This window comes from Ruditapes philippinarum, unplaced genomic scaffold, assembly GCF_026571515.1.
Source record: "Ruditapes philippinarum isolate M1 unplaced genomic scaffold, ASM2657151v2 ctg4811_1_1_1_1, whole genome shotgun sequence".
NCBI lineage: Eukaryota > Metazoa > Mollusca > Bivalvia > Venerida > Veneridae > Ruditapes > Ruditapes philippinarum.
In genome coordinates, this window is record NW_026863460.1 from 2,887 (window position 1) to 64,187 (window position 61,301).

At 31.8% G+C, this 61,301-nt stretch overlaps 1 protein-coding gene across 2 annotated transcripts; it reads left to right on the forward strand.

Moving 5' to 3' along the window:
- The first annotated feature begins 18,632 nt into the window (after positions 1-18,632).
- Positions 18,633-58,659, forward strand: LOC132722139 (tumor necrosis factor ligand superfamily member 10-like). 2 transcript variants are annotated; one of them, XM_060706570.1, is made up of 5 exons: positions 18,633-18,726; positions 19,504-19,974; positions 42,520-42,556; positions 54,960-55,058; positions 55,650-58,659. In XM_060706570.1, the coding sequence occupies exons 1-5, from the start codon at positions 18,724-18,726 to the stop codon at positions 56,072-56,074; spliced, it is 1,035 nt and encodes a 344-aa protein (XP_060562553.1). In that variant the 5' UTR covers positions 18,633-18,723; the 3' UTR covers positions 56,075-58,659. The 2 variants fall into 2 exon arrangements, with proteins under 2 accessions (XP_060562553.1, XP_060562554.1); XM_060706571.1 differs by lacking the exon at positions 18,633-18,726 and having other exon boundaries at positions 19,129-19,974.
- Positions 58,660-61,301: the final 2,642 nt, after the last annotated feature.

The following is a 61,301-nucleotide window of genomic DNA, read 5'->3' on the forward strand; positions in this document are numbered from 1 at the left end:
AACAAAAAAACAACAATAAACAAAAACATAAAAGTGTTGCATCATTGACAAAGATTTTATCATTTTCTACCAGCGCATGACTGCTTGAAATACACTTTAATAAGCCACTGCTATGTTGTTTTTCTATATTAAAATATAATTGAACATTTAGAGAAGATAAGTATGAAACAAATTATTTTAACTGAAATGAAATGTGTGGTGGAATAAATGTTGTCCTTGCATTTTAATTTTTGACATATCATTTTCCAGTGATTAAATATTGGTACCAAAGTTCATAATTTCTAAAGCCGTATCATACTAATGAGACGATTTCATACATCATGTATTATGGTTACTTTCCGGTTTCACTATTTTCTATAGTCATGTATTCGGGAAGCAACAAATTAATGGTTCAACTATTGCGTCAGCAAACTTAAAAAAGGGATTTTTATCATAAAATACCGACAAAATATTGTGTAAGGCCCATAAATAATAATATATAAATAAGTTTTAAAAGTTGAACACAATTATCTTGCAGCAAACAAACGGATATATTTCTAAGCTTACATAAAATAAATAAATCGATATGATGAAACATAATAATTGCATGTAGAATACAAGACGATTTGTATAATAGTACTTCCTTGGTTAGATTTTTGTCGTGATACATATAAAGTTATTGTGTAATGTGTAGTAATCTCAGAAAAATAAGCATACAAATTGAAAACATTAGTTTAATGTTTTAATGTTGTTTGTTTGTGTATATGATGATATATTTTAACAGTGTAGGCAAAACGTGCATGGTACCATGCTTTCACATTAAACAAAATATAATAGATGTAATCCTACCGGACATCACCTAATAAAACGTGTATACAAATCACCCGAAAGGAATCAATTTTAACAAAGTACAAACATATCATAAAAATAAGTAAAGCATTTCTGGTCCCTACAAAAACTTGCAATTTGCACAAAGTCATTAAAAACAGAAAATCCAATACAGAAGGTCAAATTATAATGTTATTGTCTGTAAGGAATTAGACCCAGGGTTAAACAAGGTGAATTATTTTGACAGAAAACAAATATGATTTCCGCCAATACTGTAATCGTATGGTTTATGATACAATGGAAGCCTTAAGATATATAAACAAAAAGTCATTCATTTTCAACCGAATGCCGAAGTAAATATGCTGATTAACAATGCAAAAATGATTTATTTCTAAGGTTATCAAACAAAAAGATTAAATTTTAGCAATGCTTGCATAACAATTGCATGGATAATTAATCTTGTTTACTATTAAGAAGATTTCATTTTGAAAAGTTTGAAATTTAAGATTATGAGCATATTGAAATATTTATACTTGAATCTAATAATGACCATGTTGAATTCTTCTTAATTCAGTACCGTCCCCGTTATTATAATATATTAAATACTTTTATACAGAAGTTCAAACTGGATAACAGATTAAACAAATCTAATAATTACATTTACTAGATAAAGTTTGGATTTTTATGAAATCATATAAATGCTATAATCAAATTTACTTGATAAAATTTGATGGAATTCATTTTATCATTTTTATCACATTGTCCATAAAAGCTATTAGATAGAACTGATATCACTTCTCTTTCAGGATATTTTCTGTATCTGTTTGCTAGTAGAGGAGATTTATGGTTCCGTATTGCTCCCACTTGTTCTTGTACCGAGTCCTTTTTGCTGGATTTAATTTCCATTTTAACAATTTTCACTTGGATTAGAGCTGCCGAAGAGATATGATAATAAAAACAAAAAATGATGATTAATACGGATGAGGTGTCTCTCTGTTATTTTATGCTTAACTACACTCATTTCATAACGTTAGTATGATAGTTTTTTAACAATGCTTTAAGTCTAATTATTTAAGACAGATAAATCAAATAAAAACTGCAATTTGTTAAATAAATAAATAAAAAGAGATTTGCGGTCATTTAAATGACCGATTTCACAATTTTCCAAAAATGTGAGTTTAGACCCACATAAAGAAGTTATGCAATAACTGTTACTTTAATACCATGTAGTAAAATGAAATACCTGTTACTTTCAAACCATGTAGTAAAATATTGATAATTATTGCCTTAATGTAATTCTTGCATGGTGATGCCCGATTAAAAGAGTCAACTCTTATATATTTTTCAATACAGACATGGTCGTATAATTGGCCGAAGGAAAATACAGCGCCACAAACTTATTTATTTATTTCTTGGCGAATCTTGTCAGATGATACGCTAATTTGAATACTATTTTCACTGTTTTGTTGAAGAATTGAAATGAACATAACAAATGATCATTCTCTTTCATAAAGCTTTCCTAATATATGTTGCCATGTTAGTTTTGCAAAAACAAGCTTTGGTCAAGAGAGTTGTTATTTATGAAATGTAGGCAATATTACTTTATATAAAAAGTATTTAATCAGTCTACATAAACAACAGGGTCATTCAAATAGAACGTTCAATCTTCATAATTCAAAATCTTTTTAAAATAAAAGTGTAAATTTTGTCTATGATTTAATAATATGGACTTATCCGCGAAATAGTGCAATCAATTTATGTAATCTTAGACTTGACAAACAAACGTGTTCTTACAGTTTCCTTCCAAAACTATAAGTATACAATAAAAAAATACTCAATTAAGCAATCATATGCCATTTGAAAAAATAGGCCTAGGAGTAACCAAATGTACCTTACAGCCACATGTTTAATATACAACTGTAGATACTTTATATAAGTAAGAATGGCCCCGACAATAGACATGGTTAGTTCTTTTAAGATTGTCACAATTTCTTTTCAGGAGTTTTTATTTTAAATTAAACTTTTCATAATACTTACTTTTAAGAGTATCATAAACAGCTTTGTGCATGCTAGTGGTGATTTATAATAAGAAAGGCTTTTCATTTATTTTATTAAAATAATTATATTTTATTATTTTATTATTAGATTCAACAATATTATTACAATGAGTACAACGAGGTCGACAGCATTTAGATACTGAACCAACCATGAATTTGACATTTAAATGAGTATGAACTAAATTATCTTGTAAATTTCTCGGTCTCTTATAAGCAACAATTGGCTTGTATTTGTATAATTTACGTACACTTTCATTTTGAGAAAATTTCAATAGGTTCCAATATTGGTAAATTATTTTACCTATATTAGGTAAAGATGGATTATATGTACGCACAAAGGGGATAATATTTTCACGTTCTTCTGATTTGTCTTTTAATTTTAATGTATCCTCCCTCGATAAAGTTGATGCTCTGGTAATTGTGTCTGTAATGATATTTTCTGGATAATTTCTGGCACAGAAATAACCTCGTAGTTTGTCACAGTCTTTTTCATATATGTTGTTATTTGATTATATCATTTCCCGTGAAAGCACAACTCGAAACAGTTATTTTTTTCCACAAGTTATTTTTATCAAAACATTATATGGACATATATATTTGTTAGAAGCCTCGGGATTATAAAAATTAGGATTTTTTTACCTTAAGTCTTTCACCAGATAAGATTTTCTAAATTATGAAGTAAGTACATAGAAAATTGGTATCAAACACATGAGAAAGGGCAAAACAAATTTAAAAAGTTTTTCAGATATTGCTTATTGTGCTTTTGTATTGAACAGGTCGTTGCTGATTTTATAACTCGTTGTCTGTATTTTGATACGATTTTATTATTATATCGTATCTATGTTATTCATATGCATGCATTATAAATAAAATATTATTATACAAATGTATTAAACTTTTTTTTTATCTTGTAATTCAAATCGTTCTAAATACTTATTCGTAAGGCAACATATGCTATCAAACAACTTCTAACTTCTCTTAGTTATTCTTGAGTATAATCAATTTGGTTCAAGTGAAAGAACCAGATTATTTACTTAATTGGCTAGTTACAATTCTGTCAAAAGATAATTCCAGTTCATTTAACTAATGGAGCCCGCAAATGTTTTCACCCTTAATCTTATAAGCAAGTCTTAAATAAAGGAAATCGATGTAAAAAGCTCTTATCTCCAATTTGTAACCCGCATGCGTTTTTCAAACTAATGAACATATTTAAGAGAATGGTTTCAAATGGAAGAAAATGTGAAAAGTTATTAGTGAATTTCCTGAGTTATTTCAAGCGTTAAATAAGATCAAGTTGAGGCAATGTGATTGGACGTTTTGCTGACTTGATATCATCTTATTGAGTTCCATGTCATTACTCGTAAATGGCATATCAACATTTAAGAACTGTTTGGGCTCTATATATGTATACCACATGTATTAGTTTGGAATTCTTTAATGAGATTATTTGTCAAACTTGAACAAAATATTTCTTTTACTTGATTATTTTTAGAGAAAGGCTGCAACAAAGGATGGGGGAAGAAATTGAATGACTCTGTGTAAAGAAGGTAAAAATTCTACGTATGTCAGAAACCTTTACGGAGTCAATATTCTGTTAAAAATATGTCACAATTTCAGCAAGCATATCGAGAAAAATTACAAGAGCTACAATGGAAATTATGTACCATTTGAAAAGGAAAATATTTTCCTAGAACACGATGTACGTTTATTTTTCAAATAGTGAACGATGAAGCCAAAAAATAGCAAATGCAATTTGTGAATTATCAAATTCGTAAACAAGTATCACGTCATCATCCATCCAGCACTAAGATATGGCCCTATCCCCAGCCATTTTTACGCCAAAACAAACCCTTTACTTTGACAATAAGGACATGGCGTCTTGGTGATAGCGTATGTATGCATAATATTGAATTTCAGTTACATAGTTTCAAAATGAGAACATTTCTCTGAAAACATTAATTTATTATAAATTGAATCTATACACAAACGAATTAAATTGCGTTGTGAAAAAGTGTAAATAATTGATGTTTATTTCAAAATATGACAATAAAATGGAAAGACACCTGACTATTATTATCAAGACATGGAAATAAACGCATGATGTTACCACACAAATTTCAATAACGTTTTGCCTTAGTAACGAAGATCGTCAATATTTAAACATTACTTGTCTCAAGAAAAGCATATGGTGGAATTACCAACAAAACTGCTGTATTACATTGTTTACAGGTGTCATGTTTTTTTTTATTGACCAAAAAATACTTTTGTGTAAATTAAGTTATCAGTATAATCTTTGAAAATATCTTCATCTTTCAGGCTTCAGCAAACTGCTTACTATGGGATTAAGGATAACTGATGGCAGTGTTTGTTCTGAAATCTATCGAGTGATTGCACAAATAGACGAATCTGTCTTGTAGATTAAAAGTTACTGCTCTGCCAAGCCATCGTTCGTTTTGATAGAAAATTGGAATAATAATATCTGTCATATTTTGCGGTTCGGATCGGAATATTCGTCCCGAGGTGACCCGCCCATTGGGCGGTAACGAGGCTTGCCGAGTTACCGCCCATGGGCGGGTGACCGAGGGACGGATATTCCGATCCGAACGCAAACATATGTCAGATATTTTTTCTTGCATATTCTACCATATTCCATTATATTTTAAATTCTTAATCTTTAATTTCAATGGAAATTTACATCATTACAAGCGTAACTTCTTTCTTACAACAGCGTATGAATTACACAACTTCATTCATAACGGTAAAATGACGTCATCCTAAGCGTGCCATTGTACAGCACGCGACTCATCTGGCACCCCCCATGCCAGATGAAATTTCCGGCATGGGTAAAACTAACGGAAACGCCAGTCTGATATGCAAGAATGATATTTCCTGGTATTCGATGTATCTAATCACTGTTGTATTTAAGAATTTAAAAATGCTATTAAAATCACAATCATAAACAATTGGGCGCAAGAATAGAGTCGAGTGGAATGATCAGAGGTATATCAAACCAGTTTATTGAAATATATATACTGGATAAAGTAAATATATACATAAATATTTCATTTCTAGTTCCAGATTTCACAGCAATGTCCATTCAATTAATGAGTATGATTTGCTCTCTCGGTTATATAAAGTCACATATTTATATTCTAGGATGTATACTAATGGGTTATGTCAAAAGTTGGAAACCATATCATCATGCTGATAACAGAAAATCGAAATTCATAATTTGGTTTGAATTAAGATAAGAAATTTATATTAGGATCTATCAGTGGAAAAATAAGTTAAGAGAATGCACACATTGGGGCAATGGTATATTTGTTTTGTTTTATTGGGTAATTTGATGACTAAATCATATTACCAATTTATCATATCAGTGTCGTATAATTGTATCTGTTCAAAACAACTGGAAAATATTATTCATTCATTTGCTTCAAATTAGGGAATCATAAAGTGTCAAATATAAAAACCTTAAAGAACGCCCCCCCCCCCCCCCAAAAAATGCAAAGTTAAAAATGCTGCATGCCCGGTATGATACAGCCTTCCAAGTAAATGTTGATATGTGCAAGCTACGGTCTACTCCCCGTAACACCGGCTTAAGCAGAACATAAGGAAATGGTGAAATTCTGAAATTAGAAATATCAGCAGATAGCTGACATATATTGTTTCATTTCTTTCCGACATATAAATAAATCTTTGTAATTTAATCAGAAAATTTTAACGATAGTCAGAATGACATAAATTGGCATGGCAAAGATGTTCGTCTGCCCGAGGAACCTTCCCTTTTCAGATTTTTATACTGATAACAGCAGATGTCACGAGATGTGTGGAAGCTGTAAAAATGCCCGGTCCTTCATGAAATGTTACTATCTTTAAATGGTCTTACAAGATTATTAACTGTTACACTTTAAATATTTAGGATTGAATATCGAATAACCTGTGATAGGGGGTGTGAGAGATGTGGCTTTTAATTATCTCTCTGGAACAAATTCAATCAAAACTAATCTGCAATTAAGAACTTTTTACAATTGTTGCCATGCTGTCGAACGAGGGATTTCCCCTGTCGTTGATTATGTTGAATCTGAAATATTACCGATAAATGATATATCTTTATATGTATAACCATGTTAACTTCATCGATTAGGGTATTAAATTATATATTATATTCTGTAGTTGATTCCCCTTGTTGCTCATGAGAAAAGATAAAAGTTGATTGAATCCTAGACAATGAAAATGTCCAATGTTCTTTAATCAACATTTACGCATGTTTCTTATGATGTATTACGTTATAATATGATGACTTACCATTCTAAATAATAAAATTAGTTGTAAACTACCTTAACAAAGCACCTAAACGCCACGACAGCAACGCAAAAAGTTCAAGGTAGCAGGCAATTTGAGGAATATCATCAGAACTGTGACAGTTGAAAAGTCGAGTATACATATCTTTAAAAGTTTTTTTAGTGGGTATCAAAATTAAGCACTTTTATGTTTTAAGCAAGAAAAACAAATCATAAATACACATGATATATGGATTATGAGGCGTTTCTAATATTGCCTTGATGTTTTATTTAGTGTCGCTGATTAATATACTAATTAGATTATTTTTTTACGCAACCATTTGAATAAACTTTAAATCTACATTTTATTTTTATCTCTATTATTTAAAGATAAATAATCATAATTTTATAGAGACTAAAATTGGCTTGTACACTGTATTGTTTATATTGTTTTAGATATATTAACATCACAATCAATACGCTAGAATAAGTGAATTAAGTTATCAACATAAATTGCTATAATATTAATGTATGTTTTCTCTAAAAAAAAAACTCAACAGACTGGAGATGAGATTTAACAAATTGCCTTGTTCTGTTTTGGCACGTAATTTTCGTACTTGCAAAGATCCACTGGACAAGTGTCTTGTGAATAAAGTATCATCGTTCTGCCAAATCATTGTTCATTTTGATTGAGAATTGGAAAGATATTTGTTACAGGTCCAAAGATTTCGACACTGTTAGTGTTTAGAAGTAAACAAGATGCCGTCAAAATCACAAACCCCATCAATTTATATCACTTTCTACTGCCAGACGTTTTTGCAAGCAGATAGGTTAAAAATATATTAATAAGAAACTTAAGTTTTGCGGATGGCAGGTTGAAATGTAAAATATTTTGGTTTCAATGATGTATCATATCTAGTTCAGTGTAAGATATTGTTAATATATCTTAACAGATACACACATGGAAAATATCATAACGTTTGACAACGTCTTCTATCGGAAATTTCATTTACTTTTAATTTGCTGTACAAAGCAGAAACTACCATCCATCAGTATTATTTGCATTTAAAGTATACCTGCACATCCGTGCGTCTATGGTTCGTGTCTTGAACCTTTTATTCAATTTTTATGAGATCCCTACTCTGAACTTTTATTTGAAAAACAACAGATTAACCACAACTTTGTCATGAGTTATTTTCTCAACAAAACAGGTTGTGGTGAAATTGTTATTGTATCCACTATTCTAATAATTAGAATAAGACAGGTTAAGGATCTATGCATTATATTAACCGTAACGCTTTTTTAAAAAAAATGTTAGTATTTTGAACCGTTTTACGATTTTTACCTTCTTCTCATATACATGAATCAATCATGATTAACTTAAATAAATGATGGATTTAAATATAAATGCAAATTATTTTCTAACGATAGAATGGACAAGTACACGAGCAGTTGTCTTGTTTTAATACCATCGATTTGCCAACTCATAGTTCACCTTTTAATCAAAGCAACATATTTTGTTAATATTAGTTGAAAGAATAATATAAAAAAAACGCAATACAAAACATTAATGTCAGTTTTAACTGCATTTCCAAGCAAAAAGATGCATTCATTAAAATATACCTCTATAACTTGCAGAAAAGAATGTGAAATATTTCGACGATAACTTGATGAATCAATTAAAGTTGATACAAAGATGGTTGTTGAAAAGGTTTTACTGATTAGACCCACATAATTTAATTACGTATTTCTCTAAAAAATTTTTTTAATAAGAATTTAATTTTGATCTAGCTTTTTAAATAAGCATTTAGCAACGAATGAGCTGTAGATAAGTCTATTTATCATATCATATTTAAGTTGGTAGCCCATTAGTTAATTAAAAACGGCAGAGAAAATGTCTATTTATATAACCCTTTTGCTAATGTTTCTGAATATATGCAAACTGAGATGCTCTCAATAAACGAAAGGAACTTATTGCACCAGGTGGATAATATCATCAAAAAACTTTTGCAAGGAAATCTAATGATTATTTTATTGATATTATCATAATATGTTTATATTTAAAACGATGCGTAATGTATATTTAACAATATGTAATATAATTCAATATGCAATTGCGATGTTAATTTATCATTTTAATATGAGAAATGCACTTATCGACAAGGGAGATAATTTTGATACACTTTAACGCACGTCATTCCGATATATTAAGTTGTCTTCCGTACATAGTTGATTTCCCATGACGAGAATAGTTTTAATATGTATCATAAACATTAACTATACAATATTTCCATCGATTAAAGCCGTCTCGTATAAATATGACATTTAATTAAAATTGAATGATTTCTTTTCGTAGACATATAATATGCTATTGCACATTATTTACAAATATAATATTTCGAACGCTTTTAAACACTTTGATCAAACCAAGGCTTATTCTGTTATGAAGTTTACGGTGAACAAATAATGCAGAATTAAGATGACAACAATTTATAAGAGGTCGAAGAAACCTGCAAAGCTTTTTAGGTTCTAATTATTTTAATGTGGTATGGCACACGTATATATATTGTTTGTACGCATATAAAGCCCTATATAGCCACTGGTTGATGATTATATTGCAAACAACCGTTTATGCACGACCAAATAAAAAGTGAAAAGCTTTTTGTTATAAATTATCCTACCATTTTTTAAGTAAACCATGAAGCCTGAAATGGTATCGGACCCTATGTTTTATAGTCCCAAGAAATGTTTATACGTACTATGATTTGGTGTTAATTTATTTAAAAGTTATCAGCTTAATTTGTTTTTTAAACCTTGTTTGTTTTTAAAGATTGAACACATACATTTGAAATAAGGGTATTATCTGAAAGTACAGGTTATTTCATGACGTACATTTTTGCAATGCATCATTCGGTCATTATTTATTATTATAATTATAATGATTTGCGCCAATTCATATTAATAATGGCTTATATTATGTCCTTAACAGTGTTGATGTGATTTCTTTAAAAAAGTATATTACAACACTTTTGATTTCACATAAAACAGAAGTTTCTTTGAAAAGGATACTCGGCTGAAGTAAAACTGGTTAACTTGCATAATTTATGTTATTTCTAAGTTCTCGATACATATAGAAATGCTACCAAATGACATAAATATTTCTTGAAGCTAAGCCTCGGTCTCACTTACTCCCGGCAGAGCCCAGGACCATCCCGGTAAGTTACCGGGATGATCCGGGACGATCCGGGATGAAATTATTGTTGCGGTCACACTTACCCCGGCAGCACTACGGTAGTTCCCTACTAACCACCCAGGATGCGCTCCGGATCATCCAGGCAGAGCCCAGGTGAAGCTACGGTTCATGCCGGTGCTTCCCCGGTCGTTCCCGGATGACGCCGGAAGAGCCCCGGTTGACCCAGGCAGAGCCCCGCGTCGATCCAGGCAGAGCCCCGGCAGAGCCCAGGACGATCCAGGCAGAGCCCCGGTAGAACCCCGGTGGATTGAAAACGCCCGAAAATGATAACTTTGATACATAATTTTTATTTAATATAATATCTATTGTTCCAGAATAGTAATTCATGATGATTTTCTGAAAAATCCTTATGCCATACTGGAAAGAAGGGAAATGGGAAGGCTTTTAATACAAACAAGTTCAATCATCACAAATTGTCCTTATTTTTTTTAAATGATCCGGGCTTTGCCGGGGCTCTACCGGGATCAACCGTAGCTCTACCTTTATCCTCCGGGGCTCTGCCTGTAGTTACCGGGGCTCTGCCGGCATATACCGGGGCTCTACCGTAGCTCTACCGTAGCTCTGCCGGCTATATCATACCCCGGATCATCCCCGGTTTGTGCCGGCAGAGCTACGGTGCTTTCCCGGTATCACCCGGTCGTTCCCGGCAGAGCTAAGGATGATGCTGGCAAAGCTATACCTTCCCGGATCATCCCGGACCACCCCGGTGATATTAAATATTTTATTCCATCCGAAAACCGGATGTTCCCGGATCATCCCGGATCATCCAGGACGTTGCCGGCAGAGTTACGGATGTACCCCGGTTGTTCCCGGTCGTACCCCGGTCGTTCCCGGATCACCCCGGACGTCTACCGGGGCTCTGCCGGGGCTCTGCCGGGATGTAAGTGAGACTGTAGCTTTAAGAAAAATTCCCGTAACTTAAAGAAACGTAAACGTTATTGGTGGTCTCCTATTTTGGACAAACTTTATAACTCAAAAGAAAATGTTTTGAGATCTAAACGCAGTGTAAAATAGTATGGTAAAAAAAGCTGTGAGACTAAAATATCTGAGCCATTGAACTAGGAAGTAGAGAACTATCCAGTACATTTTATTAAAGAACTATCCTTGACATTTAATTGTATAATGGCCAATGCGATTTCCAGAGTTCAGTTTGTACATTTTAAAATTACCAATGAAATTTCTTCTTATATTCAGTACTTCCATGTAATTTTACAGGAAGTCGAACCCCGATTTACAATGAATTTAGTGTTAACTTCCATTTTACAAGGATTCATCAGACTGTTTTATTATGAAATTATGTCTCTATGTTGTAAGTTTTTATTTTGGCACGTTATGTGCGTGTATTCAAACAAAAGATTGGACAAATAACAAAAAAAGAAAAGAGACATATTCCCTGTAAATATAAAGTGAGCATTCTGCCAAACCATTGTTCATTTTGATAAAGACTTGGACTGATATTTGTTACAATTCAATACATTTCAACACTTAAGACTAAGGAATTCAAAAAACCTGCCTTTCAAACCGCAATATCAACCATTTATTTCAATGTCTACAACAAAAATGAAACTTCCAAGCAAATAGATATATCAAAATTAGAAACGTTAAGTTGTGCGGTTGGCAAGATAGATGTTAATATGTTTCGATATCAGTGATGTATCAAATATAGTTCACTGTAAAATTGTAGTTAAAATACCTTTACTGATAACATTCCCATAATTTCATTACGAATGTCTCTGGAATAATAATGCACATCCTTTGTTACAATATATCCTCTCTTTTCTTGTATGTTATACAGTAATAAATGTACCAAACAAAAGTCAGAATATTTCAATAAACTTTTAGATGTGTCCCAGTCCATGTTTTAATTTCAAGTATTCTTAACATGCTATACAGTGAATAATACACCTAGAATCTGTTTAATTTTTAAATAAAGCTTTTCTGATTATTTTGAAATTGAGAGATTATTCGGTGATTTTCCTGTTGAAATATCATTTTATATTGGTTTGCTAATAGCTTTCTTGTTTATGGCACATGCAAACTTTTATTTGGAGTCCATACTTGACATAGAATATACGAAGTTCCATGATAAAAGTCTTAATTCAAAGTTTTGCAATATCTTGTTCAAATATTTAATTTTGCTTTTGTCAGTGGTAGATATTTACCAATACCCTCCATGAACAGACTCAGCATTAACCGAGTCTGCAATATTTTCTTTGGCATTAGAGCGTTCTTTAGGGATTCTTTGTTTCTCTATTTGGTAAAACATACGTGTGGTTGTGGTAATAAACGTTTAAGATGATTGTATCGTTACACATGTCGAAAATATTGATAATTCTATCATTTTCCTGTGTAGTCAAAAATAATTATACCTATGCAGAAGGATAAAAAGAAATTGCTTTTATGTCAACTTTAGGTCAAGCGCAGTGCACTTTTTGATCTTGATCAGAGACGCGGCATCTATAGTGTCATCAGGGTTTAAGTCGGACAAATCTTCTTTTGCGCTAAGGACCTGTCTAATACCGGTTTCAAAACATCGAGCATTCCAAATTTTATCTTCGTTGTCAAACACGCAGACGACATTTTAATTTCAACACCGTTAGGGATCGTCTTTTTATCGCAGATTTAGATTTTAATATAAAGTTGAGTGTAAGTATTTAGTGTTGTCCTCATAATGTCAACAAGCCACTTGTGAACACGATAACTAATGTGTTCTGTACAATCATCATATTACTTTAAATTGGTTTTCTTGTCGATAGCCACAATTTACAGGGTGCTTCTCAACAAATTTTGAAGATAAAAGTTATTTATGTCGACATAAGCTTACGAACTTGTCCCACCGGCACTTCAAATAAGTGGATCTTTTTTTTTTTAAATTCACTTTTCAAAATTGTTTTGCTATGCATAAGAAAGGTAAAAGATTGTTTGCCAAAACTGTTAAAGCAGTTTCAGATTTTTAAAAAGAAAACAAATATAAAAAATAACTTAAGTAGCAATGTATTTTCAAGATGTACAATCTCTTTGCACCACGTGCTTATTATACCAAATTCCATTATTGTATTCAAACGATGCGTTTTAAAGTGCAATAGAAAAGCATCTGTTCTGAGGTATTTATTTTTTAGCAAGCCTTGACGTCGAATGTGGTGCTCATTTTCTTGCCTCCATCTACCCCCACCTGACCCCCTCCTGCACCCATCCCCTTGTGCTCACCTGACTGTAGATGTTTATTAGATGTCTTTTATGTAGATGCCTTTAAACGTTGCTATTCCGTGTTGACCATTTCTCTCATATATGTATCCTCACAGGTCTTTTTTTATGTGCATGCACAACCGAGATACTGATACAACCAACGGCAGGACAAGAGGCGAAAAAATAATCTTATAATCTGACTTAAAACATGATTACATTCTAAACATAAATCATTTTCCTGCTTAGACTTATTTCACAACCATATATACTTATTAAGAACTTAAAATGTCTTTTATTGGTAACAAGAATACAATAGTTGTACACTTGTTGGCTAAAAAAATCTCACATTTCTACGGGTAAAACCTGTGAAAGAAAATAAAACCTGCCACTGTCTGCATCTTCTCCCTAACTTTCCAAAGATGTTATCTTTGATTGAAATATTGTTTGTTGTAAAGTAATACGATTTGATCAATTTCAAATTTGACATTTTCTTGCTCGCACGTCTGACTGCCTGTCCGTGTCACTTACTTTTTATTGTAGAACGTACATTTTACATAACAGATAGATGCATTCCTTATGGTGTTATTGCAAAACATACATTATAAATAAGATATGTATCATTTACTGCATTCGTTTGAGATATAAATCCCGTCATGACCTTGAATGAATTCAGTAAGTTTAACCTAATTAGAAAAAATAAATCCGTGTCTTATCTTAGATAAATGCCCCACTATGGGTTCGAATCTGGAAGTGGCCATTCATAATTCTTTCTAGCTAGCTTAAGTAAGGCCAGCGGTAAGACCAAGGTACAAACTCATTCCTGAAATAAATTAGGTACCCTAAACTATATTAATCTTGTATTACATGGACCGGAAAGTCGTAACCAGAAAATGAGTGACGGGCGCGGAAGGTATTTTCACTATCATCTATGAACGTCTCAATGAAACCGAGCCTGCAACGTTTTCAATTATTATTGAGCGATCATTGGGGATTCCGTTTTAAGCCTCGTCAGGGGCAAACCGTTGTTTCCGTGAGCTACTTTACACTTATTGTTTATTACATTTTTGTTCCAGGAACGGATCCGAGAGTGTTTTTATAAGCTTATAGCTTCCAACACAATTGAACTAAAATATATTGGTATAAACTAACGGCCATGTACGTTATAATTTCATTGAAATTCGCATGACTATTTTGTGGCAAGTGTTGGTATAATCAGATTTGTTAACCTTTAAAAATGCTTAATAATACTCTTTATGTCTTGTTAAAGTGTATAAAGCTGTGTATCTCCAGCAAAAATATTTTATGAATATTAACCTTACCTTGGCCTCCGTCATAGAGTGGTTAAAGTAGTTGACTCTGAATTACTTGCTTGAATCTCGTCAGGTACGTTGGGGACCTTTAAGTGAGAAAACTATCCATCTAGTCTACAAGATACTACAGGAGGCCGTGACAGTACGTGAAAAACGCATCTGATTTTAATGAAAAGTGAATAACAGGAGGACTCCCAACCCATGGGCAATATACGTGCATTCCTTGATAGACCGCAGTCCGAACCTTAATGTGTCTTAGAGGAGACGCTTCTTTGTCCAAACGAAACGCCACGGATACTGCAATTAATCATGGGGACACTCAGCACAACTTAATAAAACTTAGATACGGAGACGAAAATAGCCAAATGCCCATGGTGCAAAAGGGGATGACCGTTACTGCCGCGAACTTAGTGTAAACATAATATTACGGAAACTCATACAATTAAATGGTTATATGCAATGATCACTTAGTTTGTCTTATTTTAATATATTTATGTTTTATTTTGCGTATCCTCGAGAGACATATTAAGAAAATACATTCTAAGTGCATTAAAGGTTATTTTTGAAATATGAAATTACAAATATATATGATTAATTTCTACAGTTAATACAATATAATAATATTCAATTTATCAATAAGAAAATGAAAATTCCCTTTTATTCCATTATCTCATTTTGTTCATCAATTTGTTTTAGTAATATGCAATACATTTTTAATTTCATTTCCCCCTATATATTAAATTATGGAAAAAAACACCCCACACTGATTTTTTGACATTTGAACTTATAATGTTCCGTATCTAAGGTGTCGAATTTTAAAAAATCTACCTGTGGTGCCATTTAATTGTATACGAATGTTCTGTTTATTGTCATATATATGGAAACGCATGCGTACACATGTATAATATAATATAGATATTTATATATTTGATCCTTTAAGATAGCTGTAGATGTATAGAAAAACCTTAATACGTGGCTGTGAATAGAGTATTGTTGAATGTTTGCTTTAAAGTTTAAATATACATTCATGTAAACAAACAAAGCATTGACAAGTCAGAGATTATTACTGCCCTCGTGGTAACCTGAAACCTTATTTTATGATAAGAAAGGAATTCTTAAATCTTATCTCCCAGTAATAATCAACATGTAAGAATAATTAATATATTACTTATTTGAGGATATATCTGTTGTATGATATCAAAACATGTTTTAGAAGAAAAATATCTAGATATGCTCTTGAAAACTAAAATATGTTTTAGAAGAAGAAAAAAATATTAAGATATGCTCTTGAAGTAATCAAAATGGGAGGTAACTTGTGTATGACTGTCTTACCTAATAATTGCACTGAGTTACGCACTCTTGAATGATTGAGAGAAAGATAGTAAATAAAAGAAAAAATAGCCAGATTTGTGCGATAGAATTGTTTTTAAACAAAACAAGACACAATGTTGGATATCTTAAATGATTAGCATAAACCTATCTGTATAATTAATCGAATCGGCCCGTTTTTATGCGCACAATGAACGTTCGCTAAAAGGTATTCAATCTTTTTATCTTACAATCAAAGCGTGATAAAGTACGTCTTGCAGTCCTTATTCAGATATAAAACATACTTGTGATTTTACCGTACACCCCCGTGGCGTTATAACGGAAAACGATTTACCGAATTATAACAAACATAAGTAACCATACTTATCTGTAATGGGGAAATTTTTACCACTTATTTATTTAAGTGTTGGTTTAAAAAAGAATTTGACATTTTCCTTTTAAACTCATTAAAAAAGTGAGACTTTAAATCTTTTTTTAGAATAAAGGGTGCAATGTTTTTAAATTATTATCTTGTGAAGAAAAGATAGGTGTTAAGATTATTTATTTTACGATTTTCTTTGTTGAGAGTTTACATTACGGTGGTAATATTGCGTACAGTTAATTATAAAGAAAACTTTTTTAATTTATTAAACGCGGGTTTCTTTCATACTCCAAATAGTAAATTAATTTCACATTCCTTATGATTAGGGACTAGTTAATTTTGTTTTGTAATGTCTCCTTTAACCAGTTGAGTTGATACGTTATGTCCCAACTCATTAGAGTGCCCCTTTATGATTAGAGTGGGGACGGGTTAATAGCCGTCCGTCCCTTATGTCGTGGCTAACAAATTGTGAAAACATTGTTCTCTATATGACCCAAACACGGCAGTGAAAACTAATAACTTGTTTTCTCACAGCTTAAATAACCAATTATTTTTTATAACGCAATTCGTTTAGTAAGCACGCGTTTTAAACTATCAGGGGTATTGAATAAACAGCCACCTAAATCGAAATTCTGATTTTTTTTTGCATTTTAAATAAACTTTAATAAATCAAAAAGTTTCACTATAGATAAAACATACGTGTGGCGTATCGAACGTAAAGTCGTTTATTATTTGAAGTAATTTCGTTTCATCAAATTTCAGTTTAAAATATACAAGTAAATATACTATTACTATTATATAAAATGAACTTTACCACTCAGATTTGATTATTAATAGACATAGTAGATAAAGGAGTGTTTTAGCGAAGTGTTTGAACTTAAAAGACATATTTACATTAAGTAGGTGCTTCAGAAATTTGGCAAGTTTTGACAGTGACACATTTTGTGGCTAATTATTGACGGCCTACTGTATAACGTAAAATGTACAAATCAGACCAATATTGATCGATCTATGTTTACTTTATATATTAAAATTCAATTACCTACATTGACCTTACAACGAGACGAACATCCTATACAATTGTCACCCATATACAACTTAAAATATAACAGAATCGTAGCAAAAAATATGTACCACAACCATGACGCAGTCAAGACATTCTATGCATTAAAATTAAACAGCGGAGATGACACAGATATCTTCACAACGAATAATTTGCATAAAATCTATAGTCAAATAAAACATCAAAAGTTTCACGTATCAAGGTATTTCCGCTGAAAGCCGATCTTTGCTATCAATTTATAGTTATGGGACAGGATAAAAAAATGGGTCATAAAAATATGACCACGTAAATATAAAACATTGTGTCACATAAACCGACTTTATTTCGCCCCTGGTCAAGCAACAGTGGTCAATAAAGTGGCTGTTTGGTTCAGTTTAAGATACCAAATAGTTTTATATTAATAATATTACGTGACTTTTATTAACATTATTAACGATTTTACTATAAATATAGTATAAAAGTTTTATTGAAAATTTATGAAGGATAAAAAAGGATAGGTGCGTTGTTTAATCATAAAAGTATTTTAAAGGATTAATAATTTTTAATAAATGGGGTTTAAGGCAGATATTTAACTTACATTATTAGTACATTTATTAAACAGGTACAGTATCTATTAAAAGATACAAGAATCTGCATTTCTATGCAGATTTGATTTAAGTTGATAAAAGTTACTTTTATAGTCACACGTCTTCATGGTTATTACTTAGATTTAAAATATCATCGTCGGATATCCACGGTTCGGCCGTGGGTATCCGACGATATTAATATACATGTAGATATATTTTCTGCCGACATGTCGCAAAACCTTACATCGTAGCTCGTAAACAAATTAACTTTTAGAACAAGAAACGGGTGTCCTATAATTCATTTAATTTTAACTTATTCAAGTACATGTTAAAATCATAGATAAAATTGACACTGTGTTTGTGCATATGTTGTATTTATATTTAACATTTTAAGTAAGTAACTGGCGTCACATTCACTGATCAATCCTAGGATTTCCACTTTCGTTTATAACCATTGTCGAATCGTTCATTATTTTAGAATTTATCAAACTGGATATGTAAAGATTGAATGGTAGATTTTAAGTTTATATTTGTTTAACATTGAACTTTAAAGCAGTGAGTGGTGTAAAATAAATAAATAGATGGGAATTTCGGGTCACACTGCTAAGTGTCATTTAACTTTTTAAATCACCTCTTATTTATCTGTGACTTATAATTTCGCAATAATGTTCTTATTTGTCGTAAATATTGTACAATAAGTAAAATTAGAACAGGGTTATTTCAATACTATATTTTAAACCCATTCTATTAAAACCTTCATTTCGTATTAAATAATAAAGTAATTTACGATTATTAATTCATGACAAATCTTTTACAGTGCAACACGCCTTTACATTAACGAATATCGGAAAAATCTTTTTGTAAATAACGAGTGCTCGCTTCTGATTGGATAATAGCGTCACGTGGCAAAATACAGGCGATTCAATACACTACGGTGCTATCGGTGGTTACTTTTTGTATAATGCATATCGAAACATTACTTATATTTTGAATAGGTGGAATTTTCATTCCGTTAAAAGGTCGAGACATGTCTACATGGGATTAACATAACCGGATTAGTTCCAAGTTTGTATTTTGGTTTAATGTACGTGGCGGAAGCGTAACAAATTGGTTGAATACACACATATCAGCTGTCTTATACATGTTGTTGATTGACAGTGAATGTTTCAGATGCTGTACACTTGTGTTTTCTAGCCGCGCGTGGGGTTATTTATAGAAAAGCTGTTGAATGTCACTTAACTGAAATAAACATCGTTTATCGTTTAATTTCACTCTTGATTTTTCACAGGAATATTTTGTATTATTTTTCAACGCACGTAAAATGAACGACCAGGAAAAAGAGGCGAGGGCTTTCATTAAAAATGGTAGTGGAAGTAATAATGGAAAAATGAACAATTTACAGGCTGAATCACAAATGGGAGTAAAACGACAAATTGCTCAGTTAAAAACGTACATCTTGGGCTTGGCTTTACTTCTCGCCTTAACTTTTATAATACTCGTCATTACATTCTCAGTGCTATTCGCAAATCTCAAATGGGACATTGAAAATCATAATCATCCGCCAAAAGTCGGTGCTCAGATGAACAAAGTTCTTGAAAAAGAGGAATTGTGTTTATTATGCAACGAAGTGCGATTAGGTCCTAGTGTGGAAGAAGACCAAATGTTGGATTATTTTGTGCGAAAACGTGGAGTTAATGGCAGAAAAGACGAGGAATGCTGCGTAGAAACACCGGCACAGCTACTTAAATTGCTTCAAATGGTAAGTGTTTTCCTTCATATTAATGTATAAAATATCTTTTATAGACTTACATATCTTATATTTTTAAACCTAAACGCCTCGCAATGTTCATTCCCTTAAGCTATACAGATCGACCGCCTAACGTTTAATTACAAACCGTTAATTAAACCCTGTGTGTCTGTGATCACTCAAAGAACATATTCTAAATCATAGATTAACCACCTCACAAGATACCCACTGATTTAATAACACTATTGATAAGTTTCCAATATATTTACACCTGCATTTTCCTATATACATGAACATGTACTGTTAGTGTTTGGAAGTCGGATAAATTGAACTTTGAGTCCATTAGTTTATTTATACATGAATATTCCCTACATGCAATTTTCTTAAGAAGAATATACTTCTAAGCATATCTCACAAAATTGGTTAGACATAGCACAATTATCAATGAGAGTCGATAGAATTTTGTGAATATTTTATCGTATTTTCTCACGTACTGTAATCATCCATCAGCGTGTTGTCCATTTTCCCTAGAAATATTTTGTTCGGTTCTATGAATCTCTTGTCTGGTCCTGTCATCACTCCAGATTGATGAATACATGCTGAAAATGTTGTGAAAACAGTGCTTTCTTTCCATATTTACATATGCTATAAAAATAATGAATTATATTATGCTTTCCCGAACAAACAACATTTGCTATTTCCTAGGCGACTGATATTTTGATAAATCGAATTAAACAGTTGAAGCAATATTCGAACGTTTGACGCAGTAACATAAATGTTAAAATGATATTTTTCCGTGTTTAGATAACCAAGGAAGTTATTGTTAAACATTTATTAACAGTTTTTACATTATCACCATTGTAAAATAAAAATAATATCTGAAAGACAGTGATATATATAATACTCATATTTACACTCATATCAAATAAAACACGGTGATCAAAAGTCCTCTGAAGAGGTTCGAACTCAAGTATGTCATTGTACAGGACATTGTCGACTGACACATGACTGACTGGATTTGAAAGAACCTTTTATACATCTACATCTGACTGAACTTTTCGATTTTCTATACATGTACACTGCCTTCTATAAAAATCTGTTTTTCTAATGTTTGTTTAATACACAAATTATTCATGTTTAAATACACTACATTAAGAATGTTTGTCAATATTTATCAATATTTAATATGCGTCGTTTTGTAAATCAGTCTTTCGAATCACCAAGTTCTTGTAGAATAAAATATGACAAAACTTTAAATGTAAAAAAAAAGATTTAACAATGATAACACTATTTTGATCCAATATTTTTAACTTTAAAGCAATTTGTATTTTTAAAACGACTATTATAAGTTTTTGAATCATGGTATTAATAAAAGCCGGGGAACATTAATTTTACATCAATTTATGAATATTGAAAATTTGCTAATAGTCCAGATAAAAAACAATTTATTTTACAGCATCTCTCCGATGAGGCGACACAATTCTGTCTTTTTTTCCTCATGTCTGTATTTTAGAGATTGAACTGTAAATGAATATAACACAATAAAAAGTTATTGTATCATAAACTCGCTCGTTCATTAACTCATAACTCTCATCCTCATAGCTAAAAGAATGTTACTTTATTTTTGGGGAGAAATGTTGAGAAAATAGTGCGAACTAATCACCGTCCCAATGATGAATTGAAGGCGCATTGTTTTTCAGTTTAAACTGTTTTCTTGGTTATTTATCAAAATTTCTGCAATCAATAACGGCGGTATTCCATCAAAATGAATTTTCTTTAAAAAGTCGGAAATTTTCTCTTTCGAGCTTTGTTTAATGACAAAAATTGAGAAGTGACAAAGCAATTTGTTTTTTCCACTTGATCATAACTAATTGGTGCATAATATATTATATTTCGTAGCCTCCTCATTATTTTCAATGTTTTGGTACAGCCGTGTCGGCGGCCTGCCTGTACTGAGTTCATTCATGTATCATACGAGGGACTTCGGGGTTCGAACTGCGAATTTACCTTATTAATTAACTTTGTGGTGTTGAAAAATGAACATTCGTAGATTAACGAATTTAACTCGCTGAAAATCAGCTTTGAATAACGTTTAATAAATAAACTCCTAAACATGAACCCTAACCCATAGGTTGTTCACAATAGATACTAATTCATGTTCAGCCTTTCAGGAAGAAAAGAAAAAAAATAATAGAATTTTTACCGAATCTATGAACATTCACACTAACCGGATCTCAGGTATATAGCTTACGGGAAATCTCTGAAATAGCGATGTACGCTGGTGAATAAACTTCATTTCAATCAAGAACGAAGAAAACGAGCTATTTCTCTATAATTTCAAAACGTATAAATACTCCAGAAAGTGGATTAAAAAAAATTTTTTTGAAGCTATTAGACTATCCTATTTTAAGTTTTCTCATTAAAATGTCAAGATTTGGCACTTAGCTAGCTTACAGGTTGATGTAACTTATTGAAGTCAATAAAACGTTAGATTGATTTTATGACCGTGGTTTTCAAGTTCACAAGGCGGTTTGATTTAAAATTTCAATTCATGTTAAGTCACATTAATACCTCAATCAAATCTTCATCAAAAGACTGAGTCAAAAATTGTGCCGACCTTTCGGGTAATATCTTCAATCAAAATTAAAATCTCAATTTAATGTTCCAGAATTTTCCCCAGAGTTCTTTTTTTTATCTGATTATTAGTTATGAAATTAGATATGTGGTGTGTGGTGTTAGTTGGAAATACTGGAGAGAAAAAAAAGTTCAACGGTTATCCAAAGTTTTGATGTTTTGTAAAAATATATTTGGACAGGTATACTTCAGAACTATTTACGTACTATATGTTGACAAATTATTTTTATTAATGATTTATTAGTGTTTTTAAACATGATCAAAAATGCTTTTAAACAGTACTTGATGAAATAAGTTGAAGTATAACCGTGTTTTCGCTCACCTGTTTATTTATTTTGTTCGTTTTAATATCAACTCTTGACCGAAAATTTGTTTTCAAAATACTATTCATAGATTATCAACTTTCTATCTAACTTATAGGGTTGACCTGAAACCGAACAATGGTTTTAATTAAAATTTTAATTCAGTACCTATCTATTGTCAAAATATATACATATGGCATTGTAATAAACCAATTTAGTTTGGAAATATATCTATACGTTGGCACCGCCGTATAAAGTGTGTATATATCGGATGGTTTTAAGGCATTATGCGTATCCGAAAGATCAACAGTCGAGTCATTTATGTGTTTACAATGGTTTTATTCATCTCCTAATATCTTTATATATTTGAGATATATGAATATAAAAACACAGATTCATATTACAGTTTTACGACTATAATAAAAAGCCGTTGTCCTTCGTTGGATGAGTCGACCCAACTTTGACATTATTATACTTTATTTGTCATATATTTCGAAAGTCGTCTGCAAAAAAAGAATGTTCAATTTTTTAATGATATAGATATAGCCCTATATAAGATCATCCATACAAATATGAATAATGGGGGAATATGGAAACTGATACCGCATTCATTTAACCAATTATAATACGAGTCATAATTTCAACATCGTCTATTGCACCACCAGTCAGTTGTTACCTTATTCCTGCGTGCTCTTTACCCATTGGAGAGCCAGAAATTGTTCCCTTTTGATAATCAAACTTCTATATTAAAAGACCCCCACCCTGTCGGAACAGTCATTTCAAAATTCTCTCTCACTATCCCTGCACTCTGCCGGGGAAATGGTATAAAAATACATGTGTATGTATAAAAAACGAAATGTTAACTCTCATATTATTAAACCTAAATCACTTCTATGTCTAAGTTCTAACCTATTATTTTAATATAAATAAGACACTTATAACTCGTATCATTTTTATAGAGAAACTTTTTTTTTACACTTTGTGTTTCCCCACACTATTATTTCAAATGCGGAAAAAAGTGAGTATCCCACACACGTAATATAATGCTATGATAATACTTTAAAAACGATCGACCATTTAAATCAAGTGTTTTCAAATTGTCAACATCCTTGGCGCTTAATACGTGAACTCTGAAAAGGTCAAGTGCACAAAGACTGACATTTGAATCCCTTTCAAACAATCAAGGACAGCAACATATTTTGTATTAGTCATGATTTTAGTAAACATCCAGCGTCCTTAGTTGAAGTCAAATAATTTAGTTGGGAGTTACCCAATGTGTATTGCTGGTCCGTGTACTAAACTTCTATGTACTTTTTTCATTCGTCTCATCCCCGCATGAAACTGTCAACTTCTCAGCATAAGCAAACCACTAAAGGCAGCGATGGAGGGGCTGAAGACGTTACATATATCATCTATGTCCTAATCATTTCAAGAAACTAAGAAGAAGTCGTTTAACTGAAGGAACTCTCTTGGCATTATACATGCAGCTAACTAGCTAACTGTATTACAGGTCTAATTCTGCAATTAGAAATACTGATTCTATATTTAGATTATGATGATCTAATGAAGATAATGATTATGATGATCGTGATGATGATAATGAAGCTAATGCTTTTGGTAATTGAGCTGATAATAATGATGATAGACAATAAAACTTTGGTAGATAGATTTAATTGTTGACATGCAGTGTCGTAATAGTAATGAATATGCTTTGATGTTATATATTCTTTTTTTTCATGTTATTTTTATCTACTTTTTGTTCTCACTTCGTGCTGGTAATATTGTTACATTCTTATCTTCCATAAAATTAATGCAGCAGAGCGTGATAACCCATCACTTAACTATCGTCTGCTCGCACAGAACGACTGTTATATTACATCTGCCTAATTGATAATATCTAACGAGAATCAGAAAATAACAAATTTTCTAACGTTTAAAATTGTTCATCACGAAATGATAATTATCAGTAGCGATCAATATTTCATTAATCAGATCAGTTTTTTGATGAAGAAGCAGACGACACTTTGTAACAGATGATGGCACGTGCGGTGAACTGTTTTTATAATTTAAAACATTTCCAAACAGATGCTTCACGCTGAAGTTTATCATTTTTTTACCAGGCAACAAAGATTGTTTTTTTTATATATAGCACCGAAGGCGTATAAAGCGTTCTTTTCTCAGACCCAACTGTTAATGTAAATTGTTTGACATCTGCAATGAAACCATGCTTTTAATTTAAACATCTATTGAGTTTATATGCATGAAGAATGCATGTTTAGATCCGCAGGTAAATTGTATTGATGTAAAACGCATTATATTACATGTATTTACAAAGATTGAAATGTGCTTCATGATAGCGTATGATAAAATCACTGACAAAATCAAAGTGAGGCACGCAAGCATTCTCTTGAAAAGTATACCTCTATTATTATGATGTTAAATTTTGTAATTTTCATTCCTGTACTTAAAGGTACTCCACTGAGGTACGGCCGAATGTCACAAAAAAAAAGTAAAATTTCACAAACCGATAATTTTTTGTTACCTGCGTGTTAGGGACATTGAAACTGAATCAGTTATACATTGATATGTGTTCTTTGGATTGGCAAATCGTTTGAAATACACATTTTCTCCAATTTTGTGGGAAAAGCGTTTAAACACCTTTCAGTTTGCAAATCTGAATAAAAACAACGGTCACGTGATGATTCTCGGGATGACTAAAAAGCGAAGCGGAGAATTTTTTGTGTATCGACAGCAACGAAAGTGCGAAAGTGGAATATACCAACAATCCATAAATTTAAAAGCAAATTATGGGTTTGTTTGTTAAATTTCTTGTTGTTCACATATGTTCTTGTGAGAAAAATCTTTCAAAAGCAATTTCAATATATTTAAAGCATTGCATTGTTGTAATCATGTTTTTTTCTCCATTACAATGATGAATTTAGCTAAACGTACGGAGTTGGAAACTGACATACACAAATTTTACAAATATTCTATGTTAATTTGAGAGCTTTCGTGTAATTCTTAGATATTGTGTATTAACTTTGTAATGGTTAAAATATCATGATATCTAGGCTAAGAACATTTACTTTGTCAATCAGTGTAATGGGTCCTATTTCAAAGGTCACTTTGGTTTATCTGATACTCGTTCTGGAAAAAAAAACTTCGTAATACCTTTTATACAACGAACATGAACTTGAGTATTGTAAGCATAAAAAATCACACGCACACTCAGAATGTTATTCTAGAGATTTCTGTTTAACTCTGATCAAAGCACTGAAAGCACTGGCTAAATAGAGAATGAATACGGCCTCATTATAGGACATTTAGGCTTCAACTTTATAAGTTTATATTTCTAATGTATGTCTAGTGCATATAATTAAAATTCTATAAGAAAAAATCGATCTCCTTTTCTAGAGAGATCTGAAATTTAATACTTATCATTTTACATACATACTTGCATATTTATCCGGATTGGATGTAAACTTTGTTGATGAGAAGTTTACTACGTTTTGATCTAGACATTCAAAACTGTAGGTAATTGATACCTGTTTCATGCACATGGTAAACATTATCAAGAAGGTCGGAAAAGAGTTACAATCTGGCTCTATTAATATTATTATTATTATCATTATTGATTTAGCAGATACCCTGATAGAATCTTATTTATTGGAAGGCCTTTGTTCTAGTGATGGGTCAATTGAGCTGTGCTATAATGTTACCAATATATTGAAGCTTCCCGGTGGAAAAGAAATGTAGAGCGTTATAATAGTAAAAAAAGGAAAACTGGAATAAAGACAAACAAGGCGACGGCAACGTTCACAGGACGCAGCCCCCGACACAGTCAAGCTTCCACAGCAGGGTTATTGCCGTGACTAGTGAAATAAACTTAAAACTGATTATATAGTTGTTGTTCTTTAAACCCTAACATTCTTTCAAATTAAAAGAAACAAACAAAATCATGATACTTGCAAGACAAATGTGAAGGGCAGGTAAGTAAAGGTAACTTTAAGAATTCAGTAAGATATTATTAACCTCACCTCAAACAACAACCATTACTTAAACTATGTTTTATAATACTTCGAACTCCTAGACGGTATACAAACCTGGGAAAGGGCAATGCATATCTTAACCATTGTTTTACTCCTTATAGCCTGTTTATCATGGCATACTCATTGTTAATAGTTTTGTAAATATTTTGATAAAAAAGGTCAGGTTCATTTCCCGACTATTTTGGAAAACACGAGTGACTGGTTTCAAAAACTGCAATGGTTAAATATTGATCGGGTGCATTTCATTGCATAAATAAGTTAGGAAGAGAACCCTGCTTTTCTTCCTTTATAGCACTAAAACCTTTACTTTTCTCTACTTTTGTCTCTTCTTTCTTCCTGTTTCTCATTTTTTGTTTAGTCTCTTTATTTACCACTTGAAAGCCTGAAATTAATTTTTTCATTGATAATTTAGCTGTGGTCCTGTGTTGCTTGGTCGTGTGGGTGTTGCATTCATTGAATGTTATCATTCCTTTTTGAATTTCTGATCGAAGACCAGGAAATACAAAGCTAACTGTCAATCTCTGACACAGCGATTTCACGACATCCCTAACAACAAGCATGTATTAAAACAGCTGAAAACTAGCGATTTAAAAGAAAGAAATATTTTCATTCTGTTATAAGAATCCAACAAATTACAACGCATTCAAAGTTTAAAAGTAGCTTTGGGTTATAGAATTGTCAATGAATGCACATTCACAAATTACGCGGATGAATATCATTTTAATCAATGAAAATGCTATTTTAAGCGATGTCGAGAGCGTATTTCACAAATAAATCTGACTGTCGAGTAGTGGAATATATACATGTCGGACTGTTTTGGCGAGAAGATTTTTGTTAAATTACTTACATCAATGTTAAACAACAGGTTTATCTTGAACAAAAAAACCTCAAAATTAATAAGGATTACAAACCCGAAATGCAATGAAAAATCTAAATTTAGTATTACTTGATTTTATTCAGGCATTGTACCTATATCTTCTCCGTGGTGCGAGGGTAACGCGCTCGTTTAGTGTGTCTGGGGTTCAAATAAAATTCAAGGCAATTATTTTTTATAAAGTTTCTTTGTTAAGGAAATAGCCACGATATGCAAGGGTAAAGTGTGGCTGTCATAAAAATGAACATAAATGATTTTTGATGCAACTCTAGTCATGCAAAATTCCATACGTATCAAACTCTGGTACCAAGCAAGAAGAATTATAGTACATAAATATAAACTTATACAGGAAAATAATACAGTTATACAGTGCGATTTAGATTGCAAAGATCAGAAAATACCACAGAGCTTACAGCCTTTTGATCTTGTTTTTCGTATGTATGTTCTGGAGATTAGGTGGGTTGTTCTCGTAATACTTTAAGATTTATAAGATTGTGTATTAAAAGCTTTTGTAAATTGTTTCGGAAATACTGGATATCGTTTTGAAAATTTATAGAGCTACTAAAGTATTTTAAACCCATGAACGAAAAATTTCACAGTAAGTATTTCGGTTATAGTGATTATACCGTAATCAAACGTTAAAGGTCTCCTAAGAAATGTTCTTTGGAATTAAATACTAAGTGTAAGCACTAGAACATAAACCACAAGATTGCTTACAAAATCTTTATCGGCAGGAAAAATTGGTTCACAAAACATGATTTTTCACAGTCATGATCAAATGAACAGACTGTCATTTTCTTCCTGTTACCGAAAGATACGAACAGACTGTCATTTTTAACATGTTACCGAAAAATACACACAAGGAAGATTTCAAGTAGAAGACACGTCACTGACAGAATGTTCTTAATATTTGAATAGAAAACAATTTGCTAAAGCCAATTTATGAAAGAGAAATCTGGGATGCCACTTATAAAATTATTTGCCCATAAAAGAGGGTTTATTTTACTCGTTTAGATTATTTTCAAGAACAAAGTCTCAAAAATCAAAGGTTAGCTGATATCAAAATGTAAACCGCGACATATAAAATTTATTTACCTGTGAAACTGGAGTGAAAATGTGTTAGTTTATCAGGTTTTGTCTTCAGTGCCTTCAGCACTTTGATCTTATATATAGTACAAGAAAACTATATCGTTTTCACCGAAAAATTATCAAATTCTAAACAAGTTTCTAATAGAATCATAAACATTTATTGTATCATAGTTTGAAGACATTTCTGTTGAAAACGTGTCAGAGTTAAATCGAATTCATATACATGCACAGTGCGTAACTGGAGTGCAGGTAAAAGTTCCCAACACTCCAGAGCATGTCCATTGATGTACTCATTCCTTTTTTTTTTGGGGGGGGGGGGGGTGCTTTTTGTGGAATAACGATAGAAATGCCACATTCAGGAGCTGGTTCATAGGGTTTTTTTTCTTAGGTTTCATATTGTTACAACAGGGAACGTGCATTCAATTTGGCCTATGGTATGAATAAGATGTAATTGTGTGTGGAACGTGTATGTACGATCCTATCAAGATAGCCTACGAAACGTCACTCATTACATACACAGATGCCCGTTTGTGCCAGAAACAATTTTGCAAAGGGCGCACATGAGTTCTTACTCCACCAGTAAAACTGAAGAGTCGCCAAAATGACCTACACAGTTTTGTGTTACGTAACCCCCACTTCATTCCAAAAACAATCACATCAAATGAGACATGTCATTAACTGTATTTGATTTAAATAGATAGCGTTAAATACATTTATTAGTGTGATTACACTGTGCTCGTTATGGTATAAATATTACCGATGCATTATGTTTGCCTTAGAATATTGAAATTGAAACTGAAATGTCAATGAAAATAATTGTACATGTATATTATATCTTTCCGTTTTGTCTAGAAAATGTTCGCTTCGCAGGCGTTTGATTTTTCAAGACAACGAAATTGCTACCTTGATTATCTTTTATACAGTTTTTCTTCGTTATACTCAAGTTATATAAACATGATAGGTTACAGTGTTGAGAAAAAAATCAATAGAATTTTTTACCCCCGTTTACTCTGTTGTTCCAAAAATGTCCGTTGCGTATTTTAGTCATACCCGATGAATTGTGGGTAACTTCTGTACATGCCTGGGAAAACCACTTTTCATTTTTGCATCAAAATCTAATGTGAAAATGCATTTTCTAGCATACTTGATGTTAGAGGGTTGGTTAAAGTGTAAGTTATTGTTATTTTAGTTATAATATTGTGATTTGTGAGGAAATTTGTTTACATTTTTTTGGACACCAAATTACCTGTCAGACCTCAGTGTAGCCCCTTTAACTTTGATATAACTGAAAAGGAATTGAGAAAAGAATCTCTTTCGCTCTATATTTTTTCACGTTTTTACAATCTATTAGACAATTGGGTGCCTGATTCTTTCATATTTACATACATTTTCTTCATCTTTCTTTGTTACTTAAGTATGTTGAATACTTGTACAAAATAAAACGTTTCCGTATACATAAATAATTTTAATGTAAAATAATTGAAATAGTATTCATCACGATTCGTACATTATTTGTAATATGCATCTGAAACTCTAAAGCTTTAAATCATGATTTTTGCATGTAATTAATTAAATTGAATATTGTTTTCGTTATTTTAATGTATTATTAATCTGAGAGATACCTGCAAGAAATTGGATATAGTTAAACTTGAAATTTAATATTTGCAACTGAATAGCAGAGTTTAATGGATTTCATTTGTTTTCTAATTGCTCATTTTAATTGTGATATATAGGATATGGGAAAAGAAAAAAAGAGTTTGTTACGAATGACGTATTTCTCATAATATGGATATTTCATCATTCAACTTTCATTTTATTATAATTATGATAAATTTAACCATAAAAGACGGATATTTATTTTTGATGAAGTAAATGCGCAATATTGTGTATACAATTATTCATAAAATTGTTCTTTATCACTGATTTATTCAAAATTTAATGTTTTTACCCAAATACATCATAATCCATTGAACACCTGGTTTAAATATAAAAAAATATTTAAAATAGATCAGGAATTTATAAAACGCCTATATCACAGTCAGTATTCAGTATCTGAAACTAATCTTTGTCCCCATCCCCACTAACACCGCCCCCACCTGGCTTACTGGTCATGGGGAAGGCAAAAGTCCGGCAGATGTATTCCAGCACAAAATCGTACTTCGTTACATTACATTGTTTGTTATAAAGCTCTAAGGATGAGCAGCCGGTGTCCTAAGAAAATAAATGATAGGGAGAGTGGCCCTTATTACGAAAGTCCCGAGACGACCGAGGAGGGTGGTAAGGTGCGATATTGCACAGCGTCACGTGTGCGTGGTAAGATGCCTTACTTTGATGTAATGAACACTAGGTGCATCATAACATATATTAGTTAGAAGTAGAGTTATGTATCCTAGCTAAATAATTATGAAAACTTGAAGCTTACGTAAACCACCTTCAGGTCCGCTCCTGGAACTATCCTGTACTGGTGTCCTATAAAGAAACATGTTCGTGTCTACAGTAGGGCTCGAACCTATGATCACTGGATTGAAGGCAGACACCTTAATCATTAGGCCACCTATACATTTAAAACGAGTCTTGGAAAACATGAAGATCAGAAACAAGCATTTTAGTATGATAATAGTCGTACAGCTGGACATGTAGCTACACAGTCCATTTAGGTACTTGACATAGTCTTATAATGGAGATAATTTTATTGTGTAATATATATGAGATATTACACCCTACTTGAGATCACTTATCTTACACCCATTCAAAGCTCTTGCTTTCGAAAACATATTTCCTGTTCGAAAGTGTAGTTAAAAGAAGGATACTTTTACTTGAAAGACATTGTACATGTACAATGCACTACACGTGCAAACATACTTACCATAGGTCTAGTATTGGTGTAAATATGAAGACACATGATACGTGGATAATATGCAAATTTGTTACTTAAATCGAGCGTGTTGCTGAAAGGACTTTCAGTTGAATAATGATCTAAACATAATCTCCTTAAGATCAGAATTGTGAAATAATATGACTCATAGATACATTGTATATATTTTTAGCGTATAAGCTTGACACTTATAGAGATTTAAACTAAAGTCATGATTTGGGAGTCTTTTATTTCTGAAGTTAGTTTAGTTTATCCAAATTTATTTTAGTTCGATTGTGTTGAAAGCTATAAGCGTATTGAAACACACTATTTCCGGTTAAAAGCCTTAAGAAAAAGGGGCTGGTGTTATTTTGAACTTCTCTTTGTAACGTCAGTTAGCCATCTCGTGTTGCAATTTCTTAAGTTTAATACTGTGTAAAACCATGCAATGCTATATGCATTTTAGTGCGCAATTTTCCAGGGAAATTGTAACAGTACAGCTAGAAATCTTATTACATTTTCCTGCATTTTAAATTGAACTAAATACTTTTAGGCAGAAGTGGAACGACAGATTCTACTTTTAATCAGGTTTGTATTGATTCAATCTAAAATACCAATCTTTAAATTGCCTGAGAGCTTTAAGAAATTGCTTTAATAAAAGTAGCATTTTAACCGTCAATCTGCACGAAAACTCTGACCTTTAAATACGTATTTAAGGTAATAATACCTAAAATGTCGCGGTGTGCTAGTTATTATTGTCAAGATTATGCTTTTCATAATCGAACAGTAAAAATCGGAAATCGTAAAGTTTGTAAGAAATGAATATTAAACCACTGTACGAATACACATAAAGCGCAAATAACGCGTTTTAACTTTTATAACTTTGATATATAAGATTTATGTTGTATACAAAACTATCATTTTTATACGCATCATTAGGCATGCCTTGGAGACGTGTATATATGAATAAAATATCTGCCCTGATTACGAGCAGACATGCTAATTTGATCGATTTTCGGTTTTTGCATTGCCGGCCCTGCTTAAACCTCCCGATTTGGTGTTTTCTAATTTTAAGATATTGTAAATTAGAATGCTTTAACTAGTAACTGCATTTATTATATCGTAAAGATTGCTTTTCAAATGAAAGCGTTAGTAACGAAATAGACTTTTATTACACTATAGCTCTGTGGTAACGAGAAATATCATGATTTACATTATATGATTAGTTAATAAGATAACTGGCTAGACGATAGTAATAATAGTTAATTGTATAACAGCGACGGTATAAATGCCATTACGGTCCATAACCGTCCGCATTCCGGAACGTACGGCGCTTCCTACGAGAAACAGGTTGAAAAGTGACATTTTATATAAATAGCAAATCTGAATCTATAATTTTGTTTAAATAATTCTGTTTTTATTTTTGTCAACTAGAATCAAAATTTATGCTACTTTGCAATACAAAAAAGTATAAATAAAATTACAGGAAATATAATATATATAATAGAAAATAAACAAGACTAACTAAATATATTTTGCTTTCTAATAAAAGGAATTAAACTCATTTATAATAATTTATCATTTCGTGTGATAGAATTGTGAAGGTTTTAGCTTACATATAATTTGATATCAAGACAGAAATTATTAAGCCATTAGAGCTATAATACGTTACCATAAACAAGTGTTTTTGTACATTATTCTAGAAATGTTATTTATATTATTATCTATTATCCTATTGAAACGTTTAATTTGTATGGAATATCAGCTCTCTTTATAAAATTTTCAATTAAGTTTGATATATATTTTTAATTAAGGAAATATTACAGAATGGATATATATGTTTTTTTTTAAATGATCGGTTATGAAACGTTTCAGTCATGGTTAATGTTAAAAGTGAAAAACCCTTATATTGTTGTAAATAAGGCAGGTAATCATTGATGTTTCTTATTAAATTCGAGTAAGATTCGGGAGTGTGTAAATATGCAAAGACATCATTGATTATTAAGACACGTGATGACTAAGTGTCGTCACTGTCAAGCAAAAAATAGCTTTTTTAAGAATCTAAAGATATATATTTTGTACATGGTATACAAAAGATATATATTTTTCTCTCAGTAAAACTGAGAATTATAAAAATTAGTTTTATTCTGGGTTATCGGCAGACTTTTAACATTATGTAGAAAATTATGGGAACGAAACTTGAGGAAGTTCGGAGATTAAGCAGTATTTACTTAATAGTTGCAAACAGCGATGATTCGGCCAAGTTTTTCGTAACAATTTCCTATCTATGTTGGTATATATCGAGAGAAACTATATTGTAAACTTGTTTTTCCAAACAAATAGTAGGTCAAAGCATGTTATGTTGTTTGCGAATCATAAGCAATTATGATATAGCAGAGTTATAAAGGAATGCTTGCCAACGTTTTTCCTGATTAAGTTATTCCTCCAGGATATATATCAACTCAAGATGTAGCGTCTTCTTCCAAACAATAAAACTTTATCTACACATCTCTGTCTTTGACGATATCGTTTTATGCTTAGGGCTATTGAAAATTTCATTATTCTCCGGTGACAAATTTGCAATGCGATGCAGAAATAAACAACAACACAAAAGTCGCTCCGATTTTGATGGACATGTTCTTCAAGAAAACAGCTTGAGCTATGCACGGAATCAATATCTCACCAAGTCACCATCTGTTTCTCTATACCAATCTGTCAGCTCTATGAATACACAATATTTGTTCAGAAATACATAATTATCTCGGTGATTAATCAATAAAACACGAATTATTCTCAGACAAAAACCCACATAATTGCCGGTAATTAATCCTGTCCAAGGAGCGCTACACTTTTATTATGTGTATTATATTTATGACATGCTGTTTTAGTCCCGCATTGTTTGAAGACGTCTAATTGTTCCCAGTAAACGTGCAATTTGTATAATCTTAAGTGTATTAACTTGTATTAACTCTTGTATGAACGTACGTTTTGTTACGTTACATTATGACAGGTAAAGTAATCTTAGTGCCGAAGTTATTCTTTACTACCGTTGTCTGGGAAGCTTTGATGTGAAACAGACAAAGCTACTTTAGCAGAAGAACTTCTTGGATTAACTTATTTTCAAGCACTAATGCTTTCTTTATGTCGTTCAATAATGAAGGTTATAGGGTAATCTCTGAATGTTAAACATTGTAACACTTTTTGTAGATATAGATGTATAAATCTTGTATTATGTAATGTTAAGCTTATTGACATTTTAAGAAGATATAGATATATTTCATCATAATCAGTAATCACATAACAATAACAGTACTTTTGTATAACTTTATATCTTTATTCAATCACCATTCTCAGTCACAGTAGTTGTCAATGGTTTTTATGAATTAATTTAGTACTCGCACCTGCTTTACAAGTACGAAATACAGATTGTGACATTTCAACTGGTTCAATTTTACGAATTCACAATTTCATTTTCATGAATTCAACATACAGAATACACGAATTCGCGATTTCAACCACATGAATTCAAGATTTCATTTTCATAAATTCACGTTTTCAATTTCACGTATGCACGATTTCAACTTCATGAATACAAGATATCAGAATTCAACTTCATGAATTCACATTTTAAACTTCACGAAATCGTAAAATCCACAGGCACGAGTATCGGACCTGGGAAGAAAATATATGACCAGATTGATAAAAAACATGTGTTCATCTTAAAAGTGTCAAAAAAAACCCCCAAAAATGTAAATAATGACCCCCTTTAAAAATATACTCTTAACTTAGAGTATATTTTTAAAGGGGGTCATTATTTACGTTTGTTTTTGTTTTTTTTTGACACTTTTAAGATGAACACAGGTTTTTTTATCAATCTGGTCATATTTTTTCTTCCCAGGTCCGATACTCGTGCCTGTGGTAAAATCAGCACTAGTTTCTCCGAAATGAGGTTTATCTTTATCACTTGCGAATGATGTTATCGCTATATTGTCCCCGGCAATGCGGGGACAACTGGAAGGTCCTATGTCAAACACGGCTTGTTGTCTTGCTATCCACATACCCACTTAGACTCGGATGTGGCGGAGTAACAAATGACTGGTACCTCGCATATTCAACATTAAACCTTTATTGCTCTTTTATTCTAGTGGCTTCATTTGGAATAGTTTTTGTACGATAGCTCTTATCGGCAAGAAGATGTTTTATTAAGTGGATTAAAAGCCTTTTCTCAAGATTATGAAAGCTCTTAATGAAGCTTTCGTGTAAGGACACTAATAAACCACGCTTAGATTCTCGATAAAACGCACTAGTCTAATAATGGAATCTACTCGGTTAAATAATTCAGAACATAAGAGATAAATTGACATTAAGAATCAAGCAGCTCTGGTCTTTTTGTTTGTTTTGTTCAATCACTGTCAATGTTGGTTGACGCCGGTTTTATTTCACTGCCTGTCTGGAAATAAAAACAAACGAAAATCGTTAAAATGCATTAGAAAAGTCGATAGAAGTACTTAAAGAGTATTTTCTTAGGCAAAGAAGGAAAAAAAGTGTTTAAGGGTACTAGTAGCGTGAAGATGTTTTACTTCTGGCCAGACATTTTGATGAATTGCGTGCATAAGTGGTGGGAATACGAAATGCTAGATGTCAGGGCTAGGCAAGTTCAACATGGAATGAACTTAACTTGCAGTTATACAATCTGATCTACAAATAAAAAAGAACACTATCTAATTTTGCTTTATTTTATAGAAAAATCACCACTCTAAAGAAATATTGATCATATATATTAGATATGACTTTGACAAGATTTCACCTAACGGAAATCTCGAAAAACAAACGAATACACCATTAGTGTTCTCCCTTGACATTGATCCGTGTTCGTTGTATCAATACACTTTACAAGATATCGCCATTTGATTTGTTGACAATGTATATTGATGATGCATTTTAAGGTGATATAATACAATATCGATCGTTAATGTACATGTCAATAGGAGGTATGGCTTTTATAGAATCCGGTATTGACGAGTAAATATCTGACAATAAATGATATCGACCTTGATTTTTCACGTGGTATGATACTGAATGGTATTTTGTAAATCATAAAATTTTGTGGTAAAAGTTAAATTTGAAAAGATATATAAAGCAAATATTCATATCGATTTTATGGTGTTTTATGTAAACGTGTGAGTTAATAGTGTAAGTAATGGCAAGTGACGGTTTAAATAATAGTTTAACAACGTTACTTGTATTAGATGTATGATTTAGAGTAATATTATAAAAGCTTTCTGGGCTACTAATTTTATCTCTAAGAAAAGATATGCTTCATAGATGAGATGATTTATGATATAAAAAGCTAGTTTATAGGGTGCTAAAAACCTTTCAGAACATGTCACTTTACATTCTTTAAAAGCACTCAAAGTTTAAGTAACATAAGGGAGGTAATTGTGTTTGAACGTAAACCGCCGTCTCACAAAGATTGACGGAAATGACCGAAACGTTGCGATTGACGCTGGTATAAGTATAAATATTGATTCCGACTTCGGCAACTATTCTGATCGCTTGAACATATGAAACGTTTGTTATTCTTTCATTACAGTAATAATTCACATAAGCTTATTGTATTTCTCCCTCTTCTAATTTCCTAACCTCCAGTCTTGTGGAGAATGTACTTAGATTTTCGAGGAATGATTGCGCATGTTCACTTTTATACATGTAATCATCATTATACCTTGCTATGTTAAGCTGTTGTTAATACTAAAACGTATTAAACAACATGACTTACGTGACTAAAGTGATTAGCGGAAGTTCCGCTGTCAAATCATAATACATCAGTTATTCTAAAAGAGACACTTAAAAGCATTAATATGTAATCGGATAAAATGTCATTGTAAACGTCGATGTCTTATCACCTTCTTCAACTTAACATTATTATACATTTTAATATCAGGACATTTCTTTTTTGTGATTATAACATTTAATGACATAATTCATACAAATATCGGTTATTTAACGCAATTTAATGTCGATTTACGAAGCCGATTAGCTAAAGTAATTGAGTTACAATTTATTTTAAATACAGCAATCTCATTGGACAAAATATAATTTTCAAACACTTTGTTATTAGAATAGACAAATGAATTCAATACTGCTAAAATAGTATTGAGCAAAATTTTGTAAACTATGATCAAAGAGTATGTACCCATCTAGTAAGTTTTTGTACATTCGTTTTTTTTTGTCGTGTATATCATTAAGTTTGTGTTCATAGTTTTACTCGTACATATCGTCTGCATCCATTACTTGTTGTCATACGATGCATTGTCCAGTAAGTTTAAATGTTTTCAAATAAAGCTTGATTGTACAGAAATTCTGTAATCCACACTTGAGTTTGCTTCATTCAACTAACCAGTTATCGAGCACGTGAGAGAGGCAGACACCATCAGGACACCGCTGCCGTAAAGTTCTTAAATGCTTCTGTTTGTTCTTATTCACTCGTTAGTTCACATTAGATTTGCTACGCAAAATTATCTTCCAAGATGAAACTAGCTACATCACATCAACATGTTTGCTTCTTTGCTATTGTTTTACTTCCTTATGTTTTTCAATTCACTTCTAATATAGTTTGTACATTGTTTATGGGTTAAACTTTTTTAAATTATTTTCTTTTTTGTCTCGTTATATTCTTAGTATTTTATCACATTCATTTCTTAAATTCAATTAATAGTTTCATATCAAGATTCACACTCCTTTCCGCATTGTATACGTATTTGTTTTCATACTTGAATATTTATGTTTTACTAATCGCATAAATTTTCTGTTCCATTGTGCTATTTTTATGAGATTCATTTTGTTATTCAAGAAAATCCGGTAATAGAGACACATAGAATGACTGTTTATGAGATGATATGTCCCCTGTTTTAATATAACAAGAAATACGATGTTTCTTCAGTTTTAATAATCCAAGAAACTCGATTCCATTCCAGACATCACCAGCTTCCGATGTATGACAGAAATTAATAAATATACTTTACGAGTTGAAACCTACCCCCTGTGTGCTCCAATATCAGTCGGTGTCAATTTGAAGTAAAATATTATGTTGTTTTCTTGTCTAGCACAAGTTTCACGTGCGCATGGTAGTTATATGTAGCATCCGTTAGACGGGTTTTATGTTCGGTTCTCAATTAAATGAAGAACTAAATATCCTTAACTGTCGCTATTTTAGAATTAAATGAAAAATGGTCTCGTAACAAACACTTGTGTTCAATTTCAATGAATTTTGTATCTTGATATTTCATACCAAATATGGAGGCCATTAATTTTCTTTTTCTTTAATTGTATAAAATGTCAGAGCAGAGCGTGTCTTACAAGAAGAAAAATAGGTAAAAAATAGTTTTGATTTAGGAATCTTTAAATGATTTTTAATGAATTTTTGAGAAGAAAATTAATTTCTGAAATCTGACCATATAAGGCTTTTATAATTATTTAAAAAAAGAAATATCCTTTCTTTTCTTATTTTAATTTCGTGATATTTGCAAGAAAGTCTATTTTCAACCATTGTGACTTGCCTCCATCGTTGTCGTACAGACGTTGTGCAGAATCAAGCTTCTATATTTAGATTAATAGTCAACATCAGTCTGTTAATCACTGTCAATTATGTCTCCGCCGTGATATAGAGGCAGAAGTCCATTATCAAAAAGGATCCGAGTTGTCAATTACCGATAAAACTTGTCCTGTTGATTTCATTATGTGTCTAAACAATGACCTGTTTATCGTATAAACCAGGGACATCAAGTTGGAGGGTAATGGAATTACTAGTCATATAAAACAATGTGTAAGGCCAAAAGAATTCCTTAATTTGTTTGATGTCTTTAACGATCAAAAACTCGTTCATTTGATTCTATAGTGTATTTGAAGTGCGCGATATTAAGACAAACACACTTGGACGTTTTTTGTCATAATTGTTACACACTTAGGTATAATAGTTCTTTTATAACGCAATTAACTTTGTTGAAAAATAAATCTTAAACATTCTAAGTTAACAAAGTAATAGTTTCAGGAGAGATCAATTAATTACGTCAAGTGTTGCGACAGATTTCATGAGATTGTGAAGCACGTGCCGGAATGCGTATAGAATTGTTCTAGTATTAAGAATGCGGGTACCAGCTATATCATATTATAATTATCTTCCCACGCGTTTTGGTGTTTGTGATAAACCAAAGACGGCATGTACATTAGAATCAGGATCATTATGATTTCATATCAAATAATAAGGCCCATCTTATCTGTTATCTCGCAGACTTACATTAACAATGACATTGATGGCCTAAATTGACAAGTTCTATCTTGTTTCCTCGCAGTCAACTTGTTGCGAACTTGGCGCTGTGAACAACGAAAACTGGCGGGGTGCACCGAAGAAAAACATAAGGTTAACATCTATTTCTGAGATAATTCAATCAGTTACGACGGAATTGTACGGAAGCATGGAGAGGACATAGTCGATTTATTTTAATAATCTGTGGGAACAACTTATTTGTCGAAGTATTTTTTATTAATCTGTGGGAACAACATGTTTTGTGAGAAATTTTTTTTTATTCTGTGGGAACAACATATTTTGTGAGAAAAATCTTTTTTTATTCTGTGGGAACAACATATTTTGTGAGAAAATCTTATTTTATTCTGTGGGAACAACATATTTGTGAGAAAAATCTTTTTTTAATCTGTGGGAACAACTTATTTTGTGAGAATTTTTTTTTTATTCTGTGGGAACAAACTATTTTCTGCTATATTTTTTTTCAATATCTTGTTCCCTCAAGATAATAAGTTGTGCGAACAAATTAATTATGTTTGTTCCCACAACATAATTCAACCAATCAAATTCTTGCATCTTGTTGTCAGAAAAAATGGATAGAGATGTTTTTCTAAACATTTTCTTCTGCCATTATTGCAATTGTGTGCAAATGGCGACTTTTTTAAAAAGGGACTTAACTTTGCATTCACTCTTTGTGGCAATCGCTATTTTGATTGGTTGAATTATGTTGTGGGGACAACATAATTAATTTGTTCGCACAACTTATTATCTTGAGGGAACAAGATATTGAAAAAATATCGCAGAAAAATAGTTTGTTCCCACAGAGTAAAAAAAAAAGATTTTTCTAAAAAATAAGTTGTTCCCACAGAATAATTTTTTTTTTACTCAAATTAAGTTGTTCCCACAGAATAAAAAAAGATTTTTCTCACAAAATATGTTGTTCCCACAGAATAAAAAAAGATTTTTCTCACAAAATATGTTGTTCCCACAGAATAAAAAAAGATTTTCTCACAAAATATGTTGTTCACACAGAATAAATTTTTTTTTTACTCAAATTAAGTTGTTCCCACAGAATAAAAAAAGATTTTTCTCACAAAATATGTTGTTCCCACAGAATAAAAAAAGATTTTTATCACAAAAGATGTTGTTCCCACAGAATAAAAAAAAGATTTTTCTCACAAAATATGTTGTTCCCACAGAATAATTTTTTTTTTTACTCAAATTAAGTTGTTCCCACAGAATAAAAAAAAGATTTTTCTCACAAAATATGTTGTTCCCACAGAATAAAAAAAGATTTTTCTCACAAAACATGTTGTTCCCACAGATTAATAAAAAATATTTCGACAAATAAGTTGTTCCCACAGATTATTAAAATAAATCGTCTATGTCCTCTCCATGCTTCCGTAGAATTGTGTTCCCCTCTAACGCTATATCAGATAGATGTTTTAATGGAACTCCGGTCTGATTTCGGATTAAAGAGGATTTGTTATTGATGGATCTCTGCCGGTAGTTAATTTTAACAGGAAATTTAATTCCTGAAAACTGGTATACAATAAATCAAAATGTTTATCTCCCGACATGTACTAATAGCGTTGCTGTGTTTCCATCTCACAGGGGCGTTAACTCGTATGTTTCATTCAAAGCATATCGGAAGTTGAGAAAACTTCTTTTAAGATTAAAGTAATTTTTTTCGTGCATCTTGAAAAAGTTTTGTTTGTGGTGGTTATTTATTACACTCCACTCAACCGTTATCTGCATATTTGTCTATTTTATGTTTAAGTAGGGATCATAAGTTTTAATAAAGTTATGACACTCTTAACATTAATCTAAATGCTATTTGTACTGAATCTTCTATGTTATAAATCATTTTAAATAGAGCTGTACAGGAAAAGATTATCTTGAAAGCTTGTTGATTCTGTCCCAATATTTGCATGGAAGTGTCAGTGAAATATTTGAACAGCTAGTAAAATTGTTTGTTTTAAAACGGAAAGATTGTTTACAACTTCGCTGAAAGATTGGAAGATTTCATATTATACGTATGAAAACTGCACTTTGATACCTATAAACAAAAGCTCTTGTAATCAGCCAGTATAAAACGTACACGGAACGTGATTGCCAGAGATCTCTCGTGGAAACGCTCTTATCATCAAAAAGTCATCAAATTATATGAAAAAAATCATGCTTGCATTCGTGTGTCAATTTTTTGTTTGCGTTTAACATGATGGCCTGTAGATAGGCAATTTCTTCTAGGATGAAATCTAGCTGCAAGTACACCTGTAAAATATATTATACCAAAGTACTGACTGGTGCATGTAAGGGCGGTTTCAGACTGACAGACAAAGTGTTTCCCCCAGATCTTTGAATCAGTATCATATAAAGGACTGCTAATGATTTTTATCTTTGTCGGTTTGAGATATATATATTTATATATATATTTTTTTGTTTTTTTTCAGTTTGTCGAGAAGAAATATAGAGAAGAAATGGCTCATGGTGAGTACGCCTGTATATTTTATACATTATTAATCAACTGTCTACTGTGTGTAAAGAGTACAAGTCTTATATATACATGCATCACAATCACTGATCAACGGTAGAATGTCTATAAAAAACTCATTACGTTTATATTCGAATTGTTTATTTATATTTAGTTGTTCGAGTGTCGGAAGCTATAAGCTTATTGAATCACTCCTCCCGAACCCGTCCCTGGAACAAACCATGCTAAGCTATGAGTGTAAAGTTTCTTGCTCACGGAAACAACGACTTGACCCTGAGGGGGTTTGAACCCATGCCACCAGCAATCCTTAAAGATTATTAGTCCAACGCGTGAAACTATCTTCTAAGAGAACAAACCATATATATTTTTAGCTCATCTGTCACAAAGTGACAGGATGAGCTTTTGTGATCGCTTTTCGTCCGGCGTCCGTCCGTCCGTCGTCCGTCCGTCGTCCGTCCGTCCGTCCGTCCGTCCGTAAACTTTTACTTTAAACGACATCTCCTCATAAACCACTAAGCCAATTTCATCCAAACTTCACAGGAGTGTTCCTTTGGTGGTCACCTTTAAAAATTGTTCAAAGAATTTAATTCCATGCAAAACTCTGGTTGCCATGGCAACCGAAAGAAAAAACTTTAAATATCTTCTTTTAAAAAACCATAAGAGCTAGAGCTTAGATATTTGGCATGAAACATCTTCTAGTGAGTGTCTACCAAGTTTGTTCAAATAAAAGCCCTGGGGTCAAAATTGGCCCCGCCCCGGGGGTCATTGATTTTCCCTATATGCATATAGTAAAAACTTAAAAAATCTTCTTTTAAAGAACTCAAAGAGCTAGAGCTTAGATATTTGGCATGAAACATCTTCTAGTGAGTGTCTACCAAGTTTGTTCAAATAAAAGCCCTGGGGTCAAAATTGGCCCCGCCCCGGGGGGTCATTGATTTTCCCTATATGCATATAGTAAAAACTTAAAAAATCTTCTTTTAAAGAACCCAAAGAGCTAGAGCTAAGATATTTAGCATGAAACATGTTCTAATGGGTGTCTACCAAGTTTGTTCAAATAAAAGCCCTAGGGTGAAAATTGGCCCCGCCCGGGGGTCATTGATTTTTCCCTATATGCATATAGTAAAAACTTAAAAAATCTTCTTTTAAAGAACTCAAAAGAGCTAGAGCTTAGATATTTGGCATGAAACATCTTCTAGTGTGTGTCTACCAAGTTTGTTCAAATAAAAGCCCTGGGGTGAAAATTGGCTCCGCCCCGGGGGGTCATTGATTTTCCCTATATGCATATAGTAAAAACTTAAAAAATCTTCTTTTAAAGAACTCAAAGAGCTATGGCTAAGATATTGAGCATCAAACATGTTCTAATAGGTGTCTACCAAGTTTGTTCAAATACAAGCCCAGGGGTCAAAATTGGCCCCGCCCCGGGGGTCATTGATTTTCTTTATATGTGTTTAGCAAAAACTTTAAATCTTCTTTGAAAAAACCCAAATAGCTAGAGTTTAGATATTAAGCATGAAACATCTTCTAGTAAGTGTCTACAAAGTTTGTTCAAATAAAAGCCCTGGGGTCAAAACTGGCCCTGCCCCAGGGGTGTCATTGTTTTTAACTATATGTGTATAGTAAAAACTTTAAAAAAATCTTCTTTTAAAAAGCCCAATGAGCTAGAGCTTAAATGTTTAGCATGAAACATCTTCTTATGGGTGTCTACCAAGTTTGTGCAAATAAAAGCTTTTGGGTTAAATTGGCTCTGCAACGTTGGGGGGGGGGGGGGTTGGGGGGCCTATATACAGGTGAGCGACCTCAGGGTCATCATGGCCCTCTTGTTTCTATAGGCATGTACGCAACCTTGGCACAGTTTTGTATCGGTACATTACAATATATACAAAAAATGCCAACTGTGCAAATGTGTCCGAAATAATGGAACAGAAAAAACTTCTTTCTCCGAAAAGTTTTTCTTTTTTTCCCGCATTATTCTGAATACTTATGATGGTTTGTGCATTTACTTGACATTTAGCAGAATTGTTTGTACATGAGAAAATGAGGGAAAAGAATGAGAACGAGGTTCAGTAATTACAGATAGCATTTACAGCAATTCCACTAACACCACGTCTGTGTTTGTAATAAGCATAGTCTACATTCGCCGAAATATCAAAACAATTACTAGCAAATAGCTACTGAGATTTTTTTTATCGGACGATGTACTTGCCTGCAAAAAATAATTACTGATACGAATGGTTTATTATAAATGTATACTCACGTAGTAGCTTTGTTTTTTTCTTCTTTATGTTTGTTTTTTCTTTTTCTTCATTCCATTGTGAGAAAAAAGATTGTCTTGTTAATCCCCAATGAAGAATCATACGTGTAATATTGTGCAGTTATTGTAGTGTTTTTGTTCCGCAATTTACTTGTTATCTGTATTAATACATGGTGATGAATTTAACAGCTTTCTCATATATATTATAGTATACAATTATTACAGACTTATTAAACAATATACTTATCCAGAAAATAACGCGCAATCTCTAAGTAAATTATATGATTTATAACAGTTAAGTTAATTAAAACCTTTCCAAGAGATAAGTATACAATTATAAGAAGAAATTAAGTATACACGCTACAGTAAAATAAAGAGTGGAAAACTAGCATATTAATAAACTTGACGAAGAGAGTTTAAAATCTACGACTATCCAGTAATATTATATAATGCAAACCGGTCTTCATATAAAATTCTACTTAAATCTGCCACAATTATAAATATTGAAAACTAAAAAAGACAATTCAAATGAAGAATGATCGGGTATGTAAGGCATATGTGTTTTAAATGTGTGCTTTAATTTAGTATGAACAGAGGTTAAATGTTTCCTTTTATGAAAGCGACCCCCGTGGCTAAATGTTTAAGGTTGCTGATCTCGAGTCACTTGCCCTCCCCTTTGCAATTTTAATTCTATTAACTAATATGGAGGGACTTTGGATTCATTCATGTATCATATCCAGGTATGTTCAAGAATGTCGGGATGAAACAATGCACAGGCCTATAAAGTTGGAAAATAGCCATATTACTTTTACAATATGTGTACAATACATGTATATGTGTGTACATTAATTTGTTTTGTATCCTTAATTCCGTGATAAAGTGTTGAACTCATTTGATGACAAGTGTAAAGGTCATTTCATGACATGTTTAAAGGTCACGTGATGGCAAACAATGCCTAGAGAGTTGCAGCTTTTTTGTACAAGTTATTACAAATTTTTACGCAAATAATTGCAGTTTTATGAATATTTTTCGATCAAAATTAATATGTACATATTTTTTGTTTTCTTTAAACAACTTGGAGGAAGTTTTCCTTTTTGTTTTGTATTCATACTATTTTATTAGAACAAAAAATATTACTTATCTCTATTTCCTTATAATAGAAATGGATTAAAGAAAACTTTTTATTTCATCTCCTTTAATATCCCGGTGCCACATTGATATCTCTTGATTATGTTCTCTTAACCGACAAGTCTTAGAAAACAAATAACAGAAACGTTAATGCATTTTACTAATACTGAAAAACGAAAAACGTAAACTTAAGTATAGCAAGGGCCCCCTGACGGAAATCCCATCAATATCTTGTTATGTTTTTCTCACAGAATATTGATAAATCAGAAATAAGAAGACACATTCTAGCTGTGCGCATCGTGATCACTTGTCAAAACCAATAGATAGAGGCAAACAAAGATGCAATTAACGATGTAAACAGCGGTTTCTTTTCACGAAATATCTTGACTTACATCAGGCATAATCTGTAAATCATATGTGTGTTTATATATTTTATAACTGCAACTCATCTATACTTACTCTTCGTTTTTGATACTAAAGATAATGCCAATCTTTAATTATAGCTATGTGTCTTTGAATTTTCGTGTTACTAGGTCCTTACTATAAATTTAAGTTAAGATTTAGACCTTGATTATATTGAAAGTAGGAAGTGGAAGGACACTCAAATTCGTTAATCGATCACTTAAAAATACTTCAAACATGAAATAAGGACTTACCCAGTTAAAATGCCCGTGGCTGACACTCTTGAATAGCAAAGAACTATGCTATCCCTAATAAGGCGTAAAAAACCCTCGTGTATCTATTGACCACGAACAATCACGTGATTTGAAGAGAGGGGGTTATGAAGAGTCAAAGGCATGATGTTAATTAGAATGTCTCGCCGTGGGAGATCACATGCTGTCACTTCAATTAGTCATGCTAAAAAGGGGCCAACATTTAACCTTATGAACTCCTTTTCATAAAATCTTTTTATATGTCAAATTAAACAAAATCTTCTATTTGAGAAAGAACGTTGACAATGGACATCTTTTCTATAATTTCGCTTGAGGTCTAAAATAAGATAAAATAAAGTTGACCAGTACAAATGAAGTGTCTTCCTACATCATAATAAATCTTTCACATGTAAATCAAAGATCCATCTTAAGCCCCTTTTAAAAAGGCCGAAAAGTAAATACAATCATGAAAGTTTGGAGTGAAAAGAAATACAATTGTTAGATTATTTGCTAACTAACATTCAGTGTGTAAATGGTTGATCAGATTAGCGTTTTATAACAATAAACGAATTTTAATTTCAAATTTGATGACCATTTTGATTTAAAATCCAACTACTGGTACAAGATAATGAAACAGAACGTTTTGACCTCTCTTAACCTCTGTTAACACACAACAACAAAAATACAGTTATGAAATGGGCAAGGCGTCAGCATCTGAATAGACCCATGTGGCTAGTGCAGACCAACAATATGTCGACACGTCCGCACAATCTGATGATGGACTGCACTGTTCGTTATGCAGTCTTGAAATATTTTCCCCATATAATAATGAATGGTTAAGTTCAGGTTAAAAAATGGACAAGTTCATTTAAGATATATAACGTGGAAAGGGTTAACATTGTGGACGTCATCACGTATCAAAGAAAGTTTAATATCATTTGTCTGAGATGACAAAAGTCCTGGGGGAAGGAGATTGTCTCCAATTTTGCTGATTGTCGTAAATACTGAATCAATAGTTTACACGTAGAACAAAAGACATAATGAAGCTGTTATGTGATTTTCGTAGCGTATTCCCCAGAGTTAAACATGTGATTTTCGTAGCGTATTCCCCAGAGTTAAAACTACGATTTATATTTAGTTGACGTGGCAAAAAATTAAGTCAGATGACTGTCGAAAGTCACATTCTTTTTGCCCTCGACGAAACAACAACAACAAAACAATAAAGAAGAAAACAACAAAACTTTACGTACATAAAAAGTAAATATTATAGTGATTTAGTATTTTAAACGGAAGTCAAAATACTACTTTATTTATATTTCGCTATTTTTATGACACACAATTTCAACTTCCGTTCTACTTTCTTCTAACATGCTCTTAAAAGATTATCTAAACGTTATAAATTTCATATTTGTTCTTTTTAAAGAATGAAATATTTTTAATTTCTGAGACTAAGAATCTTGCAAAAGCTTTATGGTTACTTTTTCATGTAGAACAACACAATTCCATCGAACGAATGGTGATATTGTTACCGTAGAAGAAGCGTCAATATCGATTTTCATATCACGTATCGCGATAACAATTATCAAATTCACGCGAAAACCGTGCTGCTAATTCTCACAGAACGTGTCAGATATAATTAGCACAGCCATTGTCTTATGTAACAATATTATGTTGACGCCTATATACATTGTGATAATATCAAGTTTTCACTGCTACAAGGTTCCACTGATTACTATTGCTATTATATTATACATGTATATTATATTTCTGTATCATCGAGGCATCACTACCACCTCCTGCCAGCGATAATTAATTACTAACTAATGAGTAGCCATAACTTCTTCTTAAAGAAATTTTAGAAAGATACCGTCCGTGCACCTTATAATTATGTTCATGTTGTTTAAAAAAACACAGCAAAATAACACAAGTACATACGTATACATTCCCCAAACGCCCAGAATAGAATAAAAAAGAACAACCAAAACGAAATAATATAGTAAAGTTGTGCAAAATAAAACAAAACAACCAAAACAAAACAAACAAAAAACTACAATAGGTTTGCATCCTTTATTTTGTTCACCTTGTTCATTTTACATGTATTTCTTTTTAACAGAACAAATACAACGATAATTTAAAATGCATTCCATGATATGTTAGTTATCAATATACACTCGAAACATTTAACAAAGAATAACAAGGAACAGGAAAAAAACTCATAAAACTCACTTAAAAAACAATGTTCAAACAAGGAACAAAGATACACTTATTTACGAAGAGCGAATTTTGATTGACACTTCTGCTTAACATCTGTCAGTTAGAAATTGCATGGAATGCACGAGCATGCACATTCATAACAGTGGGGTTTGGGGACAGATATTCGAAATATTGATTCTAAACTAAACATTTGATAGATCAAAAATGATAAATTAAGACATTATCATCTACCTGTGGATGAAATGCACATTCACGCAAAATGATGCATGCATATTTCTATGCATGCATATTTCTGGTTTGAATGTAACCGGTACTGTTAGGATCATGGGGCGAGGGCTCTAGTATGACGGGTGGTGAAAAGTCCTGAGTTATTTCAGGTACGATATTAAAAGACCCCCCGTTCTTTCTGTTAAGTAAGTAATAGAAAGAGCATCAAAAAACGAGATTATCTGATTTGTAGGAGGGGACGTAGGCCCCGAGTATTAATCAGATTGCCGAGTGTTTTGATGCTCTTTCTCTTTAACATAAAAACACGTTCTCTGTTATCACAATATGAAACCCCGGCAAAAAGTAACCAAGGAACGAACATCTGAATATGATATTCCTGTCTCTTTCACTTTCTCTGTCGTCACAATATGTAAACCCCAGCAAAAATGATCCAATCAATGGGCATGCTCTGGAGTGCGGGTAACTAAAACCTGCACTCCAGTAAACGCACTGTGCATGTATATGTATACGATTTAACTCTGACATATTTTCAACAGAAAGGTCCCATAACTATGATACAAACTCTTATATAGCATCCCTGTGACTCATTGTAATTATATACAAGTTGTTCGGACTCTGTGACCCTCAATTGTTGGTTATCGGAAGGCACTCCGGAAAGCACACATTTTAACGAAAGTTTTTACTCAGGAGTGTATGTATTTCAAAGAATTATATGTAATTGCTGTTCATAATTATGATACATTTTTAGATAACTTTTAACGCATTTTGAATGGTTTGTCAAGTTGAGTTGATATTTTTCACGATACTTACTGTCGTCTGCGGAACTATACGTGTCATTCAAATATAAACATCCTATTATAAAAGGAGGGTAAATGTTATAATTTGTATCTAATTTTATTTTATACCTACTTATTTAATATTCTGCATATATAATGATAATTTGATATTTTGAATAACCGGATGTTGATGTAAGAGATAAATGACACTTCCTGTCCCAGCGCTAAACGTCACATTTATTCTATGTTTAATATATCAAAGGTTGAAAAATGATATATGCTGTGGAATAAATTAAATAAAAGTACCCGTGATAATGAATGTATACATTAAAACGTTTGTATAATATATGTATTAAGCTTGTACTTTGTAACGTATCGTCTTGAATTTGTAACTTATTATACGTACTATTATAAATGCATGTAGTATAAAATTAGATCGTTAGTTCATTTGCATTTCACCGCAGGGATTTCAAAACAATGTCTTTAAAACGTGGAACGTGGTTAAACTCAGTTTCAGTTATATGTGTAACTGACAGAAATGCATTAAAGGCACCGTGGGTCTTCCTGAACTAGAAAAGCCGGACAGTCACTGTATTCCCGTAACACCGTCGCACTAATGTATTGAATACATTTACAGGGTGATTCGAAATATTATAGGATGCAAGTCAACTTTAAACAGACTCTATAACGTGGTACCCGTTCAGCTCTAATTGTCACACTCTGGAAATCTGTAGAATTACACCATCTGTATTTTCAAAATTTCGGAGTTACGTACGATGAGAAATCGTTATATTAAAATACACCAGTTATTTAAAGACCAGATGTGAATTAAATTCAGATTTATTTGTGATTTTTCTTCTTTAAAGAATGTGTCATATTTTCATGTTCAACATTAAAAAATATAACGAAAGGTAAACATAAATTTGTCAGCAAATATCAAACACAAGTACCCTTGTGTGTGTGATTTAACTTTGAGCCATCTAATGCCTGCTCTTTAATTTTGATAGCCGTCAAATTTTTGAATAAGCGAAATAACTTTTATAATTAAAGATATCATATTTTTGGGGTATAACGCACATACTAGGTGATATCAGATGACCGCATATATTATATTACTTCATTAAATATACCCTCAACGCTTTCATCAAAATAATGTCGGCATTAATTTTTGTATAATGTGAAATAAGATAATCTCATTAATATTCATTATTCTACAAAGCTTATTGCCTGTTAAAAATTCCTGAGAGGGCGATATCTTGAATAATACCTTGATCAGTTTACTTTGATAAACATTTCGCAACCAACTTTTTAAGTTTTCCATTTAACGCTTTTAGTATAGGTAAGCATTTGCAAAATTAAATTGATCACGGCTTAACCGTTCGACCAATTAAATGTAGTAAAATGCATTCTAATAAACAACACTTCATCAATTTGGTGTTTGAAATTATCTATGCAAAACTGTTGATTTACTTATTTAGCCGATTTACCTAGTAAGTAAATGTGTAAGGATTCATTTCAAATACTGCAATTCTATTGGACAAAAAATGATTACAAACACTCAAATACAAACACTAAAAGATTGTTAATATTCATCCACAAAAAATGTTGTTTAATTGTCGAAGGCTATCGTTTGTTCTTTGCTTATTTCGCAAAAACAACCCACACCCACCACCCCCGGCAAAAATAAATAAATAAATAAATAATGAATAAATAAATAATAAATTAAAAAGGAAAAATGTTTAAATTCATAAAGAAACCTTTATAAATGCATTTTAATTCAGAAATGAAATAATTCACTATTATTCTGGTCACCACATATTTATCTTTAACATTTTATCTAAGGAACGTGTCTTTTGAAAGTACGTTGATCCTTAAATCTGCCAGATCAAACAAGTTAAAACTATCTTTAGGTACCAATATTTACTTTAGATTTGTACAAATCTCTGTGACCTTAGAATGCAAAGAAGGTATATAACAGCCAAATGTTGTGCACCTGTTTATAATTAAATTCACCAGCATGAAAACCATTTCATTTATTAGTTATACTTTAAATAATTTATATAACACTTTACATAATATACCATTATTCGATTTATTATATAATTTCAAGTTTTGAATTATGAATATGATATTTGAATTTTGCGATAGTATGAATTTATTATATAACGGAAAAAGGTAGCTTGTGAAATTTTTGGTTAATGTTATTAAGAGTTACATATTTAAGCACCACTTCCGGATCCCTATGTTTGTTTTATATCACCAGCTTTAGAAGTGTCGTAACTAGGGATAATCGGTGTTACAGTATGAATCTCTCAAGATGTTTGATCCCGGTAAGATGAATAAAATTACTGATTCAATATTACATCATTCCATAGTTTGTGTGTTAATGTACTTATAAATAACTGATGGACTTTATTATAATTTAAATATTTCAATACGTTTATATTGTAGAGACAAATATTAATAAAACAAACACTAATTTTTCTTTATCTTTCGCCGCCTTTGTATTGTGTATTGTTATCGTAACTCGAACTTGAGAATAATTTAAATGTACTTTCGATGTTCGTAGCATTTCTTTTCAAACAAAAACAAAACAACAACAACAACAACAAATAAAAAACAACACCCTCAAAACAACAATATAAACAACCTAAAGCAACAACAACAACAACAAAAGAGAGACAGAAACTTACAGAACAACTGTTCACGCTGTTTTTCAGTTACTTATTCACTGTATCAGTAATGATGTACAGGAATTTGAATAATTATCACCTGAGGTTATTCTTAGATGACGTTGCTTAAAGCCTGTCCCCGAAGATAGTCAACATCTAACTGACCTCACATTTCTCTATAAAATATGAGCCGCGTCATGACAAAACCAACATAATGCGTTTGCGACCAACATGGATCCAGACCAGCCTGCGCGTCCGCGCAGTCTGATCAGGATCCATGCTGTTCGCTTACAAACTCTATTACAAATAGAGAAACTGATAGCGAACAGCATGGATCCTGATCAGACTGCGCGGACGCGCAGGCTGGTCTGGATCCATGCTGGTCGCAAACGCATTACGTTGGTTTTGTCATGACGCGGCTCATATATACATATTGATAAAGAATTCGGGAGTTTTATAATCCATTGTCTTTATTTCGATGTGCCCATCAGGTCAGTAGATTCATGTGATATACCACATGTTCGTCCAGACAAACGTCGGTCAGTCCCTGCCTCCGGTAAAACCGCTACATCAAAATGATTTATTCGGAGACCTTCCCGTATGACCTGGTCATTTACAATCTAAGTACATCTACTCACTGGCCAAAAGGTTGCAAACGTGGCTGACCGAATATTTATATATTTGATACAAGGTCATATGTATATATGTATGTTGTCACCTTTTTTAAGTCTACCAAAAAGTCTTTCTCTACCTCCTACCATTTACTGCACAGTTCACACGTTCCTGTATCATACATACATGTATAAGCAACGGTTTTTTCCATTTTCCCCCTGATAATTATACTGTTTTAAAAAAATGGCACGTACCTTTTCACTAAATTTCAAAGCAAATATCAAACTCATTACTAAACAAAATTTTAGAAATCTATAAAAAAATTCACAATGCATTTGATGATTTGCACATTTTATGCAAAATACAGATGAATTTGTCAATGTATATACCGTGACTAACGGAATAAGTCAATACATATGTTGTATTACACTCTCAATTATATTTTAATTGATAAGTATTACGTTTTTCATATTCATACATATATACATTAATGTATATATAGATGAGCTGTATATACTTAAGTCATAATAAATAATAAAATATATGTTCTGTTCTGTAAAAATAAATTACATGACTTTGTTTAAAGTTGCTTTTGTGAGTTTTAAGTGACTTAAGAATTTACCTTTTTTTCATTTGTACATTTTAACAAAGTGTTTTTGAATTTAATTTACCTATCTAAATTTCCATATAAATGGGCATAAATTCGGAGCTATATTGCTTTGTATTGTATAATATTACTGGAAGTCGTAATCAAAAGAATAAAACTCTTAATATATTCCAGCGAGACTTAGATAGCATATGTTTCTAAATAATAGCTAACATTTCTATTACAAAACTGTACCAATAGTACACAATTAAATGTATAATAAGGCAATGTGTTTGCAACATGTGCTTTATTACTTTGTAGTAACATAAGAACTATGCTTGAAGTATATAGCAATGTCGAGTACATAATATAAACACATTAACATTATAAATAAATATTCTTAACAATCTTATGTTTTACCTATAAAAAATAAGTTTGTATACACCGGTTTTTCTTATGGGGAGCAATAAGGATATTGATTTCAGTAAATATTCTTTTGTACGTAAATACCTAAATATATATTACAAGAAGATGTAAGAATCAGAACATAAAGTTCTAAATATCTTTAACACATGGTACGTGAATGCATGTTTGAGAGACAAACTGCGTCAAAGTTATGACACTGATATCTTTAATTTACATTTTCATTTCTTTGTATTTTCATTTACACATGTATTTTTTTAAGGATGATGAAGACAGACCTTGCATTAATCAAACTATATATTATATATATAGACGTCGGTTTATACATGTGTACACATGCACTAGGTTCATTAAAAAATCTAATACAATTTGATTTCTATAAATCTACTTATAATCAGTACGTATGTAATATATAATAGGGTGTATAATCAGTACGTATGTGATATATAATAGGGTACCATTACCGTATGGCGTTGACTATTTGTCCCATATATCCAACTTGTTTTATTTTCATACGGCAAAAAGTTCCCCATCTAGATCACGATGGTTTAACTGTGCTCTTGTGTGGTTTTCGTATTGATTTGGGTCCGTTCAGTTAACGTCGCCCTTTCTTGTTGACATTTTCTTTTGTATTTTGTTCCTTCTAGGTACAAACTCATACACTGAATGTTTTCCTTGAAATATTGCTCTGTGGAGGTGTTATGTGTCTGGAAAACCCGGCTAACAATGAGCGGTTAAACATTAATTGTGTCTGCAACATGCAGAGCACAATACAGTTTGAGCAGTAAATAATGGAAATGGTACTATATTATAGTTGAATCAGACATAATGCTCGTACTTTGTTGTAATACTTCAGGTAACATCAAGATAGATTCCAGCACAGACACCGGACCTGGTGAAATGAAACCTGCGGCGCATTTGATGGGATCTGTCCGGAAACCAGAACAGCCAACTGGTACGTATGATACATAATATTAAATTTCTTGAAAGTCATGAAAATGTACAATTAAATGGTAATGTACGTTAGTTTGGCTGAAACTGGCGTATAATAGTTCACTTAACAAAGTAACAATGTGATTCTGACATTTTGAACAACTTATTGTTAAAAATGCCGTATGTTTTGGATATTTGTACGTTATTTCCTATGTACAGGTTAGTGTAGATACAACCGGCTATAATATTTGAATCACTGACAAACAAAATGCATTTTGCGTAATTTAATTTAAACCTTGAATTAAACTATGTCTGCTTGTTTCTTTGTCACACCGACACTGTAAAGTTCATATGACGGAGTTTTGGTGGCGCACTCTCGTTTACTTTTTAAGCGGGTACCTGAGTGGGTAGAACTACCGACCTTTTGTAAGCTAGGTTGATGGGATTAGAACCAACAGCGTTGAAGGGTAACTTATAAGAAGTAAGCGACCTTAATCACTCATCCACAGAGGCCCAAAACAAGTCATTGTGTGTTGTATTTTATGGTTTTGACCTTTAACATTGATAAACACATCAGCCTGTGTTATAACTGTTGACGCGATTTTCTTTTCAGTACCTGGACGACAATTCCCGATCTCACATTGGATTAGTCAAGAAGATCTCGCCTTCACCAGCAAGGTTCAGTACCGACACGGTAGAGTGGTTATTTTAGAAGAAGGTCTGTACTATGTGTACAGCCAGCTATCATTCCTGGAGGTATTTGATAACCCTAACAGCATAGAGCATAGCTCGCAGTCGTTGTCTCATTATATATACAGATACAACATCATATACCCGCATGGTGGCGAGGAATCTATGATACAAAACAGTATAACCAAGTGCTGGGGCCAAAACAAAGCCTTTGGGGAGTATACTAGCTATCTCGGAGCTGTATTCCATCTTCGACAAGGCGATGAATTATTTGTGAAAGTCTCAAATTTGACTTTGATAGTACGCGAGCCAAAACTAAACTATTTTGGTCTGTTCAAAGTCAACTAACAAAGTGCTTTCTAAACTGTCACTATAATTATTCCAGGGGTTTTCAAGCATTTTTAGATCAAAGCTGATTTTTTCCAAACAAAATTATATAATATAAAGTTTTTTTTGCCCATTAAACTGATTATTTTAAAAAGGTTGTAAAGTTCTTAAAAAGGTAATATGTTTTAGATAATGTTCATGTATATAAATTTATATTAATCAGAGTTTAGGCCTTTGAAGCATTTCATCATTTTTTATTCAATCACATGATGTCATAAGATCTCCAGGTAAATTAAAGGTTGAACCCAAACTTAAATCATGATTTCCCCATACACTTCATGTAGATTTAAATCTGCTGGGACGCAGATCGTCTTATGTCGCCGATCTGCATGTTTTACAGATACTGGTTCCCCATCATTATCATTGTCCTGCCTTTGTTTGTTCAGTGAAAATGGGAACCAAATAAAGCCGGTGTGAATGGTATCACTAAAGTAACTAGTAGATACATAAATGTGAACATGTCAGTCATTTAAAGGGCTTGTAAAGTCTCATTCTTCCATATATACGAGTACATGGTTATGTCTAATAGTTTGTTTATACATATTTATGTCTAGGCTATATCAGAACATTGGTTTTATAAACATAAGTTATGTCTAGGTTGGGTGATTATCTAGGAATTGGTTTATTTACTCATTCATTAGACATGTCTAGGTAACATCTAGAAAACTGTTAATACACATTTTTACATGTACACTGAGATTTCATGACTTAGTTCTATTGATAAACATTTATTTTACATGTCTAGGTTATATCTAGAGATTGGTTTTATAAACAATATTGATGGTTAAATAAATCATTTATATTTTTGAAATAAAAAGTCGAAAAATCATGTTAAGGAAATATTATTTTATTAACATTTACCAGTAATGTTGAGGCTATATCTAAAAGTTGAAGTAATGTCTGGGTTATGTCTAGGCTTACACATCTATTTTACCTGTCTAGGTTATATCTAGAGATTGGTTTAAAAAACAATATTGATTGTTAAATTAATCATTTATTTTTTTGAAATAAAAAGTCGAAAAATGATGTTAAGGAAACATTATTTTATTTACATTTACCAGTAATGTTGAGGCTATATCTAAAAGTTGAAGTCATGTCTGGGTTATGTCTAGGCTTAAGTTTGTTAACATTTATAAGTCAGGTTGAATCAGAAAAATGGTTTATAAAAACTAAGTTATAGCTGGTAAATGATTGGTAAATATTACGTAAATGTCAAGTCTTTGTTACAGTTTTTACAAAATTTGTTGTAGGTGATATCTAGGTTTATGTCTTGTAACTAAATGTGTATAATTCATGTCTAGGTTATGTCTAGAAATTGGTTTAATTTTGAATTGGTACTATTGTTTCATGTGTTCATTAATGTACACAATTTTTCTTCCAATTAGAAAACGAACAAAAGTGTAACATACAAACAACATATCTGTGTATGAACATGTCATATTCATTTTCCTTTAACTGCTTTTATATTTTTTGTAGCCCACATATTTTGTAAATGAACATTCCTACGTTTTCGTTTTGTATGCTCGTCCATTATAATATAAATTGTGTGCTTGTATTTATATTATATAATTTAAACATACATACATAGGTAAAAATTCAAATCCAGATTATCTAGGTAAAAGTAAAATTTTTTTGTAGACTAAAATTTCATTCAATTAGACCGAAATTTCGATTTTGAAAAACTTTCCTAAATTCAATATTTTCGGTATAAATTTAGCATATTTTTTTTTCGAATATCAGTAAATATGACTTTGTACCAGTTCCACAGTATTTTAACTGTTTGACTATCATTTCAACAATATACATGTATATATAACAATGTAGACTCATAAGTATAATTATATTTTCATTTTATTAATATTGGTAAACTCTTTGTGGACTTTGGGGAAATATGTTTCGTTCTTGAAATTGTTTATTCTATGTTGTACTCTGTACATATATGTATCTAGATTATTATTATATTTTACCTGTTGTTTAATATTTGTTAAGATGTGCTAATTATTTCTGTTCATAATTGTTTATTGAATGCCAAATTTTACTTAGTAAATGTGCTCGTTTAAGAAATCTCATATTTAACATGTAACTCTGTAATTCTACAATTATGCTGTTTTTGTATAGAACCCATCTTTCATATTGTAACATCTGGTATGCTATGTATGTGTGTGTAGAAAAAAAGAAGAACACAAACATGTAAGATATGCCGTGTTAAATCTTCCAGCATATTTCTTTTCATACTGTCTATCAAGTGTCTATCATTTGTTTTGTTTTAATTCAGAACTTAATTTAAAACTTTCACTAAAATCGATTTACCGCAGCTGTTCTTTGTTTAAGTCAAATGTTTATTTTTAATCAAAGTTTTTTATAATTACAGAACTGACATTTTAATGAGAACTGTATCGACATGGGCGCAATAGTTGAGTCGTGGTTTTGTTTAATAACCCACCCAGATGTCGATTTCATTGTCACAGATTACATGGTTTTCTTTTACATTGATTAGATAATGTAACATAACTTTTCTTTATAAGAAAATGACAAATTGTTTTTTTTTAAATATAAAATTTGCTTTCTGTGTGTATTAAATCAATTCTTTGTTTATGAAAATTAAAATAGTTGATAGATACGAAACGAAATGTAAGGCAACACTTTTTAAGTCATATTATTTAAGATTTTAAGATTTCACTATATGTCCTTTTGTTGATATGTTACATTGAACTTGTTTTTTTATTTACTGATTAAGGTTTTAATCGTTAACTAGTTACTTTGTGCCAGTTTGAACAAATGTATATTTGAATTTATAATTATTTAAAATTTATGCATCAACACAGGCATTATTCCCATTTATATAAATATCAACTCTGAGAGTTATTCTGGATTTTTTTTTATTTTTTATTTTATTCTTTTTGGGGGCGGGGGGGGATGTTCTCATTCTTGATTTCAAAAACAGAAGTATAATTTTATATAAGCTATTCATACATCGCCTGTGTAGCATACCTTCTCTAGAGTTAATGCAAACATCAGGCACAATACTTAAAATTTGTGACTTGATATTGAATTCTACAAAATCCTTTTTAACTTAAACGCAAATCCTATGCCAAGTAGCTACAAAAGTTAGGCAATATATTGTTTAGAAAGTTAGACATTGATATGTTTCAATCCATGAGTCGATGTTGCACTTCTTTCTACAATTTATAAAGAATGTGGTTAATATATAACTGTTGATATTTTATTTATGAATGTTAATTACCATTATGGGTATAAATATTTATTGATAACGTTTTTCAGTAGAAAATGCAATCATGTCGACATCTTCCTTTTGTAATTTCCTAAATTGACAGCCGAAAGTTTATAAATCAAAATCGAAACAATGCATTGCATTAACACAACAAGAAAAAAGGGGGGGGGGGTAGTATTTCTATATAGTCAAAAAACATGTGTTCTAGCATCGCACATTATCATAATCTCATATCTTAAACTAATATTTATAACATGTTATAATCCTATGCTATTTGCATGTTCATTATCTTCTTTCATATATATGATCACATATAAAGTATCAGCAAAAAATCAAGTCAAAATGTTTTTGTCATCCAATGTAATTTAGTTGAAGACTTATTTTGTTACATGTAAGCTTTGTGTGAAAACTGTTTGTAGCTGTTTGTAGCTTTTGATGACGCTTATAGGGAGATAGATATACATGTATAGTGAGGCATTAAACTAATCGTCTGTTTCTACATTTGTTAGCAAATAGTACAGAAAGAAATCAGTTAAGGATTTTAAATGTCAAATTGCTTTTTGTTTAGAAAAAAAATCGCCGTTGGTATAAAGAACTGCTTTAGAACCATTTGAGCCGCGTCATGACAAAAACAACATAGTGGGTTTGCGACCAGCATGGATCCAGACCAGCCTGCGCATCCGCGCCGTCTGATCAGGATCCATACTGTTCGCTTACAAACCCTATAACAAGTAGAGAAACTGATAGCGAACAGCATGGATCCTGATCAGACTGCGCGGATGCGCAGGCTGGTCTGGATCCATGCTGGTCGCAAACCCATTATGTTGGTTTTGTCATGACGCGGCTCATTTACCTTTTAATTTTCTACAATGGACTCGTCCAGCTTCCAGTTTAGAACTGTCCATTGTCAGTTATAGGGATTGTAAGATATAACATTCAAGTAACTCACCCAACAGAAAGGGGCCTTGTCAGTTTACACGGATGTGCAGGCTGGTTTTGCTCTTTACTTGTGGGAAAGGCTGATCACTTTCGGTTTAAGCACGGTTATGGTTAAATGGTCATTTATTTTTAAAAAAATCACGTCTGCTTTTTAAATGGTGACTGCTTATTGTACTTGTGTTTGTTTTTAATTGAATCCTTCCTTTATGTTTTTAATTTGATTTAGAATCTCAATTTAATCTCAGATAGAGATGTTTTCAGATGTCTTAGTGTATAGTTATTAAACAGTTATTTCAATTATTTCTTTGCTGTTAGAACAGAAAAAAAGATTTCCTGAATCGATTTTTAAAATAGAAATGTATGAAAGTTATAGTTATTTTACTGTTTAACATAGTTTGACTTTATTAGTTTATATTTTTATTTTAGTTCCGTGTTAACGTTTTCTTGGTATTACACTTGCAATGATGAGGTACTTAAAATTTAATCGATGTTTTTAAAGTTAAAATTTGTATGGTATATACTCAGTGAACAAAGTCTAAAAAGTAATTAAAAAATAAGTTCTTTAATAAACATCTAAATTAAACGTTAATGGTACAACAAGCATTTTATTTTTCATAATTACAATTCTTAATAATTAGTTAAAAGTTTTGTATTAGACTAATTAGAGTATTGAAGAACAAATGTTCAAATGTAATAATTTGGATTTCAAATTTGTGAACATGGTAGATATTGTTCCTGTTTATTTCTCGATCGTGTGTGTGCTGTGCTTTACCAATTTCAGTTGTTAGTGAGTGTTGAAGAATTCTACATTGCTATTTGAATGAAGCAATGTGATATTTTTGTAACAAAATTGTGATACATCGACTTAATAAAGTTGATTTTATTGATGATAATAGTCTTTGTGTCTTTTTTTTGTTGCCGAGGGGTCAACTTGTTGACTTCAAAGTACTAGCTCCTCAATGCCGTTGGTTTGAATCCCACCAGGGACATTTTTACATATGAGGAGGTTATCCAGTT

Excerpts from the sequence above, each read along its gene's own strand:
- LOC132722139 (XM_060706570.1), top strand. Across the intron at positions 42,557-54,959 it reads TAGAGAAGAAATGGCTCATG|GTAACATCAAGATAGATTCC; the intron begins GTGAGTACGCCT and ends GTAATACTTCAG. Across the intron at positions 55,059-55,649 it reads GAAACCAGAACAGCCAACTG|TACCTGGACGACAATTCCCG; the intron begins GTACGTATGATA and ends TTTTCTTTTCAG.